This window comes from Dendrobates tinctorius, unplaced genomic scaffold (assembly GCF_039654945.1).
Source record: "Dendrobates tinctorius isolate UK_male_01 unplaced genomic scaffold, ASM3965494v1 ptg000020l, whole genome shotgun sequence".
NCBI lineage: Eukaryota > Metazoa > Chordata > Amphibia > Anura > Dendrobatidae > Dendrobates > Dendrobates tinctorius.
Window position 1 is genome coordinate 14,230,269 of NW_027361688.1, and position 72,089 is coordinate 14,302,357.

At 44.2% G+C, this 72,089-nt stretch overlaps 3 protein-coding genes across 4 annotated transcripts in view; all 3 read right to left on the reverse strand.

Annotated features, from left to right (window-relative positions):
- Positions 1–3,833: 3,833 nt before the first annotated feature.
- LOC141083468 (hepatitis A virus cellular receptor 1 homolog) lies at positions 3,834–36,006 on the reverse strand. 2 transcript variants are annotated; one of them, XM_073567744.1, is made up of 4 exons: positions 35,411–36,006; positions 34,175–34,513; positions 22,786–22,854; positions 3,834–4,070 (listed from the first exon to the last, which is right to left on the reverse strand). In XM_073567744.1, the coding sequence occupies exons 1-4, from the start codon at positions 35,457–35,459 to the stop codon at positions 3,961–3,963; spliced, it is 567 nt and encodes a 188-aa protein (XP_073423845.1). In that variant the 5' UTR covers positions 35,460–36,006; the 3' UTR covers positions 3,834–3,960. The 2 variants fall into 2 exon arrangements, with proteins under 2 accessions (XP_073423845.1, XP_073423846.1); XM_073567745.1 differs by lacking the exon at positions 3,834–4,070 and adding an exon at positions 19,832–22,189.
- A 3,147-nt stretch (positions 36,007–39,153) lies between these two features.
- Positions 39,154–50,432, reverse strand: LOC141083469 (polymeric immunoglobulin receptor-like). Its single transcript, XM_073567746.1, has 7 exons — positions 50,290–50,432; positions 49,146–49,481; positions 47,025–47,360; positions 45,463–45,786; positions 43,770–44,093; positions 41,023–41,057; positions 39,154–39,513 (listed from the first exon to the last, which is right to left on the reverse strand). The coding sequence occupies exons 1-6, from the start codon at positions 50,339–50,341 to the stop codon at positions 41,041–41,043; spliced, it is 1,389 nt and encodes a 462-aa protein (XP_073423847.1). The 5' UTR covers positions 50,342–50,432; the 3' UTR covers positions 39,154–39,513; positions 41,023–41,040.
- Positions 50,433–70,489: 20,057 nt separating this feature from the next.
- Positions 70,490–72,089, reverse strand: part of LOC141083156 (uncharacterized) — a 5,058-nt gene continuing 3,458 nt past the window's right edge. The window contains exons 2-4 of the mRNA XM_073567334.1: positions 72,086–72,089; positions 71,858–72,002; positions 70,490–71,328 (exon numbers count right to left, since the gene is read on the reverse strand). The exon at positions 72,086–72,089 is cut by the window's right edge and continues 138 nt beyond it. Coding sequence (XP_073423435.1) covers positions 70,593–71,328; positions 71,858–72,002; positions 72,086–72,089 — 885 coding nt within the window. The 3' untranslated portion in view covers positions 70,490–70,592. The remainder of the gene's footprint in view (positions 71,329–71,857; positions 72,003–72,085) is intronic.

Sequence of the window (72,089 nt, forward strand, 5' to 3'; positions counted from 1 at the left end):
GACATTATTGGAGTTTTGTGTGGACTATCGATGCCTTGAAAACTAACAAAGAGTCAGTTGAACCAGGGCAAGTTAAACCAATTCATAGATAGGTGATATCTTACTAAAAATGGAGCACATGACAGCCTTATTGAATGCAAGTTTGGACCGATTTGAGACCGTCTGGGCTCCCTGGGATTATTTTAGGGCCCAAACCAACAGTTAGGTGCATGATGGTTTTTGAACAGGTTTCTTCTTCCCTTCCCTATGTGTATGTCTCATCTTATTTAGTATTGTGGTTTTATAAGAATTGTAATATGAGTATGCGGATAGAGTCGTCTTAAATTGGCATCATTTAGAACTGCTGTTGGACGTTCTGTCTTTTTCTGTTCTATTGCACAATATGTTTTGATGCCACTAGGGAGGAAACGTCTTCCAAGAGTTCATTCTCATAGTATTTTATTCTTTCTGATCCTCAAATTTGTAAGCCAAATTGTGATTGTTTTGTCTCATTTCTGATTGTAAAATGTTATAAAATGTAATAAAAATTTCAGTTATTAAAAAAAAATACATCACTCAAGAGATTTTATCACGTCTTTTCTTGTATTTCGGATTTCCATGTCTCGCATTAATTCTGTTAATTTCATGCTGCCAATAAAGGAGATACAGAAAGTTACTAAAATTATTTATAAGCACTTTTAGTTTTTAAAAATACAGTGTAAACAGGCATTACTACTTTTGGATTAACAGAGGATCATGCAATCAGTTTGTAATCTGAAAAATTGTAGTTAAAATTGGACGGGGTATGAAAAATCCTCCCAGAGTCCCTACAGGTCATATATGAGACATGAGTGACTGCAATGACAATATGCAGCATTACGGAATTGTTACTTATGTGTTCTACCAATAAATTAAAGTGCTTTAAATTCCCGCTCCTTTCAGGAGGCGGAGTCGCTCAGTTATATGCTCACATAAGACCGCCCACTGGACTCATGAGTCCACACTGAGCAGAGACTTAGGTCTTTGATATCACAAGTTCTATTAATTTTTTCCCCAAAAAATGATATATCAATCTACTAAGTTCCTCCTACTCTGTAAGATGCTGCAAGGAGATAGGACACCATATTCAACCTGACAGATCTACTGTAACGAATGTGATACCTGGTTTATGATCCTTTTACTGTGGAAGATTCTTCTTCATTGGGGTCTTAATCTTCATCATCGGGACATTCTTCAACTGGAAGAAGATACAAAGTAATGACATCACAATGCAAAATGTACCCAATATATATAGGGGAAGCGGAAGCCCCCATAGCCATTTTGTTTTTAACTGCCCATGGCTCGATCTTGAGCTATGGTTGTCACGTGCCCCGTCCTGTGTGACATGGCCAGCAGGCCGGTAACTACTACAACAGGACATGGCACGTGTAATTGTCCAGTGTGATGCGGCTCGCAGGCCGATAACTATTACAACCAGACAAAGGAGATAGGGAAACATTTACAATGGAGGGCCCTGCAATAGGGAACGGGGCACGTGGAGACCTCCTGCACTCCCCTGAGTCAGTGTCCTTAACGCTCCTAACGTTCCCTATGCCGGTTCCGCACCGGGCGCCGCTCAGGAACCTGTAGCCCTGGCCCACCCTACACCTATCCCTTGCTAGGGAGCTGGGTGGCACAGGCACTGGCCCCACCGCTGCACTAACACCAACATGAGGAAAAGTGACAAACAGGGAAACACTTAGCTTTGCTCGGATGCACTTGCTCCTGGCAACAGAGATCAACACCTGAGTGCATCTTCCTCCACTGTGTCCAACATCTGGGTGCAGCTTTACAGCAACAGAGTCCAGCACCTGAGTTCAGCTGTCCAGCAACCGAGTCCAGCAAACTGAGTGCAGCTCTCAGTAACAGAGTCCAGCAAACTGAGTGCAGCTCTACACCATAGCTGCCACTCCACCAAGCTTTGCAGGAATTCTTCACTGACACCATAGCTGCCACTCCACCACGCTTTACACAAACTCCTCGCTGACACCATAGCTGCCACTCCAGGACTCTGAATGAGCTGCCCTGGACTCTCCTCCAGCTCCCCATCCAGCTCCTTCCTTCACCCAGGATGGTTGGAAAGCCCAACAATAATCATATCACCAACGTGAGTGAGCACTATTGACACACCTTTATAGAGCAAACACACCTGTTAGTGATTCCCGTGCAATTACTCTAACCACCACCGGGGGCAAACTATCTCTAAAAACACCAGTGCAATGACCATACTGGCCACCGGGGCAAAACTATCTCTAAGCACAAGTGCAATGACCATACTGGCCACCAGGGGACAAAACCAACCCTGAGCAAAACAGCTCACAGGAAAAAAAAGGTAACTTGTGCATTTAATCTGTCAGATCCACCCTGGATCATGACAATGGTGACTTGATGCATGAACGATCTTTAGGAAGATGGATTTTGTGCAGACCTAAATAGATCCACCAGGGTCTTCTCTGCCATTACCTTTATAGTATCAGACCATCAGGTTGCTGGTCTTCCTCTTCGCCTTGTTCCTTCTACAGTATTCGGAAGAATGTCCTTCTCCAGTGATGTCTGTCTTCGTATGATGTGTCCAAAGTAGGCAAGTCATAGCTTGGTGATCCTTGCTTTGAGTGACATGTCTGGCTTGATTTGTACCAAAATTGATTTGCTTATTCTTCTTGCCATCCATGGTATTGATAACATCCTTCTCCAGCACCACATTTTGAAGGCATCGATTGTTCTTCTGACTTGTTTTTTCATCTTCCAGGTTTTGCCTCCGTATGTTACCACAGAAAAGACAAAACTATGATATGAGCTGTGTCTTCATCGCTAGTGAAATGTTCCTTGATTTGAAGACCTTGTCCAGTGACTTCATTCTTGATTTGTCCATAGCTATTCTCCTGTTAACTTACTGGTACTTAAAAGACCAGATCACTCTAGACAAAGATGAAAATATGGACCTATGTTGAAAATGGGGCTGGAGAGAACGAAGCATGACATAGGGAGTCACAGAACACCAAAGATGATAAATGACTTACGCATGCTGAACATGTCCTCCTCTGTAGTCATTGAATGATGATCTGTAGTCACAGTAGTTACTGAAAGGGGTCCACCTTGACCTAAGAAAATTACGAATGGCACATAGTAGGTTACAAATTTTGCACTGTGGCCAAAGAACAACATGTTAACCCTCTGATATTGCAAATTTTAACATGCCCCCAAATATATCTCTAGACTCTAAAACATTACTAATGACAAAATCACCCAGCACTCAGTAGATGTACTGTAATGGTTTACACAAGGGACATTTTGGCCTACCAGCAGACCACTGGTGGACACAGACAGAAGAGGGCCCTTGTGCAAGAACAGTATATGGACCATTTGTCATCCAATAGCTTGTCATATTTCTTATGTAAGATGTTTTTGGAGACTACTTCCCTACTAACTGGTTCATGACCCAAACTTGTTCAAGTCACGTGGCACTGGTGGTTCTAGAGGATGACATTGCGACATTGGAAAGTAGACATCTTCTATTCCCATCTGGAAGAGTTATGTTTTTAGGTGAACCGAATACTATGGACTTTTTCTTTTCTTACGAGACCTCCATTTGACCTAGGTGAACTGAATACTATGGACTTTTCCTTTTCTTACGAGACCTTCATTTGACCTACTCTAAATGTTTCTCTATCTCTGGGTTACTAGATGTATGAAGATGTGAACTTTCTCACCTTCTTGTATCTTCATTTCCACCTCTGTCTTCTTGTCATTGAATAGTCCAGGGATCTCCACACGGCAGCAATAGGTTCCTTCATCTTCTTTAGTGACCCCGGTGATGGTCAGGGACACGTCCCCCTGACTAATGTTCCCCAGCAGCTGATATCGGTCAGATTTCCTCCAGGTCACTGTATGGCCATCAGTCCCGATGATCTCATTCTTACAATGGGAAAATGGACAGTGTCCTCATCCCCAGCACATGTAGTATACATTGCTGCCTTGTACGGTGTACCAGCACGGTAAGTTTAATGTGTCATTCACTGAACCAGTCACAGTTTCAGATGGTGCTGCAGACGCTGTGGGGGAAAATTACATTTTAAGACTATGTAATAATTTATTGCTAAGGAGTTTTTAAAGTTTTTTAAAAGAGTTTTGAAGTTTTTGAGCAATTTACTTCATGCCTCAGGGAATTCACAAACATATAATATAGCCTAGAGTTGAAGGCCCTTACGAGACATTTTAAAAACACAAATTTTTTTTCAAGCAGGAAATACTTGGGGTTTTTTTTAAGAAGTTTTTTTCTTGTCCTGAATGAGTTTTGAAAAGTTTTGGAAGAGTATTTTTTCCTGGCGTGTTCTTTGCAATAATTTTTTGGGGGACAATACCTAGGTTTCTTTCAAGACCTGCTTCAAAAACAGTTTAGGTTACTTTCACAAAGAAGTTTTTTTGGGACTTTTTTGGAGGAGCAAAAACTGAGCGGAAACTCTTAAAAATCTCAAAACTCATCAAACACTTGGGCCAGATTAATCAAGACAGGCAATGTCTTACCGGTCTTGCTAAGGGTTAGTGCTAGAGCCAGATGCTGCCAATTTATTAATGGGTGCATGCCACTAATTAGATCAGCAGCGTCTGACGAGTGACGTGCACCTCCCCAGAGATCTTACTCTAGTCTAGGACTGTAGTAAGATTTTAGGTCTAAGGAACACCACAGATCATTAATTAGATGAGCTGTGTGTTCTGCCATAACCCCCTCCAACCCCCACTTCATCCATTTTGGAATAGCTAGGAGAAACTGGCATGAAAATGGGCAAGTCACAAAAATGTTAGAGATTTTCAAAGCAATTTACGGCTAAAACTCCTCGAAAAACAGTATAAACATACCCTTAAGGAGAAAGAAGCCTTGAAAATATTTAGGGACAAGTGATTTTGGGTTATATCTAGTATATAGGCTCTTGCTGGGAGTATGTATACCTCATACATACCCTTCGGCCCTGGGTCAGAAACTGGCAAATCCTCGCAGAGCACAGTATGTGCGCTGGGGGATTCGTAAGTCTGTAGTCGCACACAGAGTAACTACAGGCTTATAGACTAGACAGGACAACAACTTTAATGAATGCTTTCTTAGGGGATCACTAACGCTGGTATCAGACATCCAGGTTTCATGATCCGAGTTCAGATTGCAACGCACGGCCATGCCACTCGTGACCTAAAGTTGATAGATTCATAGGCATATATGAAAATGTTGAGTTAGGCCTCATTCAGACGTCCGATTTTCGTGCCGTCCATGAGGTCCACATAAAATCAAGGAGGCAAATCTGATTTGATTCTAAGGTCTGATCAAAATCGGCAATGCAAGTTAATGGGTCCGTGAACAAATCCGACCATACGTAGATGACATAGTAACATAGTTATTAAGGTTAAAGGAAGACTTTAAGGCAATCTAGTTCAACCCATATCCTATCCTAACTTGCCCTAACATGTTGATCCAGAGGAAGGCAAAAAAAAACCCCATGTGGCAACAGTAAGCTTCACATTGGGGAAAAAAATTCCTTCCCGACTCCACATACGAATCAGACTAGTTCCCTGGATCAACGCAATATCAAGGAAACTAGTGTATATACCCTGTAATATTATACTTTTTAAGAAAGGCATCCAGTCCCTTCTTAAATTTTAGTAGGGAATCACTCATTACAACTTCATATGGCAGAGAGTTCCATAGTCTCACTGCTCGTACAGTAAAGAATCCGCGTCTGTGAGTATGCTTAAACCTTCTTTCCTCCAGACATAGAAGATGCCCCCTTGTCCCCATCACAGGTCTAAGAGTAAAAAGATCATTAGAAAGGTCTTTGTACTATCCCCGCATATATTTATACATTGTAATAAGATCACCCCTAAGCCATTGATTTTCCAAACTAAATAACTCCAAGCCAAGTGTAATAATCTGCCTTAGTATTGCAGACCCCCTAGTTCCCTAATAACCTTGGTCGCTCTTCTCTGCACCCGCTCCAGTTCAGCTATGTCTTTCTTATACACCGGAGACCAGAACTGTGCACAGTATTCTAAGTGTGGTCGCACTAGTGACTAATATAGAGGTAAAATTATGTTCTCCTCATGAGCATCTATGCCTCTTTTAATGCATTTTATTTGCCTTTCCAGCAGCTGCCTGACACTGGCCACTAAATGTGAGTTTGTCGTACACCCGTACACCAAGGTCTTTTTCAATGACAGTTTTGCCCAGTGTTTTACAATTAAGCACATAATTATACATTTTGTTCGTTTTACCCAAGTGCATGACCTTACATTTATCCCAATTAAAGCTCATTTGCCATTTATCAGCCCAAACTGCTAGTTTACATAAATCCTCCTGTAATATAAAATTGTCCTCCTCTGTATTGATTACCCTGCAGAGTTTAGTGTCATCTGCAAATATTGAAATTCTACTCTCTATGCCCCCTACAAGGTCATTAATAAATATGTTTAACAGAAGTGGGCCCAATACTGACCCCTGTGGTACCCAATACTGACACCTGTGGTACCCAATACTGACCCCTACAGTACCCCACTGCTAACCGTGACCCAGTCCGAGTGTGCTCCTTTAATAACCACCGTTTGTTTCCTATCCCTGAGTCAGCTCTTAACCCACTTACACATATTTTCCCCTATCCCCATTATTCTCATTTTATGTATCAACCTTTTGTGTGGCACCATATCAAAAGCTTTTGAAAAGTCCATGTACACCACGTCCACTGCATTTCCTTGGTCCAGTGCGGAACTTACCTCTTCATAAAAGCTTATCAGGTTAGTCTGACAAGAACGGTCCCTTGCAAACCCATGTTGATATTGGGTCATGAGGTTATTCTTCTTCAGATAGTCCAGTACAGTATCTCTTAGAAAACCCTCCAGGATTTTACCCACAGTTGAGGTTAAACTTACTGGCCTATAATTTTTAAGTTCAGTTTTTGTCCCCTTTTTGAATATTGGCACCACATTTGCTATACGCCAGTCCTGTGGTACAGACCCTGTTATTATGGAATCTTTAAAGATTAAAAATAATGGTACTTAATTCCTGCAGTACTCGGGGATGGGGATTTGTCAATTTTAGTGATTTTTAGATGCCGCCGTACTTCCTGCTGGGTTAAGCAGGTGACATTTAATGGACAGTTTTTTTTTTATCACTGATCATGTTATCCGTCATGGCATTTTCTTGTGTAAATACTGTTGAAAAAAAAGTCATTTAGCATATTGGCTTTTTCCTCATCCACCATTTCACCCAGACTATTTTTAAGGAGACGAACACTATCATTTTTTAGTTTCTTACTATTTATGTAGTTAAAGAATATTTTGGGATTATTTTTACTTTCTCTGGCAATGAGTGGTTTCCTGTTTTCACGGACTGACTGTCAGAAAGTAGAAGGTGGAGAACAATTTTTTTTTAAATTTGTCCACGTACGAGAAAATCGGATGACACTCGTACCACACTCTGATCAAACTCTCATCATAGCCTTATCAGAATAATCAATCTGTTTTTTTTAGTACATTGAAAAATCAGATGTCTGAATTAGCCCTCAGGGCCAGTGAGTCCGGTGGCCGGCCCATGCTTCGAGGTACAGAAGTGTGACAACAAGCATAAGACCTAGGGCTTATAGAGACATCAATTTTTCTCGTTCGAATGCTAGCTGTGTTTTTGATGGATAGCACTCCTACTGATGGTAGTTTATGGGGATTTGCCTATTTTTCCTCTGACTGACTGTTTTGGAGTTAAATCGCCAGTTGCAAGTGAATGGATCTGTAGAAAGAAAAATTGGACCCCATCCTTGTGCTGCTGGACTGCTTAATGGGGAGAAGCTTGAGAGACCTTCAACAGTTTCTTTTTTTTTTAAACTGTTGATGAAACATACCAAACTCTGATGGCAAAAAGTTACCCTGGCCAAACTCTGATGAAACTCTGACGATGAAAAACCATTGACATCTGAATGAGCCTTTATCCTAAGACACTAGCTGCCCATATCTCACTTACTTAAAGGAACTGTAAACCAAGAATTGGGTGATGCAAAAAAGATAAAACTCGCCCCCGGGTCTGCAGAATTAAGATCTCATGCAAACGAGCGTATAAATTGGATGTGTGCTTTTGTGAGTTCATTTTTCCCTTCACCAGTGAGGTCTGATGAACTCCCTCTTCTGGCGAAGGAAGGTAGTGAGGCTGAGTACCAAACAGCTGAGCAGGTCGATGATGACTGGGTCACAGGAACTGATGATTGGATATAAGGCAGCCGACGCCCTGCTGCCTTGCCGGTGATTTTCCTGCTGGATTCTTGGAGACCAGTCTGATTTCTGCTTCTCAAAGCTAAGTTTTGCTTTGACTTTTGTACACTTTAGTTCTGGTTTTCTTTGCCTTGTTTTTTGGAGTTCAGCCATCCCCGGCCGGGGGTGAGCTGAATTCCATTTTTGTCTCTGATCTGTTGATCTCTGGCTCTGTCTTCAGAATATACCTGAGTGCTGATATAGTCTTTTTGAAGCCTAGCGACTTCAGGGCCTGTTTTTCCTATCAGTCTGTTGGTTGATTTTCTTAGGGTTTTTGCGGATTGCAGACAGCAGCTTTTCTATCCTGTCCTATTTAGTTAGCTTGGGCCCCATCATTTGCTCAACCTATCTTTCCATCTGTGTTAGTGTTTTTTCATCTTGCTTCACAGTCATTATATGTTGGGGGCTGCCTATTGCTTTGGGGTCTGTTCTGGGGCAGTTTAGATTTCCCCTTTCTGTCTTTAGGCTAATTTAGTTCTCTGGCTTGATCGAGGGGTCTAGGGCACCGTAGGAACCCCCCATGGCTTCTACTAGTTGTTGTGGATAGGTTCAGGGGTCTGCAATCCGATAGCTTCCAACTTCTCTGGTTTTCTGGACTTAGCTATTATTTTTGTTTTTTCCTCCTTCGGGGACTCATCCATAACAGTGTGCCATGTGATTTTTGATCGGATAGTACACTGACCCAATTTTTTTCTTGGTCCGACTGTGAGAAAGAGAAGTCATAGGACGCAATAGTAGGATTAGACTCGCCCATACAGGTCTTTGGGTGCGTAAAAAAATAAAACAGATACCACACAGAACAATGATGATCTCTTCCATTTTCTAGAGATTTGGATGAATGGTGGATTTTATTATTTTTTTTCAGTATCTTTCTGCATATCTGATGGATACAGCCACACCAAGTAAATAATGATACCATATAGTGTAAGTACTGTAGATTATACTGCCATACTGTCCTCATAAGTTATTTTGTCATGGAGTACACATAAATCATGCTGTTATATACACCAATAAATGTTTCCAATTTCAGGGCACAAATTAATTGTATATTCAAATTTCACTATTAATAGAGCCAGCAAAGAGCCCTGGTGGCACCAACATGTGACTTCTTTTAAGAAATCCTCAATAGACATGGCAAAACTAACAATCACATTAGCCAAAATTGTAATGAATGGTATGTGATATAAAGCGAACAGAAAAAAACTAAATAAGCTGGCAATACAAAGCCGATCAGGTACTTACTTGTAATGGACAAGACAAGGCAAATAATCCAACCAGGACACTTATCCATTCTGTGTAGTCAAGGAGAAGACACAGATCTTTCCAAAATATTCTGTGCTAAATGTGTAAAAAAATGCAGATGTATATGAAGAGAAGGGGAACTAATAAAAACTGTGAAATGCGATGGTATCTTGGTGGCAGAATTGCTGCAACATTTCTTTAGAATGTTAGTTTAAATAAACTGCTTTCAAAAATGAAGAGACCTGACGTCCTGCAGCGGGACCTGTGTGGAGACACCATGGTGAACATTATGACAGGTTTGGTGGTGGGTCAGAGATGATCTGGAGAGGCGAATCTTTGGAGGAACTGACAAACCTCCACATAATAGCCAACAGTACCCAGACTGTTGTTACATACTGGGATGAAATCATCAGAACCATTATTACTGGTGCAGTGGGTTCTGCGTTGGGTTTCTCCTGGTGCAGGACAATGGCCGGCCTCATGTGGCCACAGTGTTCCGAGATGATGAAGACGTTCATACCACTGACTGGCCCTCACATGCCCCAGACCTGAAATAACTCTGGTATATTATGTATCTGCACATCAAACACCACCAAGTAACGCCACACTCTGTCCAGATCTAGGAGATCCACCAAGATGCCATACACCATCACGACAGTAGCAAACCCATAGGTTGTCAGGAGAACGTAGAGGCACCTGAGCGCCATACACACTACTGATCACATTATGGGATGTTGGAGCACATATGAACAAATGGGGGCCATACACACTACTGATCACATTATGGGATGTCGGAGCACATATGAACAAATGGGGCCATACACACTACTGATCACATTATGGGATGTCGGTGTACATATGAACAAGTGGGGGCCATACACACAAATGATCACATTATGTGACCCCCAGAGCCCTTCCTCCCGAATTCCCAGCCCTCCACCTTCAAAACCAACTTCTCCACCATTACAGAAGATCGACTCTCCACTCTACTCTCAAGATCACATCTCACCACCTGTGCACTCGACCCGATCCCATCCCACTTCATCCCAAACCTCACCACAGTCTTCATCCCAACCCTAACCCATCTCTTCAACCTATCACTAACAACTGGTGTTTTCCCCTCAAGCTTTAAACATGCCTCCATCACACCTATCCTCAAAAAGCCCTCTCTTGACCCATCCTCTGTATCTAGCTATCGCCCTATATCACTTCTCCCATACGCCTCCAAGCTACTGGAACAACACGTCTACCTTGAACTGTCCTCCCATCTCTCTTCTTGCTCCCTCTTCGACCGCTTACAATCTGGCTTCCGGTCACACCACTCCACTGAAACAGCCCTTACTAAGGTCACCAATGACCTCTTAACTGCCAAGAGCAAGCGACACTACTCTGTCCTCCTCCTCCTGGACCTGTCGGCTGCCTTTGACACAGTGGACCATTCCCTATTATTACAGACCCTCTCATCCCTCGGCATCACAGACTTGGCCCTCTCCTGGATCTCATCATACCTAACAGACCGGACATTCAGCGTCTCCCACTCACACACCACCTCCTCACCTCGCCCCCTATCTGTCGGAGTCCCACAAGGTTCAGTCCTTGGGCCCCTGCTGTTCTCTATTTACACCTTTGGCCTGGGACAGCTCATAGAATCTCATGGCTTTCAGTATCATCTTTATGCTGATGACACACAGATCTACATCTCTGGACCAGATATCACCTCCCTACTAACCAGAATCCCTCAATGTCTGTCCACTATTTCATCCTTCTCCACTAGATATCTGAAACTCAACATGGACAAAACAGAATTCATCATCTTTCCCCCATCTCACGCGACCCCCCCTACGAACCTATCAATTACAGTAAATGACTGCCCACTCTCCCCAGTCCCACAAGCTCGCTGCCTCGGAGTAATCCTTGACGCTGATCTCTCCTTCAAACCACATATCCAAACCCTTTCCACTTCATGCCGACTTCAACTCAAAAATATTTCACGCATCCGTTCATTCCTCACCCAAGAATCTGCAAAAACCCTAGTCCATGCCCTCATCATCTCTCGCCTTGACTACTGCAACCTCATGCTCTGTGGCCTCCCCTCAAACACTCTCGCACCCCTCCAATCTATTCTAAACTCTGCTGCCCAACTAATCCACCTGTCCCCCCGCTATTCCCCAGCTTCTCCCCTCTGTCAATCCCTTCACTGGCTCCCAATTGCCCAGAGACTCCATTACAAAACCCTAACCATGACATACAAAGCCATCCACAACTTGTCTCCTCCATACATCTGTGACCTCGTCTCCCGGTACTTTCCTGCACGCAACCTCCGATCCTCACAAGATCTCCTTCTCTACTCCCCTCTTATCTCCTCTTCCCACAATCGCATACAAGATTTCTCTCGCGCATCACCCCTACTCTGGAACTCTCTACCACATCATATCAGACTCTCACCTACCATCGAAACCTTCAAAAAGAGCCTGAAGACCCACCTCTTCCGACAAGCCTATAACCTGCAGTAACCACCGATCGACCAAACCGCTGCACGACCAGCTCTACCCTCGCCTACTGTATTACCACCCATCCCTTGAAGATTGTGAGCCCTCGCGGGCAGGGTCCTCTCTCCTCCTGTACCAGTTATGACTTGTATTGTTTAAGATTATTGTACTTGTTTTTATGTATACCCCTCCTCACATGTAAAGCGCCATGGAATAAATGGCGCTATAACAATAAATAATAATAATAATAACATTATGGATTGTCAGGAGAACATACAGGCACCTGGGGATGATAGACATTACTGATCACATTATAGGATGTCGGGCGTACATATAGACACATGGTGGCCATACGCACTTCTGATCACATTATGGGATGTCAGGAGAACATACAGACGTGAAGGTCAGACACACTACTGATCACACTATGGGATGTCAGGAGTGCATACAGACACGTGATGGTCAGCCACACTACTAATCACATTATGGGATGTCAGGAGTGCATACAGACACGTGATGGTCAGACACACTACTGATCACATTATGGGATGTCAGGAGTACACACAGACACATGGGGGCCATACACACTCCTGATGATATTATGGTTTGTCAGGAGTACACACAGACACGCGAGGGCTATACACTTTACTGAACACATTATGGGATGTCAGGAGTGCATACAGACACGTGGGGGCCATACACACAACTGATCAGATTATGGGATGTCAGGAGTACATATAGACACGTGGGGACCATACACACTACTGATCACATTATGGGATGTCAGGAGTACATACAAACATGGGGGTGTAGGGGATTGAAATAGAAGATCCTTTTAATGCCTCCTCCCATTTAAGGAGTTCTGATGTAAATATAACGTAAATTGATGTACAGACATTATTATGCTCCGGTACTTCTACACTATTGTGTATTACCCCCTCTCCCTTTGGTACTGCCACATTATGTGTTACCATGTTGTGGATATTGTAAGATATTGTGCTGTATTATGTCCTTTGTATTCCCATATAGATTAGGGTAAGTTAATGCATCCTTTGGGAACATTAGAGGAGGGCACTTGTAGTATAGAGTTCATAGATATGGTTAAGTGTAGTTCTATAACGGGCCACTAGATGGGGGTATACTAGTGGGCCTTGTTAGGTATAGCTGATAGGAAAGTTACATAGGGTTAATAGTAGGAGGAGCTGCTATGGGTTATGTAAGCGTAGGTTGTACTAATAAGTCAGAAGGGTGAGCACGCCCGACTAGTCCACAAGGGCTCTGAGCCCAGGACTCCATAGCAGCTACGCAACGTTCTAAGAAGACGAGCACGGACACAGTCAGACTCATTCTGTATAAGACCAGAGCACCCGGGAAATTACAGTTTATGGCAGCAGGAACAGAAGGGAAAACGTGGTCCGAAAGTCATGCAGGGTGCAAAACATTCACCATGTGGCAGATCTTTAATAGGGCTGAAGCTGTCAAGTCCGGTTCGAAACAGATGAACGGGATCCCCTATGTCTTGAGGTCCTACAGTAGTGAAGCTGCGGTACCACCAAGGGCGCTACTACCCCGTAATGTACGTGAGGGCAAAGAAAGTAGAAAAGGGAAAGTGCAGGAGGAATGCTGTGTGGACTGTAATGTAACTGCTGTGTCCGGGACTGTTGAAGAGAAGAGTAAAATCGTTTGTTTGGCATCAGAACCGGTATTTATGTCCGTTGTTTCAACCCTGAACACTGGAACCAAGCGTGCAGGAGCTGGGTTGCACCGCAGTGGAATCCCTGACCGTGGACCAGCAACCCGAACAGGTACGCCGGTAGAAGCTGATGATTTTTCAGTGGGAGGAGGCCAGGACACCAGAGCCCCGGTGACCTTGGCTGCGACGACCGTCCTGGCCTCCTCTTACAGGGGCCATACACACTGTTGCAGTGGAAAAGAGGACACCTGAAAACCGGGTGAATTTTTGCACAATCTTCACCGCTTTGATACCACAAACATTAAGAACATGGAAGAGGCCAGTAGCCATGTGGTGAGCTGCATTGCATGCTATATGTTCAGACTTACCAGTGGAAAAGCCAAACTTCAAATGCAATCTTGTCTCCCTATTGGAGGAAAAGTTTCAAAGTCTAGAAGGAAGATAAGCTATATTGAAAATTATTAATGAGGGTGAGGAATTCTTAGAGAAAGCAGAAGTATCTCTTCAGAATGTAGAAAGAGAAGAAATTTGTAGTACATCTGAAGACACGGAGGAATGGAAGCATGTGACCAAGAGAAGCAGGAGGAAATGTGCTGCTCTCCAGGTTGCAAAAATCAAAGATGTGTCTGACAGGATATAAGGACTCTTCAACCTACAGATGACCACCCATTCTTGCTAGTACATGAGGGGACAAATGACATAGCAAGAAAGGACCTACAAACCATCTGCTGTGACTTTGAAGACTTAGTCAAGAAAGTGAAAGAACAAAAGAACTGGGAGCCCAGGTGGCCTTCTCATCCCAGTGGATGGCCATGAAACAAGAACAAAGGGAACTATAGGCCGGTGAGTCTGACTTCATACCAGTAAAGATCTTTTAAAAAATTATTAAACAACATATATGTAAGTACTTGGATGAGAATTAAGTGATTAACCAGAGCCAGCATAGGTTTGCAGCTAATAAGTCAAGTCATACAGTCCTAATTTCATTCTATCACAGAATCACTGACTGGGTGGATCAGGGAAATGTTGTAGATATAGAATATCTTGACCTCTGCAAAGCATTTGACAAAGTATCTCATACCAACCTTTTTGAAAGAATGACCAACTATTCAATGGACAAGTCAACTGTTAGGTGGATTCATAACTGGCTTAGTAATTGGACCCAAAGAGTGGTAATAAGTGGCTGCACATCCAGTTAGATGAAAGTCTCAAGTGGGGTACCACAAGACTCTGTCCTGGGCCCTGTGTTGTTCAATCTTTCATGAAGGAAATGAGGGTAAACTGATTAAATTTGCTGAGGAGGGACAAGCTAGGAGGGATAGATAATAGAGAGAGGATTCAAAAAGATGATTTTTATCAGGGAGAAATGCAAAGTTCTACATCTGGCCAATAAAACTGAAAAAAAGCATATACAGAATGGGAGGAATAGAACCAAGCATCAGCACATGTGAAAAAGACTTGGTATACTATTAGATCACAGACTGCACACGAGTCAACAGTGTGATGCAGCAGCAAAAAAGGGAAACACAATTTTGGGATGTATTAAGAGAAGCATAGAGTCTAGATCATGTGAAGTAATTATCCCCCTCTACTCCTTCTTGGTCAGACCTCATCTGGAATACTGTGTTCAGTTCTGGGCACCACATTTTAAAAAAGAAAATGAAAAACTGGAGCAAGTTCAGAGAAGAGCTACCAGGATGGTGAGCGGACTGCAAACTATATCATACGAGGAACGGTTAGAGGATTTGGGAATGTTTAGCTTGCAAAATAGAAGACTGAGAGGAGACTTAATAGCCGTCTACAAATATCTGAAGGGCTGACACATTAAAGCGGGATCATCCTTATTCTCATTTGCGCAAGGAAAGAAGCAATTAAATGAAACAAAATGGGAGGAGATACAGATTAGATATTAGATTATTATTTTTGACAGTGAGGGTGATCAAGGAGTGGAACAGGCTGCCACGAGTGGTGGGGAGTTCTCCTTCAATGGAAGTCTTCAAACAGAGGCTGGACAGACATCTGTCTGAGATGGTTTAGTGAATCCTGTATAGAGCAGGGAGTTGGACCAAATGTCCCTGGAGGTCCCTTCCAAATCTAACATTCTAAGATTCTATGCGGAATTTCACAATTCATATCAGTAAACACTTTCGACTTGAACCTTTGTTTTCATCAAGATCCAATGTGGGAACTACTTGGCCCTTTCGGATTTTGTTTAGCAGTGTACTTATATAAAAGTGACATTTTGTCCCTTACACCTAGGGTGCCCAGGCGTGAAGGGCAAAGAATTGTGCTCTGATATCTCTTCAACTACAATAAACTTCTGATCAAATTTTACCATACTGTTTGGGAGCTCTCAGTGCGGACCTGTAATGAGCACCCTCTTCCTAAATATCTTCATCTTCACAACTTGCTGGGGGTTTCTGTTCCTTCATTACATGGAGTTGTGTTTATTCTCTTCGGACCCACCCTTTTGTCCCCAGTCCCATCAACGGTGGAATCCACTTGAAAAATGAAAGGGAAATTCCATCCCCATTTGCTATTAGATTCTGAAGTCATTGCCGATCTTGGAACAGCTTATTTTCAGTGAAATATGCTTTCTTAGAACAGCAATACCAATACCAGTGACGGGCATCACAGGTCAGCAGCTGATGTGAGCATGCTTGTTGTGGGCGGCATTTCATGTCACACCAGCTGTGGAAGAGAAGAGGACGCTGCTCGCTGAGGGAGTGATGTTAGGGAGAAGGATCCTTTTTTAATGAGTATGTGATGGGCAGCACAATGGGGGACATTACTACAAAATGGAGAGATTACTACAGGATGGGGAAATTACTACAAGATAGCCAAGATGGTGACATGGGGGTATTACTACAAGATAAGAACCAGGATAGGAACATTACTACAAGATAGGGACTAGGATGGAGACATTATTACAAGATAAAGAAAAAAGGTACTCTAGCGTAGAAAAATATAAAACTTTGTCTTTAATGGAAAAAATTCTTAAAATCAGGCACAGTGCGGACAACATATAAATCCCAGAGAGCTACCGACACTCCGATCTTAATCATGATTAAGACCGGAGTCTTAATCATTGGAGGATGAGATATTGGAGAATTATGTGGTGTCAACAACCATCATGGCCCTTCAGAAGGTGCTAGAGCTGCGTTAAATCCAGAAAGCGGGAGGACCTGTTGTATGAAAAATACCATGTCAGACCTGTAGGATGTGGCCATGAGGCATGAGGTGTTAGCACCCCTACTCATTAGCACTAGAAACAGGAATATACAGCAGGAGGGAATGTCTGTGGCTCAAATTCAACAGGATGGTGAATGTAACTCAACAAACACTGGTCCTGAAGCCTTGTAGAAATGGACTTCAGCCTGACCAACGCAACTGAAAGGAGGTCAACAGACCATTTTTGAGCATCACCGTCAGATCTTTTTAGTTCTCCATCTGGAAGCAATGACATTATTAGGAGACATGCTGAAGAGCAACATTGTGAAGAACAGTAAGAGTCAATGGACGTCTCTCATTATGTTGGTGAAGTAGAAACATGGAAAACGATGGACTTTTGATGCCTTAATTCCTTCACAATGTTGGACACATAACAACTGCCATAGAGGATGGCAGCTTTAAGTCGCACAAAAAACCTGGCTAGTGGATATTGGCAGATGGCTGTACTTACGTTCCAGAAATCGTTGGAAGACCTAAATTTCTGCAGAGACCTGTCTAAATAAAGTGGTGGCCTGACATGTCCTCCATTTATTCTCTATGGAACAGAGAACCACACTCTTTTTTTAGCAGTTCTAAAGTGAATGAGCGGGGTGGAAATGGTTCAATTCAGATAGGGCTGTGCAGATCTCCATTCTCAAGGTGAGTTGGTGTTGGAATAATGCATATTGATCTGTATGTATTGCAACAACTACTACTGTACTGTTTTATATAATGTGCATATTGTGAGATTGTTAACAAAGTTCAGTGACAAAAAAAAAACCAGACAGGATGCCCCCTCCTTCTCTTCCCTTCTTGTTGTTGTCCCATGCTGCAAGCCACAGCAGATACCAGACTGATCACATTTCATGCTGTAAGCTGTTCAACCTGGATATGAATAAATCTACATTCTGTGTTGCTGACTCTGGATGTTACGCTGATTAATCCGCTGCTAACAGGTTATGGGCCCAGAGTCCCAGATCCCCAGAGCACAGAGAAAAGAAAAGAAAGGAAGACAGCAAAGATGGCCACCAGCAGCAGCAACTCCATGAAGTTTACAGTACCAAGTCTCACTAACCAGAATGATCAATCCTGGAAATTCAAAGTGAAAATGCTGCTGATAAGAGAAGGTACGTGGAAATACACACAGGAGCCTAAACCTGACCCAGTATCACAGGAGTGGATAGAGATGGATCAGAAAGCACAAAGTACCATATCACTCAGTATAGATGAAGATCAGATTGTGCATGTGTGTAAAAGTGAAACTGCAAGAGAAATGTGGGAGCAGCTGCAAAAGGTGCATGAGAAGATAAATTTAAGCAATAAACTTTATCTCATGAGAAAATTGTACCAGTCTAAACTACAGAATGGCCAGAATATGCAGGACTACATAACAAGCATTCTAGAGATTGTAGAACGCCTGAGAGGCATTGGGGAAGATTTGAAGGACTTTCATGTAGCCGCATTACTGCTTAGTGGTCTTCCAGAAAACTATGACACGCTTGTAACCGCACTAGATGCGCGCCCAGATGATGAGCTTACATTGGAGTATGTCAGAGGGAAGCTCATAGATGAATATAAGCGGAAAGCGGAAGGGTGTAAACAGCAGGACATGCGATGCAGAATCTGCTTTTACAGACACAAAATCTAAATGATAACAGAAAGCACCTAAAAGAAACACGTGAATGTTTTGTTTGCAAGAAATCAGGACATTTGAAAGCTGACTGCAGAGTCTAGAAAGCTAGAATGAATCAGCTGAAAAAACAAAGCAGTCTTCAAAGGGTTAAAAGTGCTGTGTCTGCAGAAAATGATTCTGTGAATACTGAAACTGCATTTACTGTCAGTGTAAATACATCAAGGCATGCATGGTGTATAGACTCTGGAGCAACTAGTCACATGACTAATAACAGGGACTTCTTTTCTAAAGGGCCTGTCACACTAAGCGATATCGCTAGCAATATCGCTATAACGTCAATGGTTTTTGTGACATTATAGCGATATTGCTAGCGATATCGCTATGTCTGATACTTACCTCCGACCGCTCCCCCGCTCACTATCGCTGATCGCGCGAGAACGGCCTGGGCCGTTTCTCGTCGTCAGCTTCCTGCTGGGCTTCCTGTGGCGCCAACGAGCGACGCGGGCGGGAGAACGTCAGGATCTCCTCGTCTGACAGGTAAGTAGCGACCCCCGACCGCTGCTATGTCGCTGGTGAGATCTGCCTGTGTGGCAGCTCACTAGCGACCACTTAGCGATGCACCTGCGATCCTGACCGCGTCATGTCGCTGGTCGGGATCGCTGGTGCATCGCTAAGTGTGACAATACCTTAAGCTTAACCAAAGTAAGTCAGAGAAAGTGATTATGGCTAATGGTCAGTACATGACTTCACAAGGTATAGGAGATGGTTATATTGATTGTCAAATCTCACCAACACAAAGCAAGAAGATCCCAGTAAAAGATGTGCTCTATGTGCCTAGTCTTGAGAGTAATTTACTATCTGTGAAGAAACTCACAAAATAAGGAAATGAAGTTACATTTAGGCACAATAACAGCATTTATGTATGGCATAGGCGCCTAGCACACAGAGACCCAGAAGCAATAAGGAAGTTAGTTCAAAAGCAACTAGCTGAGGACATTACAATTGATCTATGTAACCAGATAATGAAATGTACTAGCTGCATCAAAGGGAAAATGTCTAGAAAAGCTTTTCCTAAGAGAAATACTACAAGAATGGAACAGACACTAGATTTAACACATACAGATGTCTGTGGTCCAATGAGCACTCAGACTCCTGGGAAGAAGAGATATTTTCTCACATTTATTGATGATCATTCAAGATATACAGTTGTCCATCTGCTTCACAGCAAGAAAGAAGTTCCAGAGAAACTTGAAGTATATCTAGCTGAGGTATATAATAAATTTGGGAGAATGCCAAAGATTCTACGTGCAGATAATGGGACTGAATACACAAGTAATGAGACACAGAGCATTTTAAAGAAAAAAGGAATCCTATTTCAGACCACTGTACCGTACAATCCTGAGCAAAATGGTGTCGCGGAAAGAAGGAACCGAACACTCTGTGAAAGTGGAAGAAGTATGTTGTTTGATGCAAATCTGCCCACAGCATATTGGGGTGAAGCAATCATGACAGCTTGCTATCTTCAGAACAGACTACCAGGTAAAGCTACAGAGAAAACTCCGTTTGAGCAATGGAACAGCAGAAAGCCAAAACTACATCATATAAGAATATTCGACAGATCCTGCTGTAAACTGAGCTGCTCTTCTGGTCATATGATCTCTGGTGAGAATCTCCTTGCTTCCTGTGATGTCATGTTACTAGCCCACTCAATTCTGGGTGGGGCTTAGTGTGCTGTGGGTGGGGCTGCATTCAGCAGAGCTGTGAATGCTGCTGCTGTGAAGGAGAGAATGGCTAATGAAATCAATTATAAAACCTTATATAATCAGTTCAGATATGCTGTGGCAAAGGTGGCGTCTATGTCCTGAGCAGCACCCTAGAAGGAATCTTTGGAATGTGAAGCAAATTGTGGACACTGAAGATTAAATACCATATATGGAAGTCGAGTTAGCATCGCCCTATCATAGACGGACACTGGCTGTTCAGAAGATTATGTGATGCCCTTTTCCTGTCTGTATCATGGTTCTTTGTCCTGAGAATAAAGTTCAGTTGTGTGCAAGCCTTTGCTGAGAAAGGAGTTTACATCTAACTCAGTGTCCGATGTGTCTCTTTTAAGCTAGCACTCGGCTATTTATTAGGTCAGGTACAGTCAATCATTAAGACCTCACTTTAAGAGATCACCTTCACACTGCTACCGACCCAACTCTTCCTCGTATCTGTATGTGTAGAGTGGGGTTTGTGTAATGTATATGCACCTTTCTTTATACCCTTTATAATGTGAATATCATCTCTCCCCATCCAACCGATCTATCCCTCCATCCATGCCAGTGAGGGATAATCTTTATTGTCAGCAGGGGCGAAACTACTGTGGGTCAGGGGCCTGGTGGATCAGAGGCTTGCTGATGGCAGCAGAAGCTTCAGCTGGATGTGTCCCATCTGAACAGCGACCTTCCTCCATACATTTGGGGAGTCTCCAACATACAGTATGTTTTGGCAAAATCAAAAAGAGCTTTACAATTTTTGTGTGAAAGTAAAGGCTTTTCTTTGCTCACTCTTCCATAAAGGCCACCTCTATGGAGTGTATGGCTTATTATGTTCGTATGGACAGGTACCCCAGTCTCTGCTTGGGAATTCTGCAGATCCTTCAGGGTTACCTTTGGTCTCTGTGCTGCATCTCTGATCAATTCCCTCCATGACAGGACTGAGAGTTTTGGTGGCCCCCTCTCTTGGCACGTTTGTTGTGGTACCATGTTCTTTCCATTTGATGATAATGGATGTGATGGTGCTCCCAGGGATCATCAGAGATTGGGATATTTTTTATAACCCAACCCTGACTTGTACTTCTCAACAATTTTGTCCTTGAGTTGTGTAGAGATCTCCTTGGCCGTCATGGTGTTGTTTGGAGATCTCCTTGGTCTTCATGGTGTTGTTTGGAGAGCTCCTTGGTCTTCATAGTGTTGTTTGGAGAGCTCCTTGGTCTTCATGGTGTTGTTTGGAGAGCTCCTTGGTCTTCATAATGTTGTTTGGAGATCTCCTTGGTCTTCATGGTGTTGTTTGGAGAGCTCCTTGGTCTTCATAGTGTTGTTTGGAGATCTCCTTGGTCTTCAATGTGTTTGGTTAGCAGAATTGCAGCCTCAGTTGCTTTTCAGAAAAGTTGTGTATATACTGACTTGTAACACTTAGACTGCACACTGGTGGACTTCCTGCACTAGAATTTTTTAGTGGCTTCATAGCAAAAGGGTTGAATACATGTGCACTGTAAATTTTTAGTAATTTAATCCCATAAATTTAATTTATGCCTATATTTTTTTTATTTTACTTCACCAAGTTAGTCTATTTAGTGCTGATGCATCATACACAAATCAGATTACAAAAATATTTAAACACAGGTTCCAATATAATAAAATAGGTAAAAAAGCCAAGGGGGTTGAATAGTTTTGCAAACCACTGTATACAGATATTTTTAAGGACAGAATTCTTAAGCATTTTGTGACAAAACTAGTAACTGAGTTAGTGTAGTGGACACCCCCTTTAATAAATGTGATTCCAAACAAGTGATGTATGATCTTTGTAATATGAAAGATTCTTATTGATTAGGATTTTAATCTTCATCATCAGGACATTCTTCAACTGGAAGAAGATACAAAATAACATTATCACAATACAGAATATTTCCATTAAATATAGAGGAAACAGAAGTGTGAAATATAGACTTTTCTAGGACTTAAAGGGGACCTGTCACTTTCCATATATATGTATTTTTTTTTTACCTGGTGTAAATGCCACTTTTCTCCTGAATCCAGAATTGATTTTCTTTTCTTCCTGCTCCTCTCTGTTCCTGAGATATGGCCTCCTCTTCCTTGCATATAACTCTAGTCTTTTCAGTGGGTGTGGCCCTGACTTCTTCTCTGTGGGCGTCTTCTTGACTACCATGCTCAGTTGGCTATAAAGACTAGCTTTATATACAAATAATAGTGGGCCATATCTCAGGAACGGAGAGGCGTAGGAACAAATGAAAAACAACGTCGGATTCAGGAGAACAGCGGCATTTACACCAGGTAAAAAAAATACATACTTATGGTAAGTGATGCGTCTTCTTTAAAGGACAAGATTACTCCAGACAAAATTGACTATTCAGATCTATGCATAGTTCAGAGTCTAAGAGAATGAAGCATGACATAGGGATTTTCAGAACATCAAAGATGATAAGATGATAAATGACTTACGCATGCTGAACACATCTTCCTCTGTGGTTGTGGGATGATGATCTGTAGTTGTAGACGTTACAGAGTATTCTATTGCAAAACAAACAAACAATAATATATTAGAAGTTCTACATAGGTGGGGTGTATATAGAGGGTGCTGCGGCAATACTCGCACCCTGGCACCTATGCCACCTAACAAAACACTGGTTTGATAAATGTCACTTTTTTGGTGAGGGGCTAGTTCCTCTCATGATTTTTTTTATTTAAACTCGCCCCAAATCTTTCTCTAGACTATATTATTACAATTTAAATTAGGTATTTTATTGGTAGAAATCCATAGATTGTATACAGTATAAAATTGTTATATTTCAGTTTCTCACGAAAGCTATCATGAAGTGGGCAAAACTACAACTACTGTTCTATATTGTTTAGCCATAGTCATGGTTTTGCGTCTCCATATTTGCTCAACCTTCTCTTTTTTAAGTTTCCAAAGACGGTTTGTTGTTAGGACTTAAATGTAGGGCCGGTTATAGACAAAGTGGGGCCCTGGGCGAAAGTTTAAAGTGCTAACATATTGCATCATCACACAAAAATATTTGGGTTGTATTTACATGTGCAGAGTTCAGGCCGCTAAACGAGTTTGATTGACAAGTTGCTGGACGCTTATTTCCCGGCTTCTTTACACCGATTGAGGAACAATGATGGGGACAGAACAATCACTAATAGATCATTCTGGCCCCATACAGTATCATGTTATCAGCAGCATATCTGCAGTTTACACCGGGCGATGTGCTGCTGACAACAATGATTTTTGCTCCAGCATAAGCAATCCAATCACTCAATGAATAGGCAGAATTTTGCTTGTTTAGTATAATAAACCCCATAGTCCTTCACATAGTATAATGCACACCCCATAGTCTTCCATATAGTGTAATACCCTACCAATAGTACTTAATACACAACCATAGCCCTCCATATAGTGTAATACATTCCCCATAGTCCTCTATATAGTATAATGCACACCCAATAGTCCCCCATACAGTATAATGCACAGCCCATAGGCCTCCATATAGAATAATGCACAGCCCATATCTTCCTTATAGTATAATGCATTCCCCATAGTCCTCAATATAAACTGCTCAAAAAACAAAGGGAACACTTAAATATCACATCCTTGTTTAAGTGTTCCCTTTATTTTTTTGAGCAGTATAGTATCATGCAGCACCCTAAGAGTATAATGCAGCCACCCATTAAAGTATGATAAAGTCATATCATAGAGAATAATTCAGCCCCCAAGAGAGTAAAATGCAGCCACCTCACAGAATATACTGCAGCCCGCTCATAGAGTATAATGGAGCCCCCTATGGAGTATAATATATTATATATATATATATATATATATATATATATATATACACACACACACACACACAATATTTACCTCTCCCCGTTCCCCAGCTGCTCCGGCTTCATTGCCCAGCACAGCATGATGTGCAATAAAGTGACATCAATGCGCTATTAGTGGCATGGCACTGGCTGGAGGCACTTGGGGTTGCGGGGGCCCTAGGTTAATGCCTAGTCTGCCTGCCCCTAACGTTGGCCCTGCCTAAATGTCATGTTTAGCAATTATCATAGTTTTCAGACTGACATAAATTTTCATTTTTACACTTTGCGGCTTCATTGTTTTAAGATTTTTAGTCAGATGTTTTTCTGTTACTGGAGTAGAACTATCAGCCTTTCATAAGTTTTTAAATTCATCCAGCTTATGCAAAAACTCAATATTTTCATTGCTGGCTCTTATTTTACAAGACTTCTACCCTTCACCCCTGGCAGCTGGATATCAGTGTCTGGGCCTAATCCTGACTGATGACATCACATTATTGTCGAATCATTGCTTGGAGTTTATAAAAAAAATTTGTGTTTTTGTGCTCCAGCTTTTTGAGGATTGACCCCAGGTTTTCAATGGGATTGATATCTGAGGAGTTTCCTGACCAAGGACCCAAACGTTGAATGTTTTCTTCACCGAGTCACTTAGTAGTCACTTTTGCCTTGTGATGTGGACTCCATCATGTTGGAAAAAGCATTGTTCATCACCAATTGCTCATGGAGCGTTGATCTTGAAGGAGGTTTAGATCCCATTCTATATTCCTGGCAATATTATTAGGCAAATTTGTGAGTGAGCCCCTTCAAAGGATGAAAAACAATCCCAAGCATGAACATGAATGATCTCAGCAGGCTTCACTTTTTAAGAAGTGCAGCGATTGGACTGCAAAGAATAGGGGTAGTTATTTTCTTTCTTGACGGCTCTTTCTCTTGGACCTTTTTGTTCTCGTAGGAGACTTCCAATTGACCTACTCAAATTTTTTTCCCCTAAGGTCATAAACACTGTAGAGTTGTGTGATATCTTACCCAGGGGCGTACATAGAAGTCATGGGGCCCCATAGCAAAAGTCTGAATGCCCCCCCCCCCCCCCCCCCAAAAAAAAAAAAAAAAAATCAACAAGTGCTCTTAACTCCAGGCATGCATGTTATGGGTCAAACAATTAATTTTATAGCAAGTCTTTGATTTTTTTCAGTTCTCAGCATGTATGTGCTGCTGAGAACAATAATAATCTATGTACACAAAACAATCTACTGTATACTGATCATCCTGTGAGCATAAGAAATGCCACAATGGGCTATCAGCTATTGGCCAACAAGTAGCTGATTGATTGTCAATATATATCACAGACATTTAGCAAGGCAGAATAAATCATTGGTGGCTCAGTGGTGTGTGTGTATATATATATATATATATATATATATACACACACACACACACACCTGCAGTGCATGCAGGGCCCCCTCCACCTTCCACAGTGCGTGCAGACGGGCCCCCCTCCCTAAGGTGCAAAGTGCAGCCAGAGACATTGTAAATGTAAAGTGCCAGGCTGCCAGCAGACGCTGAATATCGCACACAGGACACTGTATATCGCACGCAGGACGCTGTATATCGCACACAGGACGCTGTATATCGCACGCAGGACGCTGTATATCGAACGCAGGACGCTGTATATCGCACACAGGACGCTGTATATCGCACACAGGACGCTGTATATCGCACACAGGACGCTGTATATCGCACACAGGACGCTGTATATCGCACACAGGATGCTGTATATAACACAGGACGCTGCATATCGCACACAGGACGCTGTATATAGCACACAGGACGCTGTATATAGCACACAGGATGCTGTATATAGCACACAGGACGCTGTATATCGCACACAGGATGCTGTATATCGCACACAGGACGCTGTATATCGCACACAGGACGCTGTATATCGCACACAGGACGCTGTATATCGCACACAGGACGCTGTATATCGCACACAGGACGCTGTATATCGCACACAGGACTCTGTATATCGCACACAGGACTCTGTATATCGCACACAGGACTGTTATGAATGAGTCACCGTAGGAGGCAAAAGCAGAAATACAAGCTAAGTCCAGAAAACCAGAGAAGTTGGCAACTATCAGATTGCAGACCCCTGAACCTATCAACACAACTAGCAGTAGCCGTGGGGGGTTCCTACGATGCCCTAGACCCCTCGATCACAGCCGGAGAAATACATAGGCCTAAAGAAAGAAAGGGGAAATCTAAACTGCCCCAGAGCAGACCCCAAAGCAATAGGCAGCCCCCAACATATAATGACGGTGAAGCAAGATGAAAATACTAACACAGACAGAAAGATAGACTGAGCAAAGACGGGGCCCCAAAACTAACTAGATAGGAAAGGACAGGAAGGCTGCTGTCTGCAATCTGCCAAAACCCTATCAAATACATAAGCCAACCAGCTGATATGAAAAAGGCCCTGAAGCAGCTAGGCTTCAAAAACTGAATCAGCACTCAGGTATTTTCAGAAGACAGAGCTAAATGAATTCAGCACACCCCAGCAGGGAATGGCAGAAATCCAGAAAAACAAAGCAAAAGCAAAGTCAAAGCACAAAAGCAAAAGGCCGAGCAGCAAACTTAGCTTTGGAGGAGCAGGAATTCAGACTGGTCTCCAAGGATCCCACAGAGAAATCACCCGCAGGGCAGAAGGGCGTCGGCAGCCTTATATCCAGTCCGTAACTCCACTCAGCCAGTCATAATCATCAGCCTCAGGTGTTTGACAATCAGGCTCACTACCTTTCTTTACCAGAAGAGGGAGTTCCTCGGGCCTCAGTAATGAAGGGGAAAATGAACTCACAACAGTACCTCCCCCTTGAGGAGGGGTCACCGAACCCTCAACTACGCCACCAGGGCGATCAGCGTGAGCCCGATGAAAGGCACGCACCAATCGTTTGGCATGAATATCAGAGGCAGAGACCCAGGAATTATCCTCCTGACCATAACCCTTCCACTTAACCAAATACTGGAGTCTCCGTCTAGCCAGACGGGAATCCAGTACTTTCTCTACCTCATACTCCATGTTACCTTCAACCAATACAGGGTCTGGAGGTGCCACCCCCGGAACAACAGGTTCAACAAACCTCTTCAACAAAGATTTATGGAACACATTATGGTTTTTAAATGTGACAGGAAGAGCCAAACGAAAAGAGACAGGATTAATAATCTCCACAATCTTGTAAGGTCCAATAAATCTAGGCTTAAACTTAGGAGAAGCCACCTTCATAGCAATATTTTTTGATGATAACCACACCATATCACCAACCTTAAACTGGGGACCAATGGTCCTATGTCGGTTAGAAAACCGCTGGGCCTTCTCCTGGGAGAGAGATAACTTATCCACCACTTGGTCCCAGATCTGGTGCATTCTCTCCACCACAGTGTCAACACCTGGGCAGGCAGAGGGCTCCACCTGCCCTGAAGAAAGTCGAGGATGAAACCCAAAGTTACAAAAAAAAGGTGACATAAAAAGTGGCAGAACTAGCTCTATTATTCAAAGCAAATTCGGCCAAGGGCAAAAATGAAACCCAATCATCCTGATCCGCAGAAATAAAACATCTCAAATATGACTCCAAGGTCTGGTTTGTTCTCTCTGTCTGCCCATTGGTCTGAGGGTGAAAAGCAGAGGAGAAGGACAACTGAATTCCCAGCCTGGAACAGAAAGTTCTCCAAAATCTAGACACAAACTGGACTCCTCTGTCAGATACAATGTTCTCAGGAATCCCGTGCAAACGAACCACCTGTTGTAAAAACAGGGGCACCAACTCAGAGGAAGACGGCAACTTAGGGAGTGGTACAAGATGAACCATCTTAGAGAACCTATCACAAATCACCCAAATAACAGTCATCCTCTGAGAGACAGGCATATCAGAGATGAAATCCATTGAAATATGGGTCCATGGCCTCTTGGGGACAGGCAAAGGCATCAACAACCCACTAGAGCGAGAACACGATTTAGACCGGGAGCACGTCCCACAGGACTGCACAAAATTCCTGACATTACGAGACAAGGAGGGCCACCAAAAAAACCGACTCACCAGATCTCTAGTACCAAAAATACCTGGATGACCAGCCAAAGCAGAGCAATGAACTTCAGACATCACTCTCTTCTTCCACTGGTCAGGAACATACAACTTTCCACTGGGACAACGCTCAGGTTTGTCCTCCTGGAACTCTTCCAGAGCACGTCTCAAATCGGGCGAGATGGCAGAAAGAACTACCCCTTCGCCTAAGATGGTAGCAGGCTTGGTCACCACAGGAGAATCAGCAAGGAAGCTCCTAGAGAGGGCGTCTGCCTTGACATTCTTTGTTCCAGGAAGAAAAGAAACCACAAAATCAAAACGTGTAAAAAACAAGGCCCACCTAGCCTGTCTAGGGTTCAAGCGCTTAGCCGACTCTAGGTAAATCAAATTCTTGTGGTCAGTGAGGACCACGACTTGATGCTTAGCTCCCTCCAACCAATGTCTCCACTCCTCAAATGCCCATTTCACGGCCAACAGTTCCCTATTCCCCACATCATAGTTACGTTCAGATGGAGAGAACTTTCGGGAAAAGAAAGCACAGGGATTCATTTTAGATGTTACAGGATCCTTTTGGGACAAAACAACTCCTGCACCAATCTCAGAAGCATCCACCTCTACCTGGAATGGAAGTGAGACATTAGGTTGCCGCAAAACCGGGGCGGAGGTGAATCTTCGCTTCAACTCCTGAAAGGAAGAAACAACCTCCGGAGACCAATTTAACACATCAGCACCCTTTTTAGTCAAATCAGTCAATGGCTTGGCAATACTAGAAAATTTTGCTATAAATTTCCGATAAAAATTAGCAAAACCCAAAAACTTCTGGAGGGCCTTCAAAGAAGTGGGCTGAACCCAATCGTGAATGGCCTGTACCTTGGCCGGGTCCATTTCAATAGTTGACGGGTACAAAATAAATCCCAAAAAAGAAATCCTCTGTATTCCAAAAAGGCATTTAGATCCCTTGACATACAGGGAATTCTCCCTCAAGATCCGGAACACAGTCCGAATATGTTCCACATGAGAATCCCAATCCTTGGAGAAGATCAAAATATCATCCAGATAGATAATCAAAAATTTATCGACAAAATCTCGGAAAATATCGTTCATGAAGCACTGGAAGACAGAAGGGGCATTAGTGAGCCCAAAAGACATCATCAGGTACTCAAAATGTCCCTCCGGAGTATTAAACGCCGTCTTCCATTCATCCCCATGCTTAATGCGAATAAGATTATACGCCCCCCTGAGGTCAAGCTTGGTAAACCAGCAAGCACCTTTAACTCTGGAGAATAGATCAGAAATCAGGGGTAACGGATACTGATATTTAACAGTAATTTTGTTGAGGGCACGATAATCAATACAAGGTCTTAATGATCCATCCTTTTTGGCTACAAAAAAAAAACGGCACCCAAGGGAGACGAGGATGGTCTAATATGACCCTTCTCCAACGCCTCCTTAATATAGGATCGCATAGCCTCGTGCTCGGGTACAGATAAATTAAAGAGCCGACCCTTGGGAAATTTACACCCCGGGCTCAGTTCAATTGCACAGTCATAACTCCTATGAGGAGGCAGAGACGCAGACTCATTCTCACTAAATACATCATAAAAGTCCGCCAAATAATCAGGAACATCATGCGACTGAGGAGAGGTGGAAAACACCGGAGCCTCACTAAAGGCACACCGACAACCCCAACTCACCACAGACACAGATTTCCAAACCAAAACTGGATTATGAATCTGTAACCAGGGAAACCCCAGAACAACAGTATCATGCAGATTATGCAACACCAGAAATCTGCAATTTTCTTGATGGTCTGGGGCGACCCGTATTACCACCTGGGTCCAAAACTGGGGTTTATTTTTAGCCAAAGGAGTAGCATCAATTCCCCTCAAAGGGATAGGCATCTGCAGAGGTGTCATCGGAAATCCACAACGTTTAGCAAAATCCAAGTCTATTAGGTTTAGAGCTGCTCCCGAATCCACAAACGCCTTGGCGGAAAATGTGGACAGGGAGCAGATCAGAGTAATAGCCAGAAGAAACTTAGGTTGAACACCCCCAACAGAAAACGTGTGTGCAAAGCGTTTCTCTCATTTGGGACAGACAGAAATAATATGCGAGGCATCTCCACAGAAAAAACACAACTTATTACGCCTTCTGAACTCCTGACGCTGCTCTCTGGAAAAAACTATCACATTGCATAGGTTCAGACATTTGTTCAACAGGTGGCAACACCTCTCGTGCAGCTTTGCGTTCGCGCAAACGCCGATCAACCTGAATGGCTAATGACATAGAATCGTCAAGACCAGAGGGAACAGGAAATCCCACCATAATATCTTTTACGGCTTCTGACAACCCCTTCCGAAAGAGAGCAGCCAAGGCATTATCATTCCAGGTAGTAAGTACTGCCCACTTTCGGAATTTTTGACAGTACAATTCTGCAGAATCACGACCCTGGCTCAATGCCAGCAGGGTCTTTTCAGCCTGATGAATGGCATTAGGTTCGTCATACAACAACCCCAAGGCCTGAAAAAATGCGTTCACATTAGTCAGAATAGGATCATCTGGTTTCAAAGAAAATGCCCAATCCTGGGGATCGCCACGCAGCAAAGAGATGACAATTTTAACCTGCTGCGTGGAGCTCCCTGACGAGTTAGGCTTCAAGGCAAAAAATAATTTACAATTATTTTTGAAATTCAAAAATTTAGACCGATCCCCAAAAAATACATCAAGTGTAGGAATCTTTGGTTCAGCAGCATGTGAATGAGCAAGGTAGGCGGAAATTCCCCGCACTTCCGCAGCGAGCTGCTTCACACGATCAGACAATTGCTTTATCTCCATTGAGAGAAAAAAAAATTCCCCCTATGGCCTCAGAGATATAGAGGAAAAAATATACACACTTTTTTTTTTTTTTTTTTTACAATTCTTTCCTGCTATTGAGTACCCTAGAATCTGCGGTATGGCGGGTGATTCTGTTATGATTGAGTCACCGTAGGAGGCAAAAGCAGAAATACAAGCTAAGTCCAGAAAACCAGAGAAGTTGGCAACTATCAGATTGCAGACCCCTGAACCTATCAACACAACTAGCAGTAGCCGTGGGGGGTTCCTACGATGCCCTAGACCCCTCGATCACAGCCGGAGAAATACATAGGCCTAAAGAAAGAAAGGGGAAATCTAAACTGCCCCAGAGCAGACCCCAAAGCAATAGGCAGCCCCCAACATATAATGACGGTGAAGCAAGATGAAAATACTAACACACACAGAAAGATAGACTGAGCAAAGACGGGGCCCCAAAACTAACTAGATAGGAAAGGACAGGAAGGCTGCTGTCTGCAATCTGCCAAAACCCTATCAAATACATAAGCCAACCAGCTGATATGAAAAAGGCCCTGAAGCAGCTAGGCTTCAAAAACTGAATCAGCACTCAGGTATTTTCAGAAGACAGAGCTAAATGAATTCAGCACACCCAGCAGAGAATGGCAGAAATCCAGAAAAACAAAGCAAAAACAAAGTCAAAGCACAAAAGCAAAAGGCTGAGCAGCAAACTTAGCTTTGGAGGAGCAGGAATTCAGACTGGTCTCCAAGGATCCCACAGAGAAATCACCCGCAGGGCAGAAGGGCGTCGGCAGCCTTATATCCAGTCCGTAACTCCACTCAGCCAGTCATAATCATCAGCCTCAGGTGTTTGACAATCAGGCTCACTACCTTTCTTTACCAGAAGAGGGAGTTCCTCGGGCCTCAGTAATGAAGGGGAAAATGAACTCACAACACAGGACGCTGTATATCACACACAGGGCGCTGTATATTCCACACAGGACCCTGTATATCGCACACAGGACGCTGTATATCGCACACAGGACGCTGTATATCGCACACAGGACGCTGTATATCGCACACAGGATGCTGTATATCGCACACAGGATGCTGTATATCGCACACAGTATGCTGTATATCGCACATAGGATGCTGTAGATCGCACACAGGACGCTGTAGATCGCACACAGGGCGCTGTATATCGCACACAGGACGCTGTATATCGCACACAGGACGCTGTATATCGCACACAGGGTGCTGTATATCGCACACAGGATGCTGTATATCGCACACAGGGCGCTGTATATCGCACACAGGATGCTGTATATCGCACACAGGACGCTGTATATCGCACACAGGACGCTGTATATAGCACACAGGATGCTGTATATCGCACACAGGACGCTGTATATCGCACACAGGACGCTGTATATCGCACACTGGGCGCTGTATATCGCACACTGGGCGCTGTATATCGCACACAGGACGCTGTATATCGCACACAGGACGCTGTATATCGCACACAGGACGCTGTATATCGCACACAGGACGCTGTATATAGCACACAGGACGCTGTATATAGCACACAGGACGCTGTATATAGCACACAGGACGCTGTATATCGCACACAGGACGCTGTATATCGCACACAGGAAGCTGTATATCGCACACAGGACGCTGTATGTCGCACACAGGACGCTGTATGTCGCACACAGGACGCTGTATGTCGCACACAGGACGCTGTATGTCGCACACAGGACGCTGTATGTCGCACACAGGACGCTGTATGTCGCACACAGGGCGCTGTATGTCGCACACAGGACGCTGTATATCGCACACAGGACACTGTATATCGCACACAGGACGCTGTATGTCGCACACAGGACGCTGTATGTCGCACACAGGACGCTGTCTGTCGCACACAGGACGCTGTCTGTCGCACACAGGACGCTGTATGTCGCACACAGGACGCTGTATATCGCACACAGGACGCTGTATGTCGCACACAGGGCGCTGTATATCGCACACAGGACGCTGTGTATCGCACACAGGATGCTGTATATCGCACACAGGATGCTGTATATCGCACACAGGAGGCTGTATATCGCACACAGGATGCTGTATATCGCACACAGGATGCTGTATATAGCACACAGGACGCTGTATATCGCACACAGGACGCTGTATATCGCACACGGGACAGGACGCTGTATATCGCACACAGGACGCTGTATATCGCGCACACAGGACGCTGTATATCGCACATGGGACAGGACGCTGTATATCGCACACAGGACGCTGTATATCGTACACAGGACGCTGTATATCGCACACGGGACAGGACGCTGTATATCGCACACAGGACGCTGTATATCGCACACAGGACGCTGTATATCGCACACAGGATGCTGTATATAGCACACAGGACGCTGTATATCGCACACAGGACGCTGTATATCGCACACGGGACAGGACGCTGTATATCGCACACAGGACGCTGTATATCGCACACAGGACGCTGTATATCGCACACGGGACAGGACGCTGTATATCGCACACAGGACGCTGTATATCGCACGCAGGACGCTGTATATCGCACACGGGACAGGACGCTGTATATCGCACACAGGACGCTGTATATCGCACACGGGACAGGACGCTGTATATCGCACACAGGACGCTGTATATCGTACACAGGACGCTGTATATTGCACACAGGACAGTGAGGGGACACATTTAGCAAAAAAAATCCACCCCCAGCCGGGCTCACCGAGTCACCGTCTTGTGTGTGTCCCTGTCCCTGAGTGAGAGAAGTTCATGAGGAATGTTTTCTGCTTCCTGCAATGCACTTGTGCTGCTCTGTGGCTGCCAGGAGGCGTGGCGTTCTTATGCAAATCCAGCCAGAGACTTCAGCCAACTGCTGACCAGGAAACAAGGAAAGGGGAGCTTCAAGGGGCCCAGCCAGGGGCCGTCGGCCGTCACTTACATTTAATTAAAGGAGATAGTACTGTGTCAGCACAGCACAGCTGCCAAACCGCAGCGGCCGTCGCGGCCCCCCTCACCCATCAGGGCCCCCTCACCTCTCTGGGGCCCCATAGCAGCTGCGTGGTCTGCTACTATTGACGGTACGCCCCTGATCTTACCTCCTTGTATCTTCACCTCCAGATTATTCTTCTGACCATTGTTTGGCCCGGGTATCTCCACGTGGCAGCAGTACGTTCCTTCATCTTCTTTAATGACCCCAATGATGGTCAGAGATACATCTCCCCTAGCTATGTTCCCCAATAACTGGTATCGGTCAGATTTCCTTAAGATGACATTTCGACCATCTGTTTTGATGACTTCATTATTACATCCAGAATTTGGACAGTCCCCACGTCCCCAGCATATGGCATATGCATTGCCTTCAAAGGTGTACTTGCAGGGTAGATTTAATATCTCATTCACTGATCCTTTCACAATTTCAGCTGGTGCTGACAAAGCTGTGGGGAACAAAAATGAGATTTTGAAAATAAATGTCACTATATTGAGAAGTTTAGAAATGAAGGAAATTTGTCAAATGTTACTAGGCAGGGAAGACAAGCCTTGCCTCTCCTGCACTTTCTCCTATACAAGGTATGGAACAACTACAAGAACATGGCTTTCATAATGGAAATTACTTTATTACAGAGCTTTGTACATCTTCTCAAAAAATGTCAAGGATAATCCATTGATCCCATAACCTCCTAAGATGGTAGAAGTCTTCAAAGTGTTTAAGGGCAAATGATGGCATTTTAGCCTTCAATACACAAGCAATCACATGTGTAACGGGGTCTTCTGTGCTGTAATGCCTCTTACATTACCACCCCGTGTTTCAGGAGGTCCACTCTGCTTTTCCTCACTTCTGGATGAAGGACGCTGGCTCGAAAAGCTTTGTAACATGGGAACATATAAATGATCACTGCTTCTCCACGTATTTCCAGTGTGACAACATTTTACTCACCGGTCTCAGAATATATATACATACAGAGGACAGGACAATCAATATGTGGAGGGCCAGTAGATAACAGGCTCCAATTAAGACGCCAGACGTACATTACAATAGCCGCAGGTGGCCGGCGACCCCCGATAATTTACCTTGGGTTTTACAAAGGTGGGGGGAGGTCAGAAGTGGCCTATCTCATTTACCTCTGCCCAGGGGTCGCAGCCGGTCGGTTGCTGCATTAGGGGTATGCATCTCACATTGTACCTATCATACATGCATCTCCTATTCGGGGTGCTGGGGGGTTCTGTAACAACATGCTGCTAAAAGTTTAATAAATAGGATGGGATATAAAAAAAAAAATTTAAAGTAAAAGAATAAAAAACATCCAAAATCCACAATAAACGGTTTAACCCACCTGTAATGGACATGACAAGGCAAATCATCCATCCTGAGCACACATCCATGTTGTGCAGTCAACGGGAAGATGGAGATCAGAAAAACTCTGAGCTTATTATGGGAAAATATAGCTATATACATAGAGAAGAGGAAGTAACAGATATAATCTTTGTGGTAGCGAAATATTGCTGCAACATTTGTTTTTTAGAACCAGTGCAAATATAGTTTGTATAAAATTGGAATTAGGGTGCAAGAACATAAAGTTTCGTTTTAAAATCCCCTTACTACCATTGAAATTAATTGCATTTTAACATATAGGTGCATCTCCTTCCTAAATATTATCTCATCCCTTGTTCCTCCTTTTCATGGTGTTGGTGTTATGGTTGTTGTGTGCCCTGCTTAATTTGCAAAATAACAATACATTAATAATTATTTACACATGTACTGAGTTGTATGTTATATAATTATACCATAACTCGTAGCTTATACACCACAGATCAAGCACAAGATGAATTATAACTTTCACCCTCATGTACTAGGGCAGTGTTTTGCAACTCCAGTCCTCAAGACCCACCAACAGGTCAAGTTTTCAGGATATCCTTAGCATTGCACAGGTGATTTCAACACCTGCTCAAGCATTAATTCCATCACCTGTGCAATACTAAGGAAATCCTGAAACCATGACCTGTTGGTGGGTCTTGAGGACTGAAGTTGAGAAACACTGTACTAGGGGAACTAATACCGTTTAAGTTGACTGCATATCTGCAATGTTGGTTAACTGATACTATTGGTTATAACATATTAATTAGTAAAAAAAAAAATAAAAAAAACTTACAGGTCACTTTGCTATCAAGAAGAAAATGCGATTTCACCCTTGTGCACTAGGTAAACTAAGTTCAGTTTTTTTCGTTTAGCTCCTAGTACGAAATGAGGCTCAAGTGCAGGGAAAAAAAATGGTGAAGGATGAGACATAGACTATTAAAGTTTGTGAACCATTGCTGGGTCAATATATACCCAGAGTAAAAGAGAGTGTTAGCAGTAAATACTTAGGGACAAGCTTTCCTGAGGCGGAAGGCCACATACACATTAGACTAATGTTGGTTGAACCCTCCCACATTAATGGGTTCAGACAATGGTCCAATGTGTATGGGACGTCCGCCGACTGATGATCTGGATCAGTCAATTGCGCTTGTCCGATTTCAGACTGCAGATTGCATAGTTCTTCCTAAGGTAATAATAATACATTTTATTTCTATAGCGCCGACATATTCCGCGCTAAGGTAAGATGATAAGCCGCCAGCCTACATTTCGGTCAACGGCTTTCACATAGAGAATGCAAGAGTGCTCGACAGAGTAAGCGCTCCTGTGTATGGGATAATTGGCTGAGATGGCCAAACATTCGGCTGAAACATTGTCTGGCTGACAGCTATGTAATGTGTGTGGCCTTAGTATAAGGCTAGATGCTCAGCACTGGGGCTCTCAGTTGCTCAAAAGATAAAATCATTGCCTCCAACTCAATCAACAATGGAGTCTTTGTGAACCTGGATATAAACGTTTTTAGAGACTGAGATGGCATGTTGATTAAGAAGTTAGGGGCTAAATATTGTGCCTGTGCAACACAGGCGTCTCTGCACCCACTTACCCGGCAGAGACGCTGATGCTTTGACCACCATGGTCCTGCACCTCCCTCTCCTCCTGCTGTCCCTGCTATGGCACCGGCATCTCTGCACTCTGCCTCTCTCCCACAGCATAGACGCCGCCATACTCATTGCTGTGGTTCCGCGCCTTTTCCTTATCCTCCTGCGGCTGTCGAGGGTCTGCGCATGGCCCACAGATCCCTGGGCACTGTGCTTAGTCCTAAAGTGTCAATGGCTGGAGAACACTTATTATTTAAGGCACCTCCACCAGATGGGAGGTGCCTGTGCAGCGTTGCCAGTTTGTTAGTTCTCAGGTCCCAGTGATCGTATTCCTGTAGCCTGCCTGTCTATCAGTCATGCCCACCTGCCTATCAGCCATACCAGTCTGCTTGTCTATCAGCCATGTCCACCTGCCTGTCTATCAGCCATGCAAGTCTGCCTGTCTATCTGCCGTGTCTACCTGTGCTTGACAAGTCTACCATCCCTAGCCATTCCTGCTTCCTGTCCCTTGAGGGTCAGCTACCATCTACCCAAGGTCAGTCCTGGAGTAGCACCTGGTCCCTCCTCTCTCGTTTCTCCTCTGTTTGTGGTACCGTCCGCCGTGCATCAGAGGTAGGACTCAGTGAGACAACTAGTCACGCCCTTCCAGAATTTCCTCGGATCACGGCACAGTGGTTCCACCAACCAGTCAGTTACAGCATGTCTTAAGAACCAAACTACACTACTCTAGGTTGTCCCTTGGATCGGGCATGCAACTTATCAAGATGTTTCCTGTTATATTACTGTGATCAAGTTCCATTATCTGTCTGTTGTATCCATTTGGGGGTGTTTCCTGCTGCCGATCAGATGCAGTCATCTATAGAACTCAGTCGTGTTGTTCACCAATGGTTAACTGCCCTTAGAATTTGTCCTTCGTCCTTACAGTTGTCTGCAAGAAACCCTGTTATCCAAGGATCCAAAATTTGAACCAAACCTAATTTTGAGGATTTGTCAACTCTATGGTGTCAAGAAATAAAGGGCAACACCCTACCACTCATAAGAATGGGGTCTGTGGCTGGTTAGTCAGTATACCAAGTCAGCAAAGCCTTGCTAGAGAGAGTGGAGGTTTTTGCAGTATCTGGCATTTGCCTACTCTTCCAGGAGGTTTGGATTTGCCAAGTTTTCTAGATGCCTGGAAGGTCTTTCCTTTTCCTGGGTGCCTCCTAGACGTTCCAAGACAGTTGTCAAGTATGGCGGTGCATTAGGGCATGGTACACCTTTCTAATAAAAACTTTTACTAAGACTGTTTTGGTGACTCCATGGCCAGGGAACATAGTCCTGCTGTGCAGAGCATAGTGCAATGTGCACAATTGCTGCCATGGGTACTTGGCATACCATGAGGACTAATGGAAGAGCAAAGTAAGTACTCGCTAAGTGGGGAGCGACCTCCTCGAGAACCACCATGGCACTTCGGGATGCCAATATTCACTTTATTGACCTGTTGGCTTATCTCATGGTCTTGGCCAATGGAGAAGAATCTCTCTAGATTTATTATTCCACTGTCATAAAGTAAAGTTTTGCTTCAATCTCAAATGGATCCTGCCCCTAACAAAACTTTGAAAATGTAAAAGAGGAACTGTTTACTGCACAAACTTTGATCTGTGTAACTGCATTGTGCTCAGCTGCCCATATTTTTCTCATTACCTTTTTTTAAGTCAGCTCCAAAGTTTTTTTTTTTCTGCATTGTATGTAACCAGATATTCCATACCATGCCTCAGATCACAGTCACACCGCACACATGTATGCACACATATGCACACTCACGCATGCACAAAACGCTCGTCAAACACAAACACAGAAAAAATGTACTCTGATCATGCACATGGTCACGTCCATATCACAGGGACACACATGCAACTAATCCATGAGTGCTGCTGAAGGGAGTGAAGCAGTAATGTGACAATGGGAGACAATAGGGAGGAGTTGTGCTTGACTTTGTGCTCTAGGCTCCTCTCTGGTGAGGTAGTGACTAATAGATCCCAATAATTACACCATTCCTAAAAGTGATTATTTGTGCCAGAGTTTTTTTTTCCTTTTAGCTTAGAAGACTTAATCTGATTTATATCAAATTTTCAAAAGAAATGAGTTGTCTTTTTCCAGGGTGGAAACCAGGATAGCGGTATTTTTATTGTAACTACATGAAGATCACAAAGTTCTGAAAAGCAATCTACATGTAAGAGAATATCATGGAAAGAAAACCAGACTGACTAATCCACGTGGTCCATAGTACTATAGAGTCAACAGAACCGTAAGAAATGTGATAAAACAGCAGAGATAGGGAATAATTAATCAACTTTAGGAGAACTAATTTACAGACTTGGTAAAGGTAATCAGATTGGGTGTAGTGTTGACTGCCGCATAGACTTCTGTGCATTAAGTACAATATGGCCGCCCTTATGCTGCAGAGTCGTAAGCTTCTCTGGTCTTTCATGGTAGACATCTAAAGCTGTGGGAATAGGAATAACATATATTTGGTCAAACAATTTTGAACCTCTGAATCAAAATGAGGAAAAAAAAATTAACCAGACTTGGGACATGGGCAACACAGCCATCCTTTCTCTGAGATGGCCATCATACAATAAACCTTACCTACGTCAACGGTGGGACCAGAATCTGTATGTAGACCAAGTATTATATTCTGAAGGTTTCAACTAGAGAAAATCTGGTGCTTTAATAACTATTGGTCAATATTGGTCTATTCACTCTAATAGCTCGGTTTTGCGCAAGAGATAACAATTTTCTTTAGGCTTTAAACACTAAAGCCCCTAATACACAATGGATAGCTGGTGATAGATTGGATGATCATGATCTGATAGCAATCTCTCCTAAACTCTACTATACACAGGAGCATTCGGCCCAGCCGAGAATGTCTACATTTTCTACGAGAAAGGCACTGCCAAACTTAATTTCCAGAGAAAAAAAGTTTCAAATTGGCCATGCCAGATCCTTCTCGGGAAAGAGTTGAGAGGTCCTCATACATATTAGACACCAATATTGGCGGGTTCAGCCAGCGTTGGTCTAGTGAGTATGAGGGCCTTATGGTTGGCCATACACATTAGCTACATGTTCGCCAAACAATTTTTCATTCAGTAGATGTCTCTCATGACTTTTGTCATACATAGGAATTCTCGGCTGAGGATGATTGTGTTCTGTATCCCAGAGACTATGCCAGATTACTCCATATTCCTCCTCCAGACGCCTAGGTCAGTGGCTGTGACCAAAATACTGACCATTAAAATTCAACGTGATGGATAATTTATATGACTGTGTAGCCTTTTAGAAGATAAGCCAGTCAATTCCTTTATGACTTCAGCAGCAAAACATCACATTTTGAACTTGCGCCAGGAAGGGCATTGGGGCATGATGATGCACTTACAGCTTCTCAGCCTCACACAGAATTTCCTACCTAGCATCACACTCCCCAGACTGACTGATAAGAAAGTGGTCATGGTACCAGTAGAAACAACTGGTCAATCAGTCAAGGCAGAGGCAGAGTGATTCTAGGTAGGAAATAGCATGTGAGGCTGTGGAGCTGTAAGTGCACCGTCACACCCAAATGGACTTCAGGACACAACTTTAAAACATGATTTCTCGCTGATGGTGCAGTGCTTTGGGGTCATAAAGAGATTGCCTGGCTCATCTTTTAAAAGTCTACTCAATAATATTACTGAAAACATGAATGCTGGAATATGTGTGCATGTGTCCCCAAAGAGACTAGGAGTGAATGAGAAGTGGTGGCGTATCTCACTGCCCAATCCTCTCTCCCAACAACTGATGTACAGAGTGACTGACACATTTCATGACCACATGGTCCTGCCCTAACTCTTTCCTATTCTTTGGGATATGAAAGATTCTTATGCATGCTCTAGATTTTAAGAAAGCTCAAGTAAAAATGTGGAATAAGAGATAGGAAAGAGGATTTCTCAGTTTGCTTGATCCTGAGTAGGTCAATTACCTTCCCAAATTAGTTTTTTTATCCTTGGAATCCATCTGGGGAAAAAATAAAAGAAGAAGTTCTGATATTAGCCTTTTGTTCTCTCCATTTCCAAGTTTTTCAATGCATAGGCAAATCTCCAATTGAAAACAAAAGCAGAGAAGAAGCACCAAGACCCGAAAGCTGATATTTAGATGAGCCATGATCATCTGCTCGGACTCCACCTTCGCTAACTCATTGTAGATTTTTTGTGAGATAGCTTAACCTGTTCACAGATTACCTGACCAGCTATACTATCTGACCACGAATGTATTAATGGTAAGGACCAATGTTTTTATTTTCTACATCTGCCCATAACTGACTTACTGCAATGATAAATATTAGTCTGCTTTCAGCAGCAGATTGACACCATCATACTCCTAACCACCCACAACTCCAGAGCACAGTAGGCCTCCTCCATTAGAGCCAGCAGGGTCTGCCTCTATGGTGGATACATCCTTGTAAGCCTATACTATAAGTGTTAGGAACGGCGGAACGCACTAAATAAAAATAAATAATAAAGTGCGTTCGTCGCTCGGGGTCCACCGTGCAGTAGATGTTACACCGCTGCTAGGTAATGACAGACGAGCAATATGGCGGTATAATGCGCACGGGTTAGACTTCACCCGAAGTGTGCAAAGCGGGCTCTGTTCACACACAGAGGCGCCGCAACATAAACATACAAAAACGCTGAGCCTGTTAGTGTCACAGACCACAGGGAAATGCACACATGGTATCTGGTCACAGGAGCAGGACCCAAGACAGAGGAGCTGCGTCCGTCTAGACCTACCGTGTGTGCAGCATCGCTACTGCGGACGCCAAGGAGAGCTGCAACTGCAGCGTGGCGTAGGGCACGGCCACTAGTCGACAAAGCTAGGAGGCAGGCGCAATGTCGGACGCTAGAGTAGAGGTGCGGTGTGCACAGTGGCCTAAGGCTTGCCACTGACTGGCGCTGACTGCTGCACTAATTCCCTATCCACATGTGTAATATCAGAGGGAAGGGGTTTCAAATGAGTCAGTCACCAGAGTCATACATCCGTCACCATTCACACATTTAGCTTGAAAAGTCTATACTAGCACATGGCCGAACGGTCATGCGCGCTTTTTATAGCCATGCGGGACCTTCCAGATCTCCGAGATGGACCAATGAGATCTGAAGCAGGACCTGGGTACATGACTCCCGATCTCCAATGGGAGATCGCCTCCTGAGCATGCCCAGTAGGAGCACAGAGGAACTTAGTCTCTGGAGCGGTCTGCTGCAAAGTAATCTTCTCTGCAGTAGATAGACAGCAGGAGACCGCAGAATGTGAGTCTCTGGATTCCTGCAGAGCAGACGCAGAAACCAGACGCCTAACAATAAGGGTCACCAGGGATTGCCTCTATGGTGGATACATCCTTGTAAGCCTATACTATAAGGGTCACCAGTGACTGCCTGTATGGTGGATACTTCCTTGTAAGTGTACACTATAAGGGTCACCAGGGACTGCCTCTATGGTGGATACATTCTTGTAACGCTATACTATAAGGGTCACCAGGGACTTCCTCTATGGTGGATACATCCTTGTAAGCCTATACTATAAGGGTCACCAGGCATTGCGTCTATGGTGGATACATCCTTGTAAGCCTATACTATAAGGGTCACCAGGGACTGCCTGTATGGTGGATACATCCTTGTAAGCCTATTCTATAAGGGTCACCAGGGACTTCCTCTATGGTGGATACTTCCTTGTAAGTGTACACTATAAGGGTCACCAGGGACTGCCTCTATGGTGGATACATTCTTGTAACGCTATACTATAAGGGTCACCAGGGACTTCCTCTATGGTGGATACATCCTTGTAAGCCTATACTATAAGGGTCACCAGGGACTGCCTCTACGGTGGATACATCCTTGATCTTACGTTTTAAATGTTTTTTTGTAAAATCTATATTAATTATAGGTTTAATCTACATTTTTGTCAGCACCACTCCCTGTTCCACGGAACTCGCTCCCGCTGCTGCTCTCACCGCCTCCGCTCCCGGCCCGGGTTCCTCCACTGACACTGTCTTGACGCGCGCCCCCGCTCCTCTCGCTTTCCGGCAGCCGGCTTCCCGACGTGCTCCTCCACTTCCCTCGGCCGCGCGCACTGTACCTCTGTGCATGCGTCGGAGGGTTAAACTGCGCGCCCCTGCAATACAGCCGCCTGCCAGCGTGACCAGACCCGGACCCTCCTTCTAACCAATCAGAGCTTACCACCAGGTATTTCAGGCCACCCTCCCTTAGTGGAAGCACCGGACTATTGAGTTACTCTCTCGTTTGTCTAGGCCGTGCTCGCTGCTGCTAGCCGCTTGCTTTCAGCTCGCTCCCATGGTTCTCTTGCCTGTGCCTCTGCTAACCCTCTGTGTCTCCTTCCTTTTTCAGTTCGCCTCCATCCCTGCCTCCACCTGGTTCCCGCCATCCTCCTCCGTCCGTCCTCAACTCCCTCCTCCTCTGGACCCTGGTTATCCCGTCACCTCACCGGATCTCCCACCTCTCCTCATCTTCAGCTCACCCTCTTGAGCCGACCCCTTGTCCTGGCTGCCGTGGTGTTTGAACTCCCCAAGTCTGCTCCCTAACGGTCCCTGTATAGGGGTCGGTCCACTTGGTGCGCTCGCTCGGGGAGGGTTCGGCGTCACGGTCCAGTGGGTCTACTCTTGCTCCCGTCACCAGTAGTGTAACAATTTTTCTAAAGAAAATGAAAAAAAATTACCATCAGTGACTTCCAAATTGATTTCTTTCATCTTGTCATTAAAAAGTCCTGGGACCTCCACGCGACAGCAGTACATTCCTTCATCCTCCTTTGTCACTCTCTTGATAGTCAAGGACACATCTCCAGTTTCTAACTTTCCCTTCAGAGCATATTTTCCTGACTCGGCAAAGGACACATAATCGCCATCAGTCGAAACAACGGTGTCGGTGCATTTAGATGTCGGGCAGGTGCCTCGTCCCCAGCACATTGGGGAAGTGCCGTCACTAACATTGTATTTGCAGGGTAATGTGATGGTGTCACCAACAAGTCCAGACAAGTGGTCAGCTGTGAAAACAGAACACAGAAAATAAAAAGGACCAGTCACTTGCCTGGTGTGAATGCTGCTGTTCTCCTGAATCCGGTGTTGTTTTTCTTTTGTTCGTGGGTCTCTCCATTCCTGAGATATGGCCCTCTCTTCATTATATATCTTGTTTGTCAAGTGGGCGTGGTTCTCAAGAAGATCCTCCACAGAGAAGATTTGAAGACCATGCCCACTTGGATAAAAGTACTGGAGTTAAACAATGGGAATAGGTGGCCATATCTCAGAAACAAAGAGGAACAAAAGAAAAACAAAGCCAGATTCAGGAGAACAGCAGCATTTACTGTACATCAGGTACAAAAATTTAAAGAATCAAGTATTAATCATGTAGAAGGAACATGGCAATTTTTACAGATCTGTAATATGACACCAAATAACTATGCGCCTACAGCATAACCTTTGTTTACCTTTGCCTGATTTTTTCCTCATTAATTCACATGGATTTCACTTTATAAAAATGAACAGTAAAGGGTTTACATTTAAGGAGCCTTTAAAAAGAACCTGTCACTTGTTCAAAAAATTGAGTTAAATACCTTGTAAAATTAGCTGAGCACCCCTGATTCTTTCATCCTTTTCCATTTTGTGCTGCCTTGCTCCATTGCAGAAATAATCACATTTCTTGCTTTTGGAGCGCATTATGTGAAATCTCTGCTTGAAGACCAACAGAGTATTTCTTCAGTGTCTTCTCTGGGGGGGTGTACATTTACCCCTCCCTCCAAGATGCTGCCAATCACAATTGAACAGCTGATCTAGCAGTGAAGCAGTCTCAGATGCTGCCGAGCTATCATTGGCAGTGTCTAGCTGGGAAGGTTGAGAGTATGCTCCCCCCCAGACATAGATGATGAAATACTCATGTGCACTGCAAGCAGAGATTTCACATACTGCTCTCCAAAACAATAAATGTGAATATCTCTATAATGGAGCGTCGCAGGATAAAACGGAAAAGAACATCAGAATCAGGAAGGCTCAGGGATTTTTTTTTTTTTTTTTAAGTATTTCACTTATTTTTTTGGTCTTTGCCTACCAAATAGGCCACATCTAGTACACCATACTTAACTAATTTATATATAATTAAACATAGTTTAATTTATTTACACTGTATGTGAATTTTCTCCTTAGCTGGTTTCCCTTCTCCAGACTTGCCTACTGTGTCTACGGGTCCAGCCTTACCTCTCAAAAATTAAAATACGGGTAAAGGTGTTATGATTTAACTATATACATAAATACAGAACTGGGTTAGATATGACGAAAAATGAGTCAAATGACCCCTATACCTCTTCTACTTATGTTCTCTGTATTATGCACATCTGTGTATGAGGATGGGAAATACTATACCGTCTCGTATCTCTACACGGATTTCCTTCATTATGTCGTTGAAGACTCCAGGGACTTTCACTCTGCAGCAATAGAGCCCACCGTCATCCGCATTGGCTGATTCGATGGTCAGGGATATATTCCCATTGGCTATGTTCCCATCTAATCGATATCTGTTCGAATGTCTCCAAGTCACTTCATCGCCATCACTTACAAGGACTTTATTGAGACATTTGAAAACTCCGCAATGACCGTGACCCCAGCAGATTGCGTTTGTGCCACTATCGGTGGAGTATGAACATGGTAAGACCAGTTTATCCTTTACTGACCCTCTAACCAGATGGACTGTGGATAAAAGGAGAAGTAAATGAGTAGATATAGTGCTGAATTAATATATCATGATACATAAAAATGGTCATACTATTTGACATCCTACTCTCTTCATCTAGAACTCTTGCTTCGAAAACATCCTTTCAAATTAAAAATTTGGTGAAGGCCATAGAATCCTTAGTTAATTCCTTAACCTTTGATGGAAAGTTTTAGACTAATAAAAGTCACAACAAAATTAGGATAAAAGGCTTGTCCAAAAGTAGAAAAAAAGTCTGATTTTCTCCAAAATTACATCTGTAGACGCCATGTGTCTTGAATTGATGCCCAACAGTCAACATAGCGGAGCTGCAATATCAGGTGCAATTTATGGACAGATTAGGTGTTTTTTGACAAAGGCAGTCACGTTTTTTGACCAACAATAACCCTTTAACTCCAAGTAGACACCCTCTTAATTTAAAATCTCTTTTAAATAGTAGCAGTCATTTTTTTCATAAATGTAAATCAATAGTACACATGAGCATAAAATACTTTGTAATATATCTCATTAGAGAAATCTGCTTCTTTCTTCTCCTGGACTCATCTTTCCTTCTCAAAATTCTCAGATCATGGGTAAAATGTGACTTCAATGTAATACAGATTTTGCCATTACTGAGTTAGGAGATGACAGTTGGTGTTCAAAAAGTTCTATGGAAAATTGTAACTGTTGTTTCAAGAGAACTTCCTGTAGAATGTTTGTGTCTGCCTGTAGCTTCTCCATAGAATGTCTGTGTCAGCCTCTAGCTCATCCCTAGAATGTGTGTCTGCCTCTAGCTCCTCCCTAGAATGTCTGTGTCTGCCTCTAGCTACTCCCTAGAATGTCTGTGTCGGCCTCTAGCTCCTCCCTAGAATGCCTGTGTCTGCCTCTAGCTCCTCCCTAGAATGTCTGTCTGCCTCTAGCTCCTCCCTAGAATGTCTGTGTCTGCCTCTAGCTCCTCCCTAGAATGTCTGTTTCTCTTTTAGCTCCACCCTAGAAGATCTGTGTCTGTTTCTAGCTCCTCCCTAGAATGTTCATGTTCGCCTCTAGCTACGGACCTAGAATGTCTGTGTCTGCATCTAGCTCCTCTCTAGAATGCCTGTGTCTGCCTCTAGCGCCTCCCTAGAATGTCTGTGTCTGCTTCTGGCTCCTCCCAAGAATGTCTGTCTGCCTCTAGCTCCTCCTAGAATGTCTGTGTCTGCCTCTAGCTCCTCCATAGAATGTATAGCAAAATTCTTACCATCTTGTATCTCCAGTTTTATCTCATTTTTAATGTCATTTAACAATCCTGGGACCCGGACGCGGCAGCAATAGGTTCCTTCTTGATCTTTTGATAGCCCGCTGATGGTTAGAGAGGAGTCACCCTGTGAGATATTTCCCAATAGCTTGTATCTACTGGATTCGCTCCAGGTCACTTTGGTGCCATCAGTTTTGAGGACCTTATTTTTGCAGCCAGAGATAGGACAGCCACCCTTTCCCCAGCAAACCTCTTTCGGACCATCATTAACTGAATATTTGCAGGGCAAAGTCAATGTGTCGTCCACTGACCCCCGCACAAGATTGTTCGGCATCATGGCTGCAGAGAGAAAAGGATCAAACATGAGACATTTCATGCTGGGCTTCTATTTGTGTTGTCAAGCTTGTTGGAGGTCACCTGTTAGGAACTTTATTCCCAGATAAAAGGAAATGTTGAGCCTTGACATCACCTATTATGACTGATGAAACTTCTTCTATTGCGTAAAAGTCTAGTGTTGGGCTTAGTGGCCAAGGTGAAAATTGCAAGTTTTCTATATTTTTTTTTCTTAAACATTGCTTTAATTTAATCATAAGGTCATTTTCTGAAGACATACTCCTTTTAATAATTAAAGGGAATCTGTCATTCCATTTTAGCCCTATCAGCTGCCGGCACCACCATCAGGGGCTTATCTATAGCATTCTGTAATGCTATAGATATGCCCCCGATGTAACCTGAAAGATAAGAAAAACGAGTTAGATTATACTCACCTGGGGCGGTCCGGTCCAATGGATGTCGCCGTCCCGTCCGGCACCTCCCATCTTCATACGATGATGTCCTCCTCCTTGCTTCTCCCTCGGCTCCTGCGCAAGCGTACTTTATCTGCCCTGTTGAGGGCAGAGCAGAGTACTGCAGTGCGCAGGCACCGGACCTCTCTGACCTTTCCCGGCGCCTGCGCACTGCAGTACTTTACTCTGACCTCAACAGGGCAGACAAAGTACGCCTGCGCAGGAGCCGAGGGAGAAGCAAGGAGGAGGACATCATCGTATGAAGATGGGAGGTGCTGGACCGGACCGCGACGCGCACCGCACCTGCCCCCCGGTGAGTATAATCTAACGTGTTTTTCTTATCTTTCAGGTTTCATCGGGTGCTTATCTACAGCATTACAGAATGCTGTAGATAAGCCCCTGATGGCGGTGGCCGCTGCTTATAGGGCTAAAATGAGGTGACAGATTCCCTTTAATCCAGTTTACCGTGTGGAGTAAGAAAACTTCTGTCTAGCCTGTTGAGGTTGGGTTCTACTATCTTAGTAATTATTATTGGTCTAAAATGCTTCCAAGATAAAGCTGCATTTATTTTAATTTTCTAGACAATATCATATATTAGAACCTTAAAATTAGCATATTTTCTGAATTAATGCGCCATAGCTAGCTAGCATGTAGGTGTGAGTAACACTCACTAGTAAAATGCACCTCCCTATATATTAGTGAGGTTTAGATTACAGCAAAGCAGACATTCCAACCTCAGGTGTAGTAGGAATTGTTTGTTTCAAGTGGAAGAGACCGACTCACCTGCAATAGAGTACCACCACTATCGAAGAAAAGTATATAAGGGCACAGGGGTGCATAGAGCGGTAACAATAATTAAAGAGTGCATATGCCAAAATAAGTAAGAAAAAACACTCAAAAAGAGCAAGGGGTTTGCCACAACTGACGAATCTAAAAGCACTAGAGTGTTAAGATATGGCTGTATGTGAGGGACTGTGGTGTTATAATTCTCTCCAGTATGTCACAAATGTCTGCAAAATGAAGATGATCTTATGCAGGACATTGAACAGTGATTTTGATAGAATTTGTTACTAGCAGTGTGAGTGTGTGCTGAAGAATTGACACAGAGACTATTGCAAAGTAATGGAAGTGCTGCTGAGGAGATTGCCAGCAGATTGTTTCAAGTATCAGCAAATTATGACAAGTGTGAAATAACTGTTGTTAATACCAATTGTCAGCCACATTTCTGGTTAACCTGTTGACTCACATGTTGACTTATCTTGGCATAAAGGTCTTTTAATGTATTCATTAGTGAGTAGATGGAATGGTGCATGAGCTTCACGTATAGGAAATGACTTACGATGCTGTATCTCCACTTCGACCTCGCTCTTCAGATCGATCCCGAAATTTGGGAACCTTACACGGCAACAGTATTTTCCTGAATCATCCAGGTTCACATCTGTGATTGTCAGCGGCAGCTCTACTTTACCAGTGTCGCTGTTCACTTGGTATTTTACGGATTTTGTCCAGATCACTCTGCTTCCATTGACTGTGGCTACTGGATGGTTACAACCGGTTTGTGAACAAGCTCCCCTTCCCCAACATGCGAGACTTGTGTCTTTGATCTCAGGGTGTAAGCAGGGTAAAATCACGGTATCGCCGACTATTCCTGTAGCACGATAAGCCGAGATGAGACCTAAGAAGGAAGATAAATAGCAGAAGGTAAATGCATGTGTCAGGCTGTATTTGGATTCATTCCGCTTGAACCTGAAGGCTGGAGTATATCTAGGATGGTCAGATGGGTCATGTGCCAGAGAGTTGGGCGATTGGACAAAATGGGTATCAACATGCTAGTCTGCATTAGCCAGGGTATTTAGATATAGGGCCAGGGCAGCAAACTTTATATTTGAACCCAATTGAAGGAAAATCAAGGCATACTTCTCACCAATTAGGTACAGAACATTTAGTGTGATGCTCCTAAGGAGGATTGGGCCAACCATTAGACAAGGTGCATATCTTCTCTGATGAAAGCGGCTGCACTTTTCCATTTCATTTTTCTTTAAAGCAGTCTGTAGTTTAGTTACACCCCAGACCAGTAGCCAGAACAGGAGTACAGCTATAGTTGGTGCAGAAGTAGAAATTGTCCCCAAGTTCTGGTGCCTACGGAGCCTAAAAATAACCTTATCATGTAAGAACCTTATGTTGCAAGAATTATAAAAGGCACATGAAAGGTGGGGACCCTACTACAAATTAGGGCCAAAAATCTTGTAGTTGAGCCACCGTCAATACCATATCTACCATGTAGCCAAGAATAGGCACGGAAATGGCCACTAAATGGAGTCATCTAAGTGATCCAATCATTGACTATTAATACACCATCATCTAACATATTCCGATCAAGAACGTACAGCAAATGCTATAGTTTCATGGGTCATTTGTTAACCCCTTTGCGACTATGTATCATTTATGGTCTTGAGATGGTATGAAGCTGAAATTGCACTTACCCGGGGTTAGGACGACCAGCACAGTTACCACCAGTAGTGTGTACATCCCCATTGTGTAGAACGCACTGCAAAATCTCAGAGGTGAAAAGTAGATATACTAGGAAAACGAAGCGAGTGGACACAGAAAAAAAGACAGCATCATTTAATAATTAACTTCTAAAAATACATGTTTGTTAGGCAAATAGAAAAGTGACCTCTGACATTTTGTCTTCAAACAAGAAAACGTTGTGAAAACTTGATTCATGTAAACACGTGTTGAAGCCAAGAGCAAGGTCTTTGATGGTCTATCACTTTAATTTGTCACTGTCTTTTCAACCAATTTAGGATTATGTCATTAAAAACCATTGATTTTTTTTTCTTTCTGCTGACCTACTGATTCTGGAACGTTTTGTTGTTTTTTATCTGTGTCATTATGGTCAAATTTTTTCATCTGCGCCCTTACATTCCAAATTTGCCAACATTAGAGGAGAAAAAGTAAACACCTGCATAGAGATTCCAGTTGGTTGAAGGGAAAATGTTCATAATTATTATAATCCTTATTATTAGGAAGCATAAATTTGAAACGGAAAGGCACAGAAGAAAAACTATTCCAGAATCAGAGGAGCAGCGATAATTGAAGGAAGTACTCTGTTTAAATTAAAACACCCAGTAAAAAGTTCTCTTTAAGCCTGAAAATTCACTTCATAGTGCTGGCAATTAGGTGTCTACCTTTCATAATATTTTCTGCCTGTTGTCAAGTGCAATCCACCTCTTGCAACAGAAATTTTGAGATCTTTCATAATGTTCTCTGCCTGTTGTCAAGTGCAATCCACTCCAGCAACAGAAATCTTGAGACAAATTACATGAAGTGCGGGTGGGTCTATGTCCCTCTACAGGAAGTGTGTCTATATCCTTCTACAGGAAGTGAGTTTGCATCCCTCTACAGGGAGTGAGTCTGTGTTCCTCTACAGGAAGTGGGACTATGTCCTTCTACAGGAAGTGGGTTTATGTCCCTCTACAGGAAGTGGGTCTATGTCCCTCTACAGGAAGTGGGTCTATGTCCTTCTACAGGAAGTGGGTCTATGTCCCTCTACAGGAAGTGGGTCTATGTGCCTCTACAGGAAATGGGGGTAGGTCTCTTTCTCTCTACAGGAAGTGGGGGCAGGCCTTTGTCTCTCTAAAGCATTTGGAGGTGGTTCTAGGTCTCTCTGCAAAAAGTCTTTATATTGCTACAGAAAGTGGGGGTAGGTCTTCATCTTTGTACAGGAAGACAAATTATTGCTCTATACTGAAACAAATTACATGAAGTGAGGGCAGGTCTACGTCTCTCCACAAGAAGTGGAGGTGGGGGTCTTTATCTTTCTACAGGAAGTAGGGGAAGGTCTTTTTCACTGTACAGGAAGTGGGGGGAGGTCTTTTTCACTGTACAGGAAGTGGGGGGAGGTCTTTGTCACTCTGCAGGAAGTGGATGTGGGTCATTGTCTCTACAGGAAGTGGAAGCAGTGAAGTACACTTGTCTCTCTACAGGAAGTGGGATAGTGTGAGCATGCTCCTATATTTTGCGTGCATACCAACTTATACTCTAGTACATTTTTTTTAAGTTTCAGGTTTCTGCACTCAGTGCAGGCGAGGGTGTGGTCTCCCTTTCTTTGACTTGGATATTATGTTTATATAGCTTCCCATTGCTGGGTATCCATATTCAGAACCCGGTCCTGCTAAGCCCTTATTCAAATTGATGTCATTTTGACACATGGTAAGGTTTTAACACTAGAGGTTTAGACTACTGAAGGGTGAACCCAAGCAGTAATGTTTGGGGTCTGTACCTAACACCTACTGTCCAGGCATGGACCCCGAACATGGACTTCTCCAGGAAGTCAGTGTCACTGTTCGGGTTCGGCACCCAGAAGATTGGGTGCTTCCTATGCTATCATTTGCATGACAGCACGAGAAACAACGACGGCTCTGATCAGCGATAAGATTATTACAGTTGGTCAGAGAACTGTGTGAGCCAGCAGCTGTGACCGGAGCCTACGCTTGCTAACACTGATAACAGTGAGAGCAGGTGCCGCTGATGGACATATTCATCAGCTGGCGCCTGCTCTATGAATATTAATAAAAAAATTATGTGTGGTCTGTTCTATTTTTTTATAACCAGAGCAAGCAAAACTGACAGTTGCTTGTTGCAACCCTAAGCTGTCAGCTTTATCATGGCTAGTTAACAAGAAAAGAGGGGTCCCTATGCTTGTTTTTTTTTAATTATTTAAATAAATTATAAAAAAATGGCTTGGGCTCCCCCCTTATTTTTATAACCAGCCAAGCTCAAGCAGACAGCTGGAGGATGGTATTCTCAGGCTGGTAAGGAGCTATTGTGTTAGGAACGGCAGATCACACTAAATAAAAATAATAATAAAGTGCGTTCGCCGCTCGGGGTCCACCGTGCAGTAGGTGTTACAACCGCTGCTGAGTAATGGCAGACGAGCAATATGGCGATATAATGCGCACATGTTCAACTTCACCTGAAGTGCGCAGAGCGGGCTCTGTTCACACACAGAGGCGTCGCAACAAAAACATACAAAAAGGCTGGGCCTGTTAGAGTCACAGGCCTCAGGTAAATGCACACACGGTATAAGGTCACAGGAGCAGGAACTAAGACAGAGGGGCTGCGTCCGTCTAGACCTACCGTGTGTGCGGCGTCGCTACTGCGAACGCCAAGAAGGGCTGCAACTGCAGCGCTGCGCAGGACACTGCCGCTGGATGACACAGCTACAAAGCAGGCACAATGTCAGACGCTAGCGCAGAGGTGCGGTGTGCACAGTGGCCTAAAGCTTGCCACAGACTGCCACAGACTACTGAACTAATTCCCTAACCACATGCGTAATATCAGAGGGAAGGGGTTTCATAATAAGTCAGTCACCAGAATCATACATCCGTCACCATTCACACATAGCAGTATAGTCTATACTAGCGCATGGCGGAACGGCCATGCGCACTTTTTATAGCAGCCGGGACCTTCCAGAAGCTTCCAGATCTCCGAGATGGACCAATGAGATCTGGAGCAGGACCTGAGCACATGATTCCCGATCTCCAATGGGAAACCGTCTCATGAGCATGCTCAGTAGGAGGACAGAGGGACTTAGCCCCTGGAGAGATTTGCTGCAAGACAATCTCCTCTGCGGTAGATAAAGAGCAAAAGACCGCAGAATGTAAGGCTCTAGATTCCTGCAGAGCAGACGCAGGAACCTGACTCCTAACATTACCCCCCTCCTCTCTGAGCCTTCCAATCCACCACCCTGTGCCCATCAGAGGCATAGGCCTCAGACTCGTCCGAAGGCTAGTCTGATGTCCCGGTAGGTGACACGGAAAACCGGGACACGTGGAATGTACCAGAGGCAGCAAGATTGCCAGGTTTAAGAAGGGACACGTGGGAGACAACGGGAGCAGCAAAACCGCCCGGAGCATAAGTTGAAGTGGGACGCCGCGGTGTGTCGGCGAACGTCTCCACTCTCTGTTTAAAAAAAGCTTACCCGAGCACACGAGGCGCATGCCTGAATATATTTTTTAATGTCCCGAGCCCTGTGTGGCCACCAATATGACCCTGCCAGGAGTTTTGTGGTCTGCATGTAGCCACAGTGACCACCCGCCCTGGACGTGTGTGCCCACGCGAGGACCTTCGGCCGAATGCGAGGGGGGACAAAGGTCTTGCCCAGAGGCACAGAGTTTGGCCATTGCGAGGCCCCGTTATCCTGGTGAACAGAGTGCTGACAGTGGCAGCCGCAAGTGGAACTTAGTGTCGGACGCGCCTCGAGACTGGCGCGAGACACCTCCATGGGCTCTGGAAGTGAACACTCTGGCTCGGGTGATTCCAGAGGTTCAAAGAGGTTGGGAGCCAGAGTAACCTTCTGTCTGGACTAAGCACGCTCCAGCCCGCGCTCCGAAAAACGGAGATCAATACGAGTGGCAATGGCAATCAGCTCCTCCATACTTGCAGGAACCTCTCTGGTAGAAAGAGCATCCTTAACATGCTCAGCTAAACCTCTCCAAAACACAGGGATGAGGGCTTTGTCAGACCACTCCAGCTCGGAAGCCAGTGTCCGAAAACGAACGTCATACTGACTAACCGAGAGGGATCCCTGAGTCAAAGCCAGTAGCTGTAGAGAGGTGTCGTGCGTGACCCGTGGTCCCAGGAAGACCTGCTCAATAGCTGTTAAAAACTGAGCAGCGGTCCGAACCTCTGGGTCACCACGCTCCCATACTGGCGTAGCCCACTCCAACGCCTTGCCCAACAGAAGGGAAACAATAAACCCCACCTTGGCCCGCTCCGTAGGGAATCACACTGCCAGTAACTCCAGCTGGATAGAGCACTGGCTGATGAAACCCCTACAGGAGGCGCCATCGCCAGAAAATTTATCGGGCAACGGGAGGCGGGTAACTGTCGGCGCGTGGGAGGATGTGGACATACGAGAAACCGCCTCTGTGATCGCCTGTACAGCAGCCTCCGAAGACTTCACCGCTGAGATAACACTCTCAAGAGTAGCCAACCGGCCTTCCAGCTGGCGAATGCACTGAAGGAGTTGCTGCTGATCTGCCATCACTAGCCAGACCCTGGCGCTAGTATAATGTTAGGAACGGCGGAACGCACTAAATAAAAATAATAATAAAGTGCGTTCGCCGCTCGGGTTCCACCGTGCAATAGGTGTTACAACCGCTGCTGAGTAATGGCAGACGAGCAATATGGCGACATAGTGTGCACGGGTTCAACTTCACCCGAAGTGCGCAGAGCGGGCTCTGTTCACACACAGAGGCGCCGCAACAAAAACATACAAAAAGGCTGGGCCTGTTAGAGTCACAGGCCTCAGGTAAATGCACACACGGTATAAGGTCACAGGAGCAGGAACTCAGACAGAGGGGCTGCGTCCATCTAGACCTACCGTGTGTGCGGCGTCGCTACTGCGAACGCCAAGAAGGGCTGCAACTGCAGCGCAGCGTAGGACACAGCCGCTGGATGACACAGCTACAAAGCAGGCGCTATGTCGGATGCTAGCGCAGAGGTGCGGTGTGCACAGTGGCCTAAGGCTTGCCACAGACTGGCGCAGACTACTGAACTAATTCCCTAACCACATGCGTAATATCATTGGGAAGGGGTTTCATAATAAGTCAGTCACCAGAATCATACATCCGTCACATTCACACATAGCAGTATAGTCTATACTTGCGCATGGCGGAACGGCCATGCGCGCTTTTTATAGCAGCCGGGACCTTCCGGAAGCTTCCAGATCTCCGAGATGGACCAATGAGATCAGGAGGAGGACCTGAGCACATGACTCCCGATCTCCAATAGGAAACTGTCTCATGAGCATGCTCAGTAGGAGGACTGGTGGCTGGGGGAGAATAAATAATGATGGCAGTTTGCAATTTTCACAATATCCACTGCTGCTTGTTTCTGGAAAACACCAATGGAGTCAAAATCATCACCACATCTGTAGATAGATTCCCAAATGGGTGTAATTTCCAAAATGGGGTCATTTGAGTGGGGGAATTCTGCTCTTCTGGCCTTTAGGGGCTCTGGAGTCTGAAAACTATTCTATAATAATTTGTTCTCCAAGAGTCAAATAGCGCTCCTTCCCTCCCGAGTCTCGCTGTGTGGCTAAGCAGCACTGTACAGCCACATATGGGGTATTGCCACATTCAGCAGAAATTGTGTGACACATTTTAGCACCAGTTTTACCCATTTCCCAGTGTAAAAATGTAAAATCTAGGGCTAAAACACTTTTTTTAGGGTAAAAATGTGATTATTTTTTTCTTCACTGCCCAATGGTATAAAATTCTGTATTTTTTTTCTTCACTGCCCAATGGTATAAAATTCTGTAACACACCCGTGGTGGCAATATGATCACTGCACCCCTAGATTAACTTATTGAGAGGTTTAGTTTGTAAAATGGGGTCACTTATGGGGGTTCTGCTGTTCTGGCACCTCAGGGGCTCTGGCAATGTGACATGACCCCTGAAACCAGTGGAGCAAAATCTGCACTGTAATAAGGCGCTCTCTCAATTATGAGCTTTGCATTGTGCCTCAAAGTAGATTTTGACCACTTATGGGTGTATTGATGTACTCAGGAGAAATTGCACAACAAATTGTACAGTTCGTTTTCTCCTATTACCTCTTTTGTAAATTGCAAACTTGGGGTCAAAGCCACATCTTAGTGGAAAAAATAGTAATATTTCACTTACTCAGCCCAATTTTATGCAAGTTTTTTGAATCGCCTGAGGGTTAAACATACTCACTACTCCCCTAGATGAATTCCTTGAGTGGTTTATTTTACAAAATGGGATCACCTATGGGGGTTTCTGCTGTTTTGGCATGTCAGGGCCTCTTCAAATATGATACGGTATCCGCAACCTATACCAGCCAAATTAGCCCTCATTCCCTTTCCAGCCCTACCATGCGCCCAAGCAGTCATTTTTCAACAAATATGGGGTGTCTGCGTAATTTGGAAAAGTTGCACAAAATATTTTGGCATCCATTTTCTCCTGATACCCTTGTGAAAATTAAAAAAATGGGTCTGAAACAACATTTTTGTTGAGAAAATGTTTTTTAATTTTCACGGCTCAACATTATAAATTTCTGTGACACCCCTGAGGGTTCAAAGTGCTCACCACACATCTAGATAAAGTCCTTGCGGGGTCTAGTTTCCAAATAGGGGTCATTTGTGGGGGTTTCCACTGTTTAGGAACATCAGGTGCTCTCCAAAAGCAACATGGCATCGGATATTGATTCAAGCCAATTTTGTATTCCAAAAGTCAAATGGCGCTCCTTCCCTTCCGCGTCCTGCCGTGCACCCAAACAGTAGTTTTCCTTTGCATATGTGGTACCGGCGTACTCAGGAGAAATTGCACTACAAATTTAGGGGTCCATTTTTTTGCTACCCTTGTGAAAATAAAAAAAATTGAGGCTAAAATAACATTTTTGTGGAAAAAAGTGTTTTTTAATTTTCATGGCTCAATATGATAACATTCTGTGAAGCCCCTGATGGTTCAAGGTGCTCAACACAAATCTAGATAAAGTCCTTAAGGGGTCTAGTTTCCAAAATGTGGTAATTTGTGGGGGGGTTTCCACTGTTTAGGCACATCAGGGGCCCTCCAAACGCAACATGGTGTTAGCTGTCGATTCCAGACAATTTCGCATTCCAAAACTCAAACATCCTCCTTTCCTTCGGAGCCCTGCCATACACCCAAATGGTAGTTTTCCACCACATATGGAGTATTGACATGCTCAGGAGAAATCATTGAGAGTTATAACCACATACAGTGACAGTGATTAGATTTAAGAAATTGTCCTGGTCATTAACGAGCAAACCACCTTCAGGGGTAACAGGGTTAATGGCAAGTGACAGGTCTTCTTTACCTTCTATGTTCCATTTTCACAGCTGACCACTTGTGCCGACTTGGTGACACAGTGACATTACCTTGCAAATACAATAACATAAGGCTGTCCAAAAGAAACCATAAATCCTATAAAGACCGCACTTCATAATAACTTATAGTATAATGGTATGAGAGAGAGAGAGTGAATCCCAGAACCAAGGAAGTGAACAAATCAAAGATATGGTGCCTCGCCTAAATGAAGATCATAGCAGTAACTACATATCGACGATTATAAGTACACTTAATCCATAAATAACTTAAATCTAGTCTTTGACTATTCCCAAATAATGTGGCTATAAGTAGTACTGGGTTGTATATATAATAAGGAGGGCAAAATGTTAGTAGTATTACTGTATAGATTTTACCTTAGAATACAAAAATGTTAGTGTTCACACTAGGTCAAGGTTTTGTGTCCCTTGACCCTGACGCGTTTCGCCTATCTTCTTCCGGTGGGGAGGAGGGGATGTTCTTTTGAATATGCGCCTTTCTGTTCCTGAAATGTGGCCCCCTCTTTCCTGTATATACACTACCGTTCAAAAGTTTGGGGTCACCCGGACAATTTTGTGTTTTCCATGAAAACTCATACTTTTATTCATCAAATGAATTGCCAAATGAATCTAGCCCAGACATCGATAAGGTTCGAAAAAAAGATTTTTATTTGAAATAATAATGTTCTCCTTCAAACTTTGCTTTCGTCACAGAATGCTCCCTTTGCAGCAATTCCAGCATTGCAGACCTTTGGCATTCTAGCAGTTAATTTTCTGAGGTAATCTGGAGAAATTTCACCCCATGCTTCCAGAAGCCCCTCCCACAAGTTGGTTTGGCTTGATGGGCACTTTTTGCGTACCATACGGTCAAGCTGCTCCCACAACAGCTCAGTGGGGTTGAGATCTGGTGACTGCGCTGGTCACTCCATTACAGATAGAATATCAGCTGCCTGATTCCTCCCTAAATAGTTCTTGCAGAATTTGGAGGTGTGCTTTGGGTCATTGTCCTGTTGTAGGATGAAATTGGCTCCAATCAAGTGCTGTCCACAGGGTATGGCATGGTGTTGCAAAATAGAGTGATAGCTGTGACGGCCGTCTGCGAATCTGGGCTGCAGTGGGGACAGCACCCCGAGTAACCCAGAGACCCTTAACCCCTATACAGGGATCTGGAATTGTAGCAAGGCCCAGGAGGTAGCTGTCTAGATTAGCAGTGGACCAGAGCAGGACGGCCACCAAGGGGTCAAAACTAAAACCCGTAATCAAGGTCAGGATGCAGGAGTCTGAGACCAGGGCGCCGCAGAGGCACAAAATCAGCAGACAGAGGGAGAGTCAAAAGTCCAGGCCAGGGTCAGTAAAACCAGGAGGGCAGCGAGGTACAGAATCAGCAGGCAGAAGGAGAGTCAGGAATCCAAGCAAAGGTCAGCATCAAAAAGTCGGAAGAGAGGCGGAGGTACAAAAACGGCAGGCAATAGAATGGTCAAGAATCCAGGCTGAGGTCAGAGTATACACTATAGAAATTCACACAGTAACACGCAGGGGAACCAAGAATATATCCGGCGGCTTGCAAGACCAGTCCCCAGGTATTTGAGGGATCAGGTCCTCCCTCACAGGTTCCCGACCCGATGATGTAACCAGGACCGCCCCCGGACCAGGCCAGATGGACATGCAGTAAGCCCTACATGACTGACAGAGGGGCGGAGCCTGCGCCCACCAGATGCCTGTGCAGGAGCCCCCTCTCTGCCACCACCCTCACCCTGGAGCGAACCACGGCGCCTCCCAGTGGCTGAGGCAGGAATAGCCGTCCCCGAGTCCGACGGCGATGTGACGGTCCGGCGCCCCCGAGTGGCCGAGACCGGAACTGCAGGCCCTGAGTCTGGCAGTGACGTCCGGCGCCTCCTAGTGGCAGACGCTGGAACAGCAGGCCCCGAGTCCGACGGCGACGTGACGGTCCGGCGCCCCCGAGTGGCCGAGACCGGAACTGCAGGCCCTGAGTCTGGCAGTGACGTCCGGCGCCTCCTAGTGGCCGACGCCGGAACAGCAGGCCCTGAGTCTGGCTGCGACGTGACAATAGCCTTCCTTATTCAAAATTTCTTTATCCTTGTACAAATCTCCCACTTTACCAGCACCAAAGCAACCCCAGACCATCACATTACCTCCACCATGCTTGACAGATGGTGTCAGGCACTGTTCCAGTATCTTTTCAGTAGCTCTGCGTCTCACAAATGTTCTTCTGTGTGATCCAAACACCTCAAACTTGGATTCGTCTGTCCATAACTCTTTCCAATTTTCCTCTGTCCAATGTCTGTGTTCTTTTGCCCATATTAATCTTTTCCTTTTACTAGCCAGTCTCAGATATGGCTTTTTCTTTGACACTCTGCCCTGAAGGCCATCATCCTGGAGTCGCCTCTTCACTGTAGACGTTGACACTAGCGTTTTGCGTGTACTATTTAATGAAGCTGCCAGTTGAGGACCTGTGAGGCGTCGATTTCTCAAACTACACACTCTAATATACTTGTCTTGTTGTGCAGCGGGGCCTCCCACTTCTCTTTCTACTCTGGTTAGAGCCTGATTGTGCTCTCCTCTGAAGGGAGTAGTACACACCGTTGTAGGAAATCTTCAGTTTCTTGGCAATTTCTAGCATGGAATGGCCTTCATTTCTAAGAACAAGAATAAGAACATGAAAGTTCTTTTTTTCTGGCCATTTTGAGAGTTTAATGGAGCCAACAAATGTAATGCTCCAGATTCTCAGCTCAAAGGAAGGTCAGGTTTATAGCTTCTCTAATCAGCCAAACTGTTTTCAGCTGTGCTAACATACTTGCACAAGGGTTTTCAAGGGTATTCTAACCATCCATTAGCCTTCTTACACAGCAGCAAACACAAAGTACCATAAGAACACTGGAGTGATGGTTGTTGGAAATGGGCCTCTATACACCTATGAAGATATTGCATTACAAACCAGACGTTTGCAGCTAGAATAGTCATTTACCACATTAACAATGTATAGAGTGTATTTCTGAATCATTTAATGTTAGCTTCATTGGAAAAAAACTGTGCTCTTCTTTCAAAAATAGGGACATTTCTAAGTGACCCTAAGCTTTTGAAAGGTAGTGTATATGGCTTTTATTTTTATCTATGCGGGCATAGTCCTAAGGTCATCTCAATGGGAGCTTTCTAGAGGACCATGACTAGTTGGCTAAAAAGACTAGATTTACATACAGGGAAGATGGTGTCATATCTCAGGAACAGAAAGAAGCAGGAAGAACAGAAAAACCACCAGATTCAGGAGAAGAGCATAATTTACATTAATGGCAAGTGACAGATCTTTTTTATTTTCTCTGTTCCATTTTCACAGTTAACTGACTTGATGACAGTGTCGCATTACCCTGCAAATACAGTGTTCGCGATGGCACTTCACCGATGTGTTGGCATCGGCCCAATATTTCATCAATGCATCAACAGCATTATCGTGATCGATGGCGATGACATGTTATTTGCCATGTCGGAAAAATGCGTGCTGAGGGGCAATTTAAAAACTGGAGATGTGTCCTTGACCATTAGAACAGTGAGAAATGAGGAAGCAGGGATGTACTGCTGCTTTATCAAGACTCTCCAGTGACAGATAACTATCCAATTTGGAAGTTATAGTTGGGGGTACATGATTTGATTTTCATGAGAAAATTTTAGATTAACCCCTTCCCGACCAATGACGCCACATAGGCGTCATGAAAACCTGTACCAATCTGACCAGTGACGCCTATGTGGCATCATGACTTTAAAGCCCCCCTGCAGGTCGGGTGACCAGGGTCACTAAAAGGTCACCTGACCCGCAGATACAGGAGGCTTTGTGCTTCACCACAGGGGGCGTGGCTTCGCCCCCACGTGGCTACGATCGCTCTGATTGGCTGTTAAAAGTGAAACAGCCAATCAGAGCGATTGATGAAATATTACAATCCAGCCATGGCCGATGCTACAGTAGCATTGGTCATGGCTGGAGACCATGATCTGACCCCCCCACGACTCACGGGGCCGATACCGACTGACGGCGGCAATGTGCCGCCGCCGTCATCATCTGCTCCCCTCCCCCTTCTCTAGGCTCCCCCCTCACCCTCCCCAGTACCTCCGATGTCCTGCTTCATGGGCGCCGCCATCTTGGAAAATGGCAGGTGCAAGCGCAGCGCGCCCGCCGGCTGCAGATTCATTCATTTATTTTGATCACTGTGATAAACTCTCACAGTGATCAAAATAGAATGAAAAGTAAATAAACCCCCCGTTTATCACCCCCGTAGGCAGGAACAACTAATAAAATAAAGAAATTATTTTTACTTTTCCATTAGGGTTAGGGTTGGAAATAGGGTTGGAATTGGGGTTAGGGTTGGAAATAGGGCTGGAATTGGGGTTAGGGTTGGAATTAGGGTTAGGGTGGAATTAGGGATTGGGTTGGAGTTAGGGTTAGAACTAGGTTTAGGGTTGGAATTTGGGTTAGAGATGTGTTGGAGTTAGGGTTGGAGTTAGAATTGAGGGGTTCCCACTGTTTAGGCACATCAGGGGGTCTCCAAACGCGACATGGTGCAACCATTGATTCCAGCCAATTTTGCATTAAAAAAGTCAAGCGGTGCTCCCTCCCTTCTAATCCCCGACGTGTGCCCAAACAGTGGTTTACCCCAGCATATGGGGTATCAGCGTACTCAGGAAAAATTGTACAACAACTTTGGTGGTCTAATTTCTCCTGTTATCCTTGGGAAAATAAAAAATTGGGGGCTAAAAAAAATTTTTTGTGGAAAAAAAATGATTTTTTTATTTTCACGTCTCTGCGTTATAAACTTCTGTGAAGCACTTGGGGGTGCAAAGTGCTCACCAGACATCTAGATAAGTTCCTTGGAAGGTCTAGTTTCCAAAATGGGGTCACTTGTGGGGGGTTTCTAATGTTTAGGCACATCAGGGGCTCTGCAAACGTAACGACGACCACAGACCTTTCCATCAAAGTCTGCATTTTAAAACGTCACTACTTCCATTCTGAGCCCTACCGTGCGCCCAAACAATGGTTCACTCCCCCACATATGGGGTATCAGCATACTCAGGACAAACTGGACAACAACCTTTGGGGTCCAATTTCTCCTGTTACCCTTGTGAAAATAAAAATTTGCGAGCTAAAAAATGATTTTTTGAAGAAAAAAAAAGATTTTTTTTATTTTCACAGCTTTGCGTTATAAACTTCTGTGAAGCACTTGGGGGTTCAACGTGCTCCCTACACATCTAGATAAGTTCCTTGTGGGGTCTAGTTTCCAAAATGGGGTCATTTGTGGGGGGTTTCCACAGTTTAGGTACATCAGGGGGCTCTGCAAATGTAACATGATGCCCGCAGACCATTCCATCAAAGTCAGCATTTCAAAATGTCACTACTTCTCTTCCGAGCCCCGACGTGTGCCCAAACAGTGGTTTCCCCCTCACATATGGGGTACTAGCGTACTCAGGACAAACTGGACAACAACTTTTGGGGTCTAGTTTCTCCTGGTACCCTTGTGAAAATAAAAAATTGCTCACTAAAAAATAATTTTTTGAGGAAAAAAAATATTTTTTTTCACGGCACTGCGTTATAAACTTTTGTGAAGCACTTGGGGGTTCAAAGTGCTCACTATGCATCTCGATAAGTTCCTTATGGGGTCTAGTTTCCAAAATGGGGTCATTTGTGGGGGAGCTCCAATGTTTAGGCACACAGGGGCTCTCCAAACACGACATAGTGTCCGCTAACGATTAGAGGTAATTTTCATTTCAAAAAGTCAAATGGTTCTCCTTCCCTTCTGGGCCCTGCCGTGTGCCCAAACAGTGGTTCCCCCCCACATATGGGGTATCGGTGTACTCAGGACAAACTGGACAACTTTTGTGGTCCAATTTCTCCTGTTACCCTTGTGAAAATAAAAAATAGCGTGCTAAAAAATCATTTTTGAGGAAAAAAAATGATTTTTTATTTTCACTGCTCTGCGTTATAAACTTCTGTGAAGCACCTGGGGGTTCAAAGTGCTCACTACACATCTAGATAAGTTCCATAAGGGGTCTAGTTTCCAAAATGGTGTCACTTGTGGGGGGTTTTCACTGTTTAGGCACACAGGGGCTCTCCAAATGCGACATGGTGTCCGATAACGATTGGAGCTAATTTTCCATTCCAAAAGTCAAATGGCGTTCCTTCCCTTCCGGACCCTGCCGTGCGCCCAAACAGTGGTTTATGACCACATATGAGGTATCGCTGTACTCAGGAGAAATTGCCCAACAAATTTTAGGATCCATTTTATCCTGTGGCCCATGTGAAAATGAAAAAACTGAGGCTAAAAGAAAATTTTTGTTGGAAAAATTAAAATGTTCATTTTTTCTTTCCAAGTTGCTTTAGTTCCTGTGAAACACCTGAAGGGTTAATAATCTTCTTGAATGTAGTTTTGAGTAGCTTGAGGGGTGCAGTTTTTAGAATGGTGTCACTTTTGGGTATTTTCTGCCATATAGACCTCTCTAAGTGACTTCAAATGTGAGGTGGTCCCTAAAAAAAAAAAAATGGTTTTGTAAAAATGAGAAATCACTGGTCAACTTTTAACCCTTATAACTTCTTAACAAAAAAAAAATTGTTTCCAAAATTGTGCTGATGTAAAGTAGACATGTGGGAAATGTTATTTAGGAACCACTTTGTAGCACCTAACTCCCTAGGGTTTAACAGAATAAAAATTCAAAATTTGAAAATTGCGAAATTTTCTAAATTTTTGCCAAATTTCTGATTTTTTTCGCAAATAAACGCAAAACTTATCGACCTAAATTTACCACTAACATGAAGCCCAACATGTCACGAAAAAACAACCTCAGAATCGCTAGGATCTGTTGAAGCGTTCCTGAGTTATTACCTCATAAAGGGACACTGGTCAGAATTATAAAAAAAAAAAAATGGCCTGGTCATTAAGGTCAAAATAGGCTTGGTCATGAAGGGGTTAAATCTGTAATTTAGATTCTTTACTAGAACACTTGAAAGATAAGATCTAAGATGCATTTAACCCCTGGTGGCTCTTATAGAGGCCTACTGCACTCTGGTGTTGTGGGCGATTAGGAGTTTGGTGGTGTCAATCTACTGCTGCAAAACAGTCTAATTGTAATCATCACAATAAGTCAACTACATACAGTTGTAATCACGGAAATTGCCCAAAAAATATCAATAACGGGTGATACACCACAGAATACAATCACAACTTTTGTGGTAGCAACATAATGCAAAATTGATACCACACAATGGTGTATACTTTATAAAAATATACTTTATTGAAACCTAAAGACAAAGTACACAAGAAAAAATGCTGGAAAATACAAATGAAGGACTATACGTCCATAGGGTCTCACATCACAGCATTACACCATAAAATGATGCAATAATTTTTCTAACCTTTGCAGCTACTAATATGAATGAGTCACATGGCAAGGGTAATAACATAGTTAGTAAATAAAAAACGTTGCAGCAATATATCATAGTAAGAAATATAGCCAAAAAATGGGGGGACCTATGTCTAAATATAAAAGACAAATTCCCAACGTATGTTTAAAAGCCTCAAAATTACCCTATGAAAAGATTCTAACTCATGTGAATGAATCTAAAAGTAGACCAACAAAAATAATAAGGCTAAGTGCACACGTTGCATTTCTTGTGCATAATTTTCCTGACAAAAATCGCATGGACAGCTCCCAGAAACCGTTCGCTGTTTTCAATGCGGTTTGTATGCGTTTTTTGTGCATTTTTTATGCGGTTTTTTTTTTTGTGCGTTTTTGGAACGATTTGTCAGCGTTTGCTACTTTAAGAAAGTTGACTGAAGAAGAAAAAAAAAAAAAAAAAAAAAAAAGGGTTTATGAAGTCATTTCCTGGTCAAACCCTATTCTCCATTTGTTTTGCGAATTGCAAGATGCCTCCATTGCAGAGCCTGTGTTTTACCCCAGAAATTGCGCTTATTTTGCATCTTACAACATTGATTTTGCTGCACCACCACATTAATGAGCAGGTAATGCTGGATTCACATAATTTTTTAGGCCACGTACCGCATCTATCATCTCATTGTGTGCGTCTATGCGCATGGCGTCCACATGGTCTTGACTTTCCCTGTGTTTCATGTGCATTTGTCTTTCGGGTGCACTCACAGGGTTCACGTTGCATTAGGGACAATTTTCTGATGGATACGTTACATAGTGGCAATATGTTAAGGATGCCTTAGTCCGCCATTGCCTGCAATGAAAATGCGATTTGTACATGCCTTATGATGCAATGTTTTATCAAGTAGGCGGTAATGATGCACCCTTGAACGCTGGTTGCCATCTTTTGGTTGCGTTGGTGAACGCACTTGTTTGCTGTTCCTCTATGTACATGTGTTGGTTTGCGTTATAGTGCGCATGCATTTTTTGACAACAGAATTGTATAAACTGTGTTTTATCACTATATTGTTAGTGCGCTTACAAAATGCAAGCATGTGCAACTAGTTATATATTACACTTGTTTTTTGGTCACACAATGCGCCTAAAAAAATAATGCTGCAAATTTGCATTGTCCGTATATTTCTTATCAGATCATTTAGATGTTTTTGGGACTAATATGAAATTCTCCCATAGGAGCGATGTCGTACAAGGAGGAGGAACAGGAGGACAGCTCCCAAAAGAATGTGGGTCCACCCAATAGTTCAAGAGCGTGAGGACAAGGGCCACTTCAATCTTCTTTACCAGGATTTAAGAAAGTAAGATATAGTAGGGCAACTTATGTTTTTGGGACTCATTGACCAACAAATATAATGTTATTTTTTTTTGTTGTTTGTTCAAATCATGTTCAATAATTACCTTTTATTTTGTTTCCTGTTTCAGGTATCCAGATAAATTTGTCAACTTCTGCCGGCTGACAATACCAGCATTTGATCGCCTACTCGACCTTCTTTCCCCCCCGAGTTAAATTATCAAGAAACAGTCATGTGAAGACCCATCTCTGCTGAGGAAAGGCTGCTCATCACCTTGCGGTAATTTTTTTTATTTTTGGGATACACATTTTACCCCTAAGATCCCCATGCAACATGTTTTTTTTTTTTGTTTTTGTTTTTTAGGTTTTTGGCCACAGGAGAGAGCTACACATCACTGCACCTCCAATTTAGGGTTGGTAAATCCACCATCTCTCAAATTGTGAGGTGTACATGTGCCATCATCTGGCGGAAGTTGCAGCCCATCGTCATGCCATCGCCGCCCGTGGAGACTTGGTTGCAGGTCGCAGCTGGCTTTCAGTCTGTGGCCAATTTCCCAAACTGCATAGGTGCAGTTGATGGTAAACATGTGAGAGTGCAGAAGCCACCACGATCGGGCTCACGCTTCTTTAATTATAAGAAGTATTTTTCAGTGGTCCTGATGGCGGTGGCTGATGCACATTACAAATTTGTTGCCATCGACGTTGGTGCCTATGGTAGTACTGGGGACTCTCGGGTTTTGCGATCTTCTCAGATCAGACTGCAAATTCTTCAACATGGCGGAACGCTTCCAGCCCCAAGATCTTTGCCGGGTTCCACAATTCCAGTGCCCTTTGTGATGGTATCGGATGAGGCCTTTCCCTTAAAGACCAACCTGATGCGCCCATACCCACGAAGGACACTGGATGACCGGCGGAGGATTTTTAATTATCGGCTGAGCCGTGCACGAAGATATGTGGAATGCGCCTTTGGGATCATGTGTAGTCAGTGGCGTATCTTTCACACAGCCATCCAGTTAGAGACTGACACTGTTGACACTTTAATTAAGGCGTGCTGTGTACTCCACAACTACCTTCGAGAATACAGAACAGAGGTAGATGAGGAGTCACAGGTGTCTGAATTAGTTGCAGTAGAAACCTCGGGTAATGGAAGGCTTTCTAACTCGGGGGTGCGTGTGCGAGAAACCTTCACAGACTACTTCATGAGTCCTGAAGGTGCCGTGCACTGGCAATACTCCAGTGCCGGTGTTGAGCAGCCTGTACATGAGAGAAGAAATGATGATTGATCCCAAGCAACCAAGTTCTATGTTGATCAAAAATTTTTGCCCAAATTTTAAAAATTAATAAAATTTTAGGTTGGTAAACAGTAATCTTGTCTCAGTGAAAATCAATTGTTTACACACCACCATTTCCCACTACACTCAATTTTCTGAACATATATACTATTATTGCTTTTAATTTAAACATATAGGCCATGGTGCGTTACTTTACAAGGGGTAACATACCAAATATCACTACAGTACACAAAGGAGGCAGTAGTTTGGGGTGTCACAGAAGTACGGTGGTTGGTTGAGCTGGTAGCTCCAATAGTAGTGAGGATGCAGCGTGTTGTGAGTAGAGTTTAGGTCCACAGCTGATTTTGTTGAAGTTTGCGTTGTACGTTGTGGGTGTATGAATGACTAACCCAAAAATTCAACTGTTTTTGTGGGATAATTAACAAACAAAGTATGTCAAGTTGGGCAATCTAGTAGAGGAGAGGACTCATCTAAATGCAAGTGTTTATTGCTTCATTACAGTGAGTAGTCTTTTGCACTGAAAGTCTTAGTTACTCACCGGTTAACGGTATTTTTCGGAGTCCATGACAGCACCACCTGAGAGAGGGGATCCGCCCTTCAGGAACAGGAAACCTACAGATACAAAAGGGCGGCACCTCTCCCACGCATCAGTTGGATTACAGAGCACAAGAGGACCACAATGGTTAATAGCAAAATTTATACACAGTGTTTTTTATACAACTATTCCTTACTAGTGTACATATAAGAGAAAGAAGTGCATATCCAAATTTAAACTACAAAAGGGGGGGGAATATACGGGTGCTGTCATGGACTCCGAAAAATACCGTTAACCAGTGAGTAACTAAGACTTTATTCGGTCGTCCATGACAGCACCACCTGAGAGATTTACAGAGAGTAATAACTATTTTAGGGAGGGACTACAGCCTGCAGTACCCTTATACCAAAAGAGAGGTCTGTGGAAGCACCCAGGTCTAGCCTATAATGATTATAAAAGGTGCTCGGAAAGGACCAAGTAGCCGCCTTACATATCTGGTCAATGGAGACTTCTGATCTCTCGGCCCACGAGGACGCCATGGCTCTGGTGGAATGCGCCCTCAGTTTTGCAGGTGCCGGTCTGCCCTTTGAGGTGTATGCAATTGAAATCGCCTCTCTAATCCACCTAGCTAGTGTATTTTTTGACACTCTACAGCCTTTCCTGGGACCTTGATGGGAGATAAATAGGGCATTCTCCTTTTTCCAGGGGTCAGTAACCGCCAGATATTCTTTAAGGCATTCTCTAACATCTAAGGTGTGTAATTTCTCTTCCTTCTCATTAGCTGGATTAGGGAGGAAGGATGGAAGGACTATTTCCTGTGTTCTATGAAAGCTAGAAACTACCTTCGGTAAGTACGCCGGGTCAGGTCTGAGTATTACCCTATCGTCCTTAAACTGTAAATAAGGAGGACGCCTAGATAATGCCTGGATGTCGCTTACTCTACGAGCTGAGGTTAGAGCTACCAGGAAGGCTACCTTGAGGGACAGGTTTTTTATAGAGGCTGATGAGATGGGTTCGAATGGAGCTTCTGTCACGAAAGAACAAAATAAAACACTGCATCAGGGTACATTCACGGAGATCTCTTACCCATGCAGATGAGGCAGGTACCGGGTCACGGAGGGAGGCAGGAGGGTCCTTTAGCCTGGAGGAACTTCTGTGGCTTTGTTCGCCCGTCCGTTTCTTCTGCTGGCCACTCGCATGTGAATTCACTGTGGCCTGTTTCTCTGGGCGCTCCTGCGCCTCGTCCTGCTGCTCTGTGGGGGCTTCTGTCGAATCCATTGCTGGGCCTTCAGAAGCACCCCAGCAGCGTCACCTCCTGTGCTTTTAATGCCTCCCACAGTGTCCGGGTCAGCAGGGCTCTGGCGCGGCACCTCCCCCCGGGTCCTCCCCCCCGCGACTCCCCCTCACATGCTCCGTCCCCCCCCCGGGTACCGCTCGCCGCCCCAGACCGCCGAGCACTGGCGGCGCATCCCGGAAAGCCGGCCGGCACCCGACTTCCGGTTTTGGCGTTCCCGGCCCCGCCCCTTCCGCTGCGTCACTTCCGCCGCGCGATCAAGACCGCGGGAGCGCGCGGAAAGGAGCCGGCACGGCGCCCCCGGCTCCGGAATGCCTGCCGCCCCCACATGCGCCGACCTGCGCCCGCCGCACAGGCGCGACCGCCAGCCCCCGGCGAGAGAGAGAGAGGAGCAAGCGGAGACCGGGTGAATGCAACAGGAGGGGTTCCAGGGGTCATACATACCTTGTGCCGGCCCTATGGAGACGGCTGTCCACCGGACCCTCTGCTCCGCCTGCTCCAACCACTGTCATGGTGACCTACCCGGCCCCACCGTGGCGCATCCAGGGACCCGAGCTTGACCGAGGTAGGAGACCCCCCCGCTACCTGGGTCGGTCAGCCGGCCTGGGAATCCCTCGACGACTCCATGATGGACCATCTGTAGGAAGTCCCGTCCTATAGGAACAGGAAACCAACTGATGCGTGGGAGAGGTGCCGCCCTTTTGTATCTGTAGGTTTCCTGTTCCTGAAGGGCGGATCCCCTCTCTCAGGTGGTGCTGTCATGGACGACCGAATAAAATATATTTACACACACACACTGAGTCTTGAAACCATTATTTTTTATATAAACAGTAACAAACTTGTATAAACCACAAGTAAAAAAACAGTATGAAACATACTACAACACAACGACAAACATTGTCGAAATAATGTAACCCTGTCAACAGGACAGGCAAGGTGTCTGGTGGCTACGGAGGTTTTTTGACCAGACTAGTTACTTATTGATTAACCAAGCATCAAAATTGATGGTAGTCTGGATGGTAGCTATACGAGGGGAATAGATTTTGATCCAACACCTGACTCATTGTAGATGTCCTTGTTGTCCACTCCTTTGTGATGGATTTGGGCGGCCATAAACCAATGAATCTGGATGTTCCAGACGAAAGGATGGCGCGGGCACAAACCGCTGCGATGCATCTGCTGGTGGTGGAGGCACACTGCGGGGATTACAAAGGTTCATAATCCCAGTGATTATGTCATTGGAAGGTGGTGTATTTGATGCTGTGTCAACAGACATAATAAGTACATGTACAGCTGACATTATTAAGTTCTGACGGTCCCGTGTCATGGACCTCAGGCGGCTGGCTATGTTTATCCCAAAAGTATCAAGTTCATCTTGATGTCTGACATTATCTATTAGACTGAGGGTTCTGCTAGTGAGTTGTTGAATTGCACTAGCGGAAGTCTCAGTTATTGTGTCTTTTTTTTGGGCTGCCCTTATCGATGACACGGAACGGCCAGAACCTGCCCGTATCCAAGTGCGCCTTGACACACCACCACCTCGGGTACTGCTAGCGGCAGATGCAGTAGCGTCAACAGTGGAGCCAGACGCCTCCTCCACGACAGAGGACACACTGGTGTCCAAACAGGAATCGCAACAAGAAGGTTCGGATGCTATGGAGGAAATGGCTGAAGAGGGCCTGTCATTCGGAGGAGCTGGAGAGGAAGACATGTCCAGGACCTCCTCGGCCTGACCCTGTTCCGGGCTGTTCTGTTCAGGGCCCGTTGACGTCCCGGAACTGATATTTCCATCCGTTCTGTAGAAGGAAGAACAACTAAATTATTATACACCAAAAAACAAGAGTAAAACTTTATAACTGAGCAGAAATATAAATATATATAAATAAATCATGGATACACTCGGGTATGACATGCGATTTTAGGGTCTTTTATTGAGCATCAAGTATCCCTCCCGGAATATAAACAAGTGATCAAAGATGGGTAGCAGCATACAGGGACATAGTCTATGGACTAGCATATTTGGGAAGAATCTATGGAGCATTTTGGAGCCAAAACAAGGATCATTATATGGGACATATTATTATATTTACCATCTTATGTGGACATTTTTTTCCTTTGTGCTACTTTATTTTTCATTTGTCTATTTTCAACAAACAGAGTCTCGACTTCCGCTTACCAAAAATCGATATTCCCCCAATGTTTTGTCAAAGAGACACACCGCCCTACGATAATACCTACAAATGTCCAGTCATCATCTAGAGGCAGCGTATATCCATTCTTGTGACAACAGCCATATACAACCCCAGTAATCAAAGCGCAATTTACCTCCGCAAATTCCTGCTGGTTAAAACAAACTGCAGCAGATCTGCAAATGGAACCTTCTTTCTAGGAGGTGAACTTCCGCTTGGTGTTTTCATAGACTTTACCAGCCTGTCTGTTATGGAGCGCCAATGATTTTTAACATCATCCACTGCAATGAAATGAAATGAAATAAAAACATTACTTTAATTTCCAAAATTACAGGCCAACTTAGTACTCATAATACTAACTTACTAAT

Coding starts and splice junctions, on each gene's coding strand:
- LOC141083469 (XM_073567746.1), bottom strand. CDS start 50,341: ATGGGGATGTACACACTACTGGTGGTAACTGTGCTGGTCGTCCTAACC. Junction 49,482..50,289: donor GCTGGTCGTCCTAACCCCGG/GTAAGTGCAATT, acceptor CTTCCTTCTTAG/GTCTCATCTCGGCTTATCGT. Junction 45,787..47,024: donor AAAACTGGAGATACAAGATG/GTAAGAATTTTG, acceptor TTTTATCCACAG/TCCATCTGGTTAGAGGGTCA.
- LOC141083468 (XM_073567744.1), bottom strand. CDS start 35,459: ATGGATGTGTGCTCAGGATGGATGATTTGCCTTGTCATGTCCATTACA. Junction 34,514..35,410: donor CCTTGTCATGTCCATTACAG/GTGGGTTAAACC, acceptor TGTTCCCCACAG/CTTTGTCAGCACCAGCTGAA. Junction 4,071..22,785: donor GGAAGATGTGTTCAGCATGC/GTAAGTCATTTA, acceptor TTTCCCCCACAG/CGTCTGCAGCACCATCTGAA.